Below are 72,089 nucleotides of genomic sequence, written 5' to 3'. Positions count from 1 at the left end.
ATTCCCCACTCTCATAGTTTTCTTGTAGTCTTCAAAAGAGCATTTCCATATTGTATGATGAGTAAGCGGTTTTTGTATTGTAGGTGAATATTGTGGGCCAAAATTGTCTCAAAGATACCAAAAGGTTCCACCGGCAGGATCATTTTGTAAGAGCATTGTAAAGACAAATAGAAAAGTTCTTACCAAAAAAAAACTGTTTCAATGTAAGATATGTAATAAGAGGTTTACTTATCCCAGTCATCTAACAGTTCACATGAGGACTCATACCGGAGAGAAGCCATTTCAATGTAAGATATGTAATAGGAGGTTTACTTGTTCCAGTCAACTAACAATTCACATGAGGACTCATACTGGAGAGAAGCCATTTCAATGTAAGATATGTAATAGAAGGTTTACTGGTCCTGGTCAACTAACAATTCACATGAGAATTCATACTGGAGAGAAGCCATTTCAATGTAAGATATGTCATAGGAGGTTTACTTGTTCCAGTCAACTAACAATGCACATGAGGACTCATACTGGAGAGAAGCCATTTCAATGTAAGATATGTATGAAGAGGTTTACTTGTTCCAGTCATCTAACAGTTCACATGAGGATTCATACTGGAGAGAAGCCATTTCAATGTAAGATGTGTAATAGGAGGTTTACTTGTTCCAGTCAACTAACAATTCACATGAGGACTCATACTGGAGAGACGCCATTTCAATGTAAGATATGTAATAGGAGGTTTACTTGTTCCGGTCATCTAACAACTCACATGAGGATTCATACTGGAGAGAAGCCATTTCAATGTAAGATATGCAATAGGAGGTTTGCTTGTTCCAGTCAACTACCAAATCACATGAGGACTCACACTGGAGAGAAGCCATTCCAATGTGAGATTTGCAGTAGCAGCTTTGCTCAGCGCAGCAGTCTAACAGTTCACATAAGAACTCACACTGGAGAGAAGCCACTTCATTGTAAGGTGTGCAACAAGAACTTTAGTCATCTCAGTAGTCTTGTCAGCCACATGATGATTCATTCTGGAGAGAAACCATTTCAATGTGAGATTTGCAGTCGCAATTTTACTCGCCGCAGTGATCTAACAAGTCACATGAGAACTCACACTGGAGAGAAGCCGTTCCAATGTGAGCTGTGCAGTAGTAGATTTGCTCAGCGCAGTAATCTAACAGTTCACATGAGGACTCACACTGGAGAGAAACCATTTCAATGTGAGGTATGCTGCAGGAGCTTTAGTCAGCGCTGTACTCTTGTAAACCACATGAGGACTCATACTGGAAAGAAGCCATCCTAATACCATAAGAGTTGCAAGAGTATGCACTCAACATTGTCAATTGAAAAATTACAGGAGAACTTCCACCCGAGAAGTACCATTCCAATGTAAGATGTACAGCTGTAAGTTTTCTCATCACAGGGATATAAGACTACCTGAAAACTGACACTGAAGAAAACTAATATCAGTGTAAGATGAGCAGTAATAGGTTCACTCAGCGCAGTCAACTAACAAGCTATATAAAGATTCATTCTTGAGAGAAGCCATTCCATTCCACACTTTGCTGTAGTAGCTTCACTCATCGCGTCATACTTTGGAGGACCGTTTCGTTGTAAAACATGTGATTGTGCAAACGTATACACTTATTTAGCTTTGTAGTCTATATAACTGTATGATCACATATGTTGCATATTAAATATGATTATATAAACTATTTGGAAAAATATATCATCAGGTTTGATAAGAACAAGTTGTTGTCCAATAGGTGAAAAGCTTTGGTTTGGTGTAGTTGAACCAATATGAACATGACTACTGACTAGCTAAAAGTTGCTTAGGCTGATCTTCTTGACAAAACATTCTGACATCTGATACGCTATTTCAGTTTTCAAATATTCTCTGCAAAGCTACCATCTTTATAATGCATAAACATTTTTGTTACCTACAGCGTATGCATGAAACAGCTCGGTGCATGAAATTGATATACCAATTTCCACGAAATACTGACCAAAAACAGCTGCGATGCTTATTAATTATATTTAAAATGAGTGTTTGTTAAACTACGTTATCAAAAGTATGTTGGTTTAAAATTCTTACCAATAAAAGCATAGCATACATTTATAGGTTTTCAAATCTTTTCAGAATAGCTAATTTTCATGGCCAACTCACTCCACAAGATGCAGTATTTGAGGAATCTGCTTTGGTATTGCAATTATTATTACAATTCATCTTCCATAAACTTATTATTGGGTGTACTTAATACCAGTAATAGCCAACGACTGTCACCTGCTAAATATTAGCTATAATATTGTCAGGCCTGCGACTAGCAGACTGTAGTAACAGGTTATGACTCATACTTATTGATAAACTAGTTTTATATGACAGTATCAAAATACTAAACTTTTCATATTAGTAGCAGAAACTATTTTTTGTCGTAGCAGGACCATTGATCTGATAGTATTAACAGATATCAACCTCTAGAGTTGTCTTAATCAACATATTAGTAACTATGGCCATCTTAAGAAAGTTTAAAATTCATCAACCTATTCATCTATTCTCAAAGGCTATTAAGTTTGATAATAGGTAGAAGTAATAAATGGTGTTGGAACAACATAATCTTATGAGCAATCTAGCGGTGACAACCAACTTTCACCGAAGTTGAACATCAAGAAGGCTCAAGTGCAGTAGTCTGTAGCTCAGATAGATGCTTAGATTGCTCATGTCTCATCCCATTGATATTGTGCACATAATTTTATGTGGAAGTGTTTCACTGGGTTTCCATGCTTTAAATGCATTTGCAGTTGACCTCTGCTGATGGATTCGCACCTTCTAATAGACAATGTAAGAAAAATGAATAAAAAATTATATTCCAGGATGTTGTAACCATAATAAAATTGTAATAAAAAATATATATAATTTGTTTTTATAATAAAATAAAAAGTGAACAAAAATTTCGAGATCGTGTATAAGCAATCCATCGTTGAGGATATTAGTTAGTGAATTGAAAAGAGGATTATAGAAAAGAGATGGTGGATGTTGAAGACGGCAATTTTTGAAACAGCATATAAGCTGATAGGAAATCGATATGTAAACATCAAAATTGGTTTCATGAAAATGATAGTGAACTTAGCACCCTGATTATTGAATAAAACAAGGCTACAACCCAGGATGGAACTACAGTGTGAACTACAATGGAACTACCAGGAGAATTCCTCCTTGGTTAAGAACCACTGACTTGACTAACTGTTAAATGTGCCTGCGGCTGTAGTTGAGTACAAATCCTTGCTGCAGGCAAAGAGAGAAAGAACCACTCCCAAAAAAGAATGCATTTAGCAAAACTATGAAAATATAATACTTTGGAAGGGAAAAATTGGTTTCTTTCCAAATATATCTTTGTATATGTGAGCTCTAGCACCTGGAGATCACTTTTCTAGGTAACAAACATCCTGTACTTCAGCAGACTCCATGACAAATCATTACTGCTGAGCTGGCTGTCAGTGCCTTTCTTGTGGCTTTTTATGGATATCCACTTGCCAGAAGGGTACGTGTTGATTTTTCCTCATCTATTGCCATTGTGAAACTAGCAGTTCTTGTTGTGGTTCTAATTTTATTGTCTAATGAAAAACTTTAGCCTTGGTTACATACACATTCAGTTTATTATCTTGATATTTAACACTAAGATGTTTCACTAGAAAGACTTGGTAAGCGACTTGTGGTTGGACTTGTAATACTTGTGGGGAGAGAAATTGGAATTATGTTAAATTAGTAATTCGAAAAGTAATTTAAAATCATATTAATAATTAAATCAATTATTTTTTTGGTATATAACCCTGCATTAACAGTTGAAGTAACTAACTGTTTCCTGTTTAAATTCAAATGAATATTGCTTCACCAAACTAGTTTGAGACTTAATCGTGCTAATCAAGTTACCAACAACTTTGGTATAATGCAAGTTGAAAATCAATAAAAGATTTGTCTAACAAATAACATCATCGATAATCTATATACATATTTCTCTAAGTTGGTCATTGATATTGGTAAATCGATTCTGTATTGCAGAAGATTTAAAATCGAACCTTCTAGTTTATCAGTCAGCCGCTGCACCAACTCGGCAACATGAACTTTATCACTTGGCTAGACGATATATGTCACTACATGGGAACAAATACGCCGAAGGCTTTGCATGTTACGCAGGGTGATTGCCTAACGTCACCGAGAGGGTAGATCTTATTAGTACGCTTACCCAAATAATGCATTGGCAGTATTCCAGGCTAATAGCAAGTGGCAGGCAACTCTCATTGTTTATAAGCTAATTTTTAATACCCTGGCAATGTCGGTTAGCATAGCTAGCTAAATCATAAAATCGAATTTTTAATAAATTCATCAAATCAGTTTTCAATATAATTGATAATAAATTGATTAATAATAAACTTATAGTTATAATAAATTAGCTTGAAAACATTTGCATTAAAAATTAGTTTGAGAAATTAATGTTTCCTGTAAATAAATTGTGTTAAGTTGCCAAATTAATTAAAATGAGTACTTACACTAGTAATTAAAATGAGTACTTACACTAGTAATTAAAATGAGTACTTACACTAGTAATTAAAATGAGTACTTACACTAGTAATTAACATGAGTACTTACGCTAGTAATTAAAATGAGTACTTACACTAGTAATTAAAATGAGTACTTACACTACTAATTAAAATTGCAAAACATAGTTGCAGCCTGATTAAATAAACATTAAACTTTGAATATTGTTTTGTAAAGTATTCAAAGCATTTCTTGCACCACGTAATGTGGCCTATAGTTGTTATCTTTTGTCAAAATGCAGTTATATACAGTAACTACATTTATATTATATGTTAATATAACTGCATTTATATTATCGATAAAGATATATATATCTTTATCGATATATATATACATATATCGATAAAGATAACTGTAATGTGAATTTTGTTGCAAGTCAACCTTTTAAGTGTTTTGTTAGAAACTTTGATTCCAATGCGATAGAAGTATTTAGTAACTATATTAGGCTAATGGTAGTTCCTTTTTGACACGGTTTTGATACTTCAATAGCAGCAGTGGAGTTTGTTGAAGAGTTACTGAGATGGTTTAGTATCCCGTGAAATTGAAACATTAAATCATCATGACTAGCCAACCAAAATAATGTACAAAACAGACATAACATCCCGATTCAAAACTAGCCTTGATATTAAGTATCTCAACATACAAGTTTGGGGCAATATTGATGTAAGGTCATAAAAAAGATTACAGTACCATATACAACACAAAATAGGCAGTAGCACATTTTCCTTAGTAATTACAAAAACTCTTTTCCATATACATCGAAGTATCAAGACCGCTATAGAAAGGAACTACTATTAGCCTCACACAATTACTAATTAGTTCTATGGTGTTGCAGTCAAAGTTTCTAATGGAAAACCTAATGACGTGAAGTTTGAAAATGGACTCTGATATGAACAGAAAAAACGAGTGAATTGTTATTGATGTAATCGAGTCATCAGTAGTATGATTTTTGGACACTTTTTTGCTGATCACATGCTATTACGGGTTCCTGAAGATTAAGGATGTCAAATAGTATCGGTCAAATAGAAGTGGCGTTCAAATAGAAGTGGCGTTCAATTAAGGGGTGACGCTCTATCTTTCAACCTTTTTCCAATAGCAGGGCTCCAATAGAGGTGGCGTTCAAATATATGTGGTGTTTGAATATAGGTTTTACATATGTCAGATAAAGATATATATATATACATCTTTATTGTAAAACCTGTATTTGAATGTCACCTCTATTTGAACGTTACCTCTGTTGGAGTGCCACTATGGGAGAACGGTTGGAAAATAGAGGCCCTCCCCTTAATTGAACGTCACTTTTACTTAAATGTCACGTCTATTTGAACGACACTTCTATTTGACCAAATCTATTTGACATTCCTAATCTTCAGGAACCCATAATAGCAAATGATCAGTAGAAAAGTGTCCACAAAAACATACTAATAGTGACTCGGTTACATTGATAACAATTAATCAGTTCATCGTTTCTGTTCATAACAAACTCCATTTTTCAGCTCCAAGTCTTTAAGGGTTGACTAGCAACAAAATTCACATTACAGTTATTTGGTATCAAAAGATTCACCATGTCTTACTCTGTTGTGTTGTATGTGCAATATATGTAGAAATGTGATAACATGCTCTTAAAAGCTCAAAAACGAACAGTTAATCGCTGCCATCACGAAATTGCCATAGATTAGAATCCTGTTCCAAAATGGCTCAAATGGAACGTAGCTGAACAAGATGGCTTCCGTTTACACTTTCATGCAACTTCATTTGAATATTTTCACAAATTTAAATATTTTCACAAATATACTTCATGCATTCAATAAAACCATGTCTATTGTTCTTACGCGTCTGTTTTATCGTCATTGTAATGCTGTCACCTTTAGCACTGGTATCTTATAACTTACCGTAAAAATTTATTTAATTCTTTAACCTTAGCTCGAAGGAGTACATATCATTGTCTGATAATCATGACGAGCCTGTTGGTCACCTGTGATAATCGGAAAGTGCTGCAGACATTATTTGCAAAGTTTTGGGTCACATGATCAGATTACGTCTTGACGATTAGATCAAGCCAAAACAAAACTGGAAAGTAACAAGCATCTATATATTTGATACGGGGTCTTCGGTAAAGCCCAAAGTGTTTGTCATAAACTAGTGCTATGATAAGTTTTGTATTGAGCATTTTATTGGCGTTTCAATTCACGAGAGGAAATCATGTGACAAGGCAATAACCAAATGGAATGACTATGTCAGAAAAATAAACAGATTTCAATCTACGGCGACTTTTCGTTTTTTAGTTTTTAAGAGCTTTTAATCACATTTCCGCATATTTAGCACCTAATGTACAACACAACAGAGTAAGACATGGTGAATCTTTTGATATCAAATTACTGTAATGTGAATTTTGTTGCAACCTTTTAAGTTTTTGTTAGAAACTTTGATTCCAATGTGATAGAAGTATTTAGTAACCTTATTAGGCTAATGGTAGTTCCTTTTTGACACGGTTTTGATACTTCAATAGCAGCAGTGGAGTTTGTTGAAGAGTTACTGAGATGGTTTAGTATCCCATGAAACTGAAACATTAAATCATCATGAATAGTCAACCAAATGTACAAAACAGACATAAAATCCCGATTCAAAACTAGCCTTGATATTAAGTATCTCAACATACAAGTATGGGGCAATATTGATGTATGGTCATAAAAAAGATAACAGTACCATATACAACACAAAATATGCCGTAGCACATTTTCCAAAGTAATTACAAATACTCTTTTCCATATACATCGAAGTATCAAGACCGCTATAAAAAGGAACTACTATTAGCCTCACACAATTACTAATTAGTTCTATGGTGTTGCAGTCAAAGTTTCTAATGAAAAACCTAATGACTTGAAGTTTGAAAATGGTATTTGATATGAACAGAAAAAACGAGTGAATTGTTATTGATGTAATCGAGTCATCAGTAGTACGATTTTTTGGACACTTTTTAGCTGATCACTTGCTATTACGGGTTCGTGAAGATTAAGGATGTCAAATTGTATCGATCAAATAGAAGTGGCGTTCAATTAAGGGGTGACGCTCTATCTTTCAACCATTTTTCCATAGTGGGGCTCCAATAGATGTGGCGTTCAATTATATGTGGTGTTCGAATATAGGTTTTACAATATACACTGTATATATACATATATATATATATATATATATATATATATACATAGATATATATATATATTAGCCAAATTCCCGGCATCGCACATGTGTTAAAAACAGGTTAGCGCCTACTCCGTAGGCGCTAGGTAAATGAGAGTTTATTTACTACAAAGAGTCAATCATCAACTTATATATATGTATACAGTATATATGTATATGTGTGTATATATACTGTCTGATGCCTGGTGATGCGCAAATAATGAAAGCATTTTGGCATAAGTAATGAATTTTAATTAACATATGCATCATTTACCATTTAAAGGGCAACTAAACACAATTTACTGATAAAGGCCAACTCTTACCCTATTTGTTTTGTGTAATTTACTACGTTTAGCAAAATATAAATTATTTCTTACAACAGATAAATACTCAGAATAATACTTTTAAAACAAAAAATGCCTGTGCATTCACATATAACTGGGTACGGAGTCTTTTTTCAACTGCATATTTTGCAAAAATCGGATAGATAACGCCATTGCAACAATGAGTCTGAAACGGACTCGGCACTGGGAACACTGATTCTCAATCAATCACCCAATCACGCGAAACGTAGCATTTGACTTGACTCGTCGTTATCTAATGTGATGGAGACCGCACGTCCCCCCGCAATTGTGACAACCCAGAAACAAGTGCACATATAGAAGGCGTTCTATGATCATCATTGCTAATATGTGTCACTAAAAATTTCAACTATAATTTATTTCTATCATTCTTTTATTATGTTCACAAAACAGAGGCTAAAATACTCACTGCTAAAACAACTACTCCTTTCTCGTCTGCGGGTACCTTAGAAGAAAAAACTGAAAAGTTACTCCTTCATGCGTTGTTTCCTACATAATGTTTCCTGATCCAAATGGGAGTTGTGTAGGCTTCAAAAATGTAGAATCAGAAGATGATGATCAGAATGACGCAGATGAAGTGAAGCTTTGTATTATGGATGAAGGAAATTAATGTAAGTTCAGTTGTGATTTGAAAAAAATATAGTTTTTAGAAATATTTTAACTGAATCTGACAGCATCTTTACTTAGCTGAAGTTAATTTCTTGCACAGTGAATAAGTGATTTTAACAAAATAATACAATCATAATGTATGGTTTGATGAATAGTTATATTTCAATCATTTAACTTGCGCCATGACATAAAAACACCACATTTAGCAGCTTACGTCACATATATCTAAATCATGTTATACAAAAAACAGCATAATATTTATAATTTGAATAGCCTGTTATATTAATTTTATCAAAATGATACTTCATATACACTGTACATGTAAAACTACTAAGGATTGGGTATAACTTTCATGGGAATCTTGACCTGTGCATTTCTATTGCTGTTCAACCATCTGATTTTGTAAGAAGAGCTGCTCTGTCCTGCAATTCATATATTTATATTTATTCACAATATACCTGTTATCTACATGTAGAGATTAAATTTTATAAATTCTATGAAACACGATGCCGTTTTTGTGAACCTCTCTTTCTGGCTTTTCTTAAGGTTCAATTGCTAAACCGCTGTTAAGATCACTACATACTTTTCACGCAGACATTTGTATTATCTCGAGTAGGAATAGCATCTAGATTCTCTCGCCTTCGATCAGACAAAGACACTACAATATCTCATTTTTACATTACATAACATATCGTTGTACCAGTATCGTCGTTTTCAGAGTTTTGATGGATAGCTGTTGGTGGAACAGTAACCTTTTTATACACACACTTTTATGCAAGAATTGTTATTATTAATTCAACATATTCACAAATTTTATTTTGTTTTTTCTGTTTGTATTAATTGTATCATTACCGTATCATCTTTTATTGTAATTGCTGCAAAGCCGACTTAATTTAGCTATTACTTGCTAGTTATTTGAAATTTACATCTAATCCTTTTTACAATTATTTCATTTTTTTATTTATTAGACTGGCAGAAAATTTTTCTCCTCATGGTATAAAATTTGAAAGTTACAGTTGTTTGACAAAGTTTGATAAACCCTACAGTTCTTTTTATTTTCTCTCAAATTATTTCAACTACACAAAACACTTTTCTCATGATAGGTTACCTATCATGTTTTTTCATGTTACCTATGTAGTTTGAATGTTAGAATGGCAAATGTTGTTATATATGTTAAATACAAATAGATTTTCTGTGCAAAGACTTTTTTATTACTCGGGTACAAGTACATCTTATGGTGTAAAATGTTGAAAAAATACTTTACTGAAGTTGTTTTCTTGCCTTGGAGCAGAATAAAATTTACATTATTTTTTTTAGTGGGAAAAATTGTTTCGGATCTCGAACAACTCGGTTTTTGAACTACCTTCTGGAACTGATTATGTACAAGAACTGAGGTTCCACTATACGTTATCAAAAGATGTAGGTTGCTGAAAGTTATGAAATTTTAAATTTACATTGGTTTGAAAACCTTTGCAGTTGTTTTATTTATTTTTAAATCAGTTGTCCTGCACAAAACCTTTTCCTCATGATATGAAGTTTGAAAGTTGTAATTGTTTGAAAAAGTTTGAAAACCTTTACAGTTGTTTTGTTTTCTTTCTTAATTTATTTCAACTACACAAAACACTTCTTTCATGATATGTAGTTTGAAAGTTAGAATGGCAAATGTTGTTATATGTTATATGTTAAATATACAAATCAATTTTCTGTGCAAAGACTTTTTTTACTACCCGAGCAATGCAGGGTAGCACAGCTAGGCTTGGGGCCGTGGCGTCACTCGGGAATGCGAGGGAGACCTTTTTCACCCCGAGTACAACGAGAGTCTCCAGGCACGGCTTTCCGGATGAGTTGGTAAGTGCAAGGCGATTGATTGCAAAGCGATTGAGTGCTAAGCGATTGGTTGTGAGACGATTGGTTGCAAGTGCAAGGTGATTGATTGCAAGGCGAGTGCGAGGTGATTTATTGCAAGGCCAGTGCGAGGCGACTGATTGCGAGGCGAGTGGCAGGTGATTGCAAAGTGAGTGCGAGGTGATTGATTGCGAGATGAGTGCAAGAACGTGATTATCAACTGCAAGGTGGGTAAAGACTGGTCAGCCGAGGCAAGGGCTCATCGCGAGAAGTGCACAATCATCAACTGCAAATATAGACAAGGGTAAACGAATGCATGAATCCAGACACATGAATCTAGAATATTTAATAGATTTCACACGCATCTAGCTGTAAGTATGACACATTGTAGATTTCCATTGTTCTTCCCAACATTGACATGTATATGTGTAAGCATTCTCTGATCAGTACAATTTCAGTAGACTGCATATTTGGAGTTGTTTTACAATATGAAAGACGACTCTCAATAAACCTAATGCTCCACGTGAATCTGTTCCTGTAGACGGGTAATGCAGCTAGTGTTTAATATGGCACATTAAACAGTTTTTAGTTTAATTAACCCTTATTAGAACCACTTTTTATTAATTATCTTAGTATTATTATGATAACTTATTTTTGCTAGTGTATGTTATTTTAAAATTTTCTGCATTTTATTTTGCTGCTCATTATTATATGATACAATAAAGACTATTTTTACCAAAAGCCAGCTATATACCACGCTACACTGAATGTAGCAACACAAACTTTTGAAAACATTGAGTAATTATAATTTGCTCAGCAAGGACCATAAACTGAGAGTTTACAGATGCAGTCTTTGTATTAACATTTCATTAGAGTCAGAATGGAGTTTTCTCACTAAAATCCTCAATATGAGGCGAAAGGCGTGAGAACTCATTTATTAATATGTTATAACCTTTTTTCACAAATATGTATATATACCTATCATTCAATAACAAAAATACAAAAGCCATAAGTATATACGTTATTCAGTGCAACTTATGACCTCCCCTCGGACATCCATTATAGTACGAGGCCAAAAAAACTAAAAAGTGGCTTTGTGTAAACTGTTGGTATAAAAAGACTTGAAGGTTGGCGGGTATCATATGAATGTTTTCATGCGTTATTGTATTGTATTTCGTATAACCTCACTAGATTTTACTTTAAAAAACAAAGACATTACTTTTTCCCTCCTCCCTGCTAATAAACCAATGTCTGTGTCTTCCCGTAGCTTTGAAAACTAACCTAACTTCTCAATCTAATAGCAGTGTGCTTTGTTTTGCATTTTTTTCCAATTTATTTATATGTCCCTTTAAGTATGGATCCCAAACTCGGCATCCATAATTATTCTAGTTCAGGTCTTATCAAAGTCTTACTAAGAAACTTTCTTGTTTTAGTGTCAGCAGTTTTTAACACGCTGCACAACGCGCCTAATAGTCTAGAGGCTTTGGCGAGTATGTTATTTATGCGTCTATCCCATTTAAGGTCACAACAAAGTTTAATGCCTAGATATGGATGTGAAATTACATATTTAAGCCTTACATTATTTAAGTGCAATTGCTGTTAAGAATTTTTCTCCCACAGAAAGCACCAAACATTTTGAGGAATTGAAAGACAACTGCCAATTACAGACCCAATATTGCAGTCTATTGAATTCATCGCGTAAAACTAACAAATTTGTTTTAGCATTGTACAGCAAAGCATCATCCAAAATTGACATTCGGAGGTGATTTGCGGTGGTACGTCATTGATATATAAAAAAAGTGAACTCAAGACTGAACCTCGAGGCACGCCAGACAAAATATCACATCAAGAAGACTTTTCTCAATCGATCACGACTACCTGCATGCATCTGTGAGAGAGTTCTCAACTCAGTGGGCAGTCTGTGAATTTATGCCTAGTTTATATAACTTAAATATCATCTTCCTATGATTGACAGAGTCAAACGCTTCAGAAAAATCTGTAATGATGACATCTGTGTGAGTTAGTAATCATGTGGTGCCCGACGGTAGCTCGGAAGGGTTCGTGGGCATGCGCCACCGGACGAGTAAAAGCGGCCATGTTGTCATTGGGAATTCGAGCTCCGTTCGCGTAGCTTGTGACTCTGTGCTTGTTGTGTGCTGAAAGGATTATTAAAAGTCTTTCTGAGTCTTGGTGACTCGTGAGTGAACCTACTGGTGTAGTCTGGCACTAACGGTGTTTTCTGGTAAAACGTGCAGGTGGAGTAAGGGTGACATAAGGGGAGGTTTTGGAGTGTCACGGCTGGCAGTCTGGTACTGCGTACTTTTTGCTTAGTAACTTACAATCTGTCAACTAAGTTTTGTTTCCAATTTAAAGCCAAATCATTAAATGTATGTATTAACTGAGTTTCGTATGATCGATAACTTCCAAAGCCATGCTGAGTGTCAACCAGTAATTTTAGGGTCAAGATGTAAGTGAATATGCTTCGCAATGATATGCTCTAGCAATTTACATGTAATACATGCAAATACAGGCAAAAACAGACAAAAAAAGTATCAAACATGTTAGCTTTTTCAATTGGAAGCTTTGCTTTGGTCCCATTAGATGTTAGGTCAAGTTCATAACATCGTAAACTATAATCGACTGTGTTAATCTAAAGATGCACTTTTACATTTGTTATATCTGTTGAATGTTTAACAGCATCTCAGTGTTTACACACCCATGAAGTCATATTGTTATGTGTGGTTGTGGAAAAATTATGTTAAGAATAACCAATCCGAATTCACACACAACATCAGTGTTAATTTGCTTTGTCATAGTATTCTATTTTGACTATGTTTAGCTTATGCACTTTTACTTACCGGTAGCTTGTGGGAACTAATTTAAGTATTACTGGTTGAAGTATAGTGAAGGTGTTAAGCTATTGTAAGCAATACTACTATCTACCAGTCAAACTTATTTCTTTATTCTATAAGTCAAACAATAAAATACACAACTAACAAAATTCTAAAACAATAATATTAATGACAAGCAGTTAGGAGAGCTTATAAAAATTACATCCTCATTCGAACCGCCGTCTATGCTTGCTGATCAGTTCTGCACAGTTGTGAGTTTTGACAGTCAAAGGAGAGTCGTGAGAGGCCATATGTAAAGAGTGTCAGCAGTTAAGAAAGGGGTGCAGAAGAGGCTCAGCTGATGAAGGAGAAGGTTTCATCGGTAGAGAAAAGAGAGAGAGGCTCCTCAGCAGGCAGATGAGAAACTGTTCAAGTTGGCCTTCAGGGAGAAGAGAGAGGGAGAGCGAGAGGGAGAGAGAGAGGGAGAGAGAAAGGAAGAGAGAGAGGGAAAAAAGGAGGGAAAAAGAGGGAAAGAGAGGAAGGGAGAGAGGGAGGAAAAGAGCGAGAAAGAGAGCAAGAGAGAGAAAGTGAGAGAGAGAGAAAGCAAGAGAGAGAAAGCAAGAGAGAGAAAGAGAGAGAGAGAGAGAAAGAAAGAGAGAGAAAGAGAGAGAGAGAGAGAGAGAGAAAGAGAGAGAGAAAGCAAGAGAGAGAAAGCAAGAGAGAGAAAGAGAGAGAGTAAAAGCAGCCCATACCAAAGTTCATACACTTAAAACGGGTTATCCTGAAAGGGTTATCTTAGCTTAATTCGACTATACAAACGACAATCGTGGTCTCTGTGTGTGTGCGTGCGTGCGTGCGCGCGTGCGTGTGTGTTTGTGTGTGTTTGTGTGTGCGTGTGCGCGTGTGCGTGTGTGTGCGTGCGTGTGTGTGTGTGTAATTGTGTGTCCACCTTATAGAGTACCGTACTTTTCGGACTATTAGCTGCTACTTTTTTCTGATGGTTTGTGAGCCACAGGACTTATATAAAGATGCGGCTAATCTGTCGTTTTTTCTTTCACCGCTAAGGCGCAGTAACAGGAATCCCCGTTTGTGCGCCTTTATGCATAACCTGTCCATCGTTTTCACACAAAAATCACATGATATCTAGAGTACTCCAGTTAGTGTGCCAACTGAATCAATATGAGTAATATCAATAAATTATAGAGTGGTCTTTCCTTTTTTTGATTTGGTCGTACGAAGCAAGCGTAATTAATATGAGCAAATAGTAAAATTAAATTAGTAGTAAATATTAGTAGTGAATTAAATAAAATTTACTACTCATTAAATAAATTAATGAGTAGTAAATTACATCTAATTAATATTTACTGCCAACGTGTACCGAGAAAGTCACGTGAAAATTTGTTTCTTGCAGCCACTGGAAAAACGCTGTTCTCACATCTTTTCTCACATCTGTTCTCTGTTTCTACATTGAAAAGGTTAGTACTTCTTATTACAAAATTATTACAATATTTTTTCAATCTCTATCTAGAACATTTGTTTTGGTTATCCCACGACCAATCTATATTGTAGATTTTTCCAACGATTTTTCCACTGCTACACAAAAAATTCATTGTATCTATACTCTGTGCATTGATGAAGCGAGGTGAGGCTACAAAGCGATCTCCTACAATGTTTCTTATTCTTCCAAAACCAATACTTTCACCCCTATCAGAGTCAGTGCTGCTATTGTTATTTTAACTATCTGTGTAATCACAAAAATCTGAATCGGCTATAATGTCACCAACATAAGTAGTTATTTGTTTTCTAACTCGGACACGCTTAATGAACGTGCACAAAAAATTTTCGTTTTTAAGTTGCAGTCTCAAACAAAAAGTTTAAAATTAAATTTTAGGCTACTTTTATAGAGCAATCTTCGGACAACACTGTCACGACCATAAAAGTTTTAAAGATCGTGAGTTATGTTATCAACGAATAATGAAGTTCAGTTACTAGCAATTGCTGGGAAAGTTGCAAAAATGTGTCTACGGCGGTCGACCATAGAAAACGCATAAATGAGTCTACTTCAGGGAAAGGGTTGAAAAAGTTGGATTAGCCACAGTTTGTGATAGTAAACATGTTCATTTCCTTCCGCAGCTGACTTACTTTTACTTTTTTCTAGCTTTGAGTACTACAGAACTACAGCTACTACAGAACTTGCACGGGAACTCTGAGCATTGCGATTGGTGAGAAGAAAGCGAGCAACTTATATTACAAAAAAGCACACCATATCATTCACTTTTAGAATTGCTTGAACCAGTACAATGCCTTCCGAAAAGCCTACTGCCCAAACGAAAAAACAGATTGATTCCCGTCGATAAAGTGACCGCATTCGCAAAGCAGCAGCTAGACGAACAGAAACTGCAGAGCAAACACAGCTACACTTACAATGAAACATAATAGCTACTGCATCTGCTAGGAGTGCAGAAACTGCAGGGCAAACACAGCTGTGCCTAGAACGAAACAGAATAGCAGCTGCTAGAAGAGCAGAAACCGCTGAACAAAGACAGGTGCATCGAGAGCAGGCCAGAGTAGATGCTGCAGCTGCTAGAAGTGTAGAGACTGCTGAGTCGACCTGCTAAGCCGGCCAAGCAGCGACTCAGTTGGCTCAGAGCAGCCACTACAGCGGCCACACGTGCAAAAACCTCCGAGCAGATGCAGCGGCGACAAAAACATGCTGCACTAGCTACAATAGCTGCTCAGCGAGCTGAATTTTCAGAGCAGAATTTTCAGAGCATAGATAGCCCGACAATGATAATTATCAGGTAAAACCCAATAATTATCATTGTCGGGACAATTGAAAGTTTGGGGAAGAGGAGTCTGAAGAAGCGGGTGTCGCCTATTAACTTACAAGATTAAGAACAACCACATTAGAGAAATTCTGAACAGAAGATTCAACAGCAAGATGCACAATGAAGAAATTCTCAACAGCAAGATGTTTTAACTACAGCAGCTGCTACCAGGCTCCGTGTAACTGCAGAAAACTTTGCACTTGACTACACTCCTGCAACACAGTTTAGGGCCGAACATTTCTATGGAACGAATGTCCAGAAATGCTCCAGATGTAATGCTTTACGTTGGAAAGGCGGGGGCCATATATGTAGTTTATATAGATTTTATAGATATCAAATTTTATCAACACAACCGCAATACTGCTGCACAGTTAGTATATACCATGTCAAAACACAGGCTGTAGACGAAGAACTGGTGAGTCATGATTAGTGTTTTAAGCATGCGGAAGTCTCAATTCAATAAATGCTGGCGATAGCTTAGCAGTGCAATAGCAAAATATTTTTTAGGACTTCACAAGATATGTAAAACTTTTCAATACTGTCAGTTTGAAGAACTTCAGTTTGCCTAGCAATATCAATTTCATTATCAGTTATGTGTACAAAATTAGGACAACTCCGATTTGAGTGGTTCGAGACTGATGCATTGTAGACTAGCTGTAAAACACATTGCATATTTCCATTGTTCTCTCCAAAATTATTGACATGCACGAATGCATATGTGTATGCAGCCTGATCAGAACAAAAACTTCAGTAGATTGCATATTTGGAGTTGTTTTACATTATGAAAGACAACTCTCAATAAAACCATTGCTTCACGTAAATCTGTTCCCGAACATGGGTAATGCACTAATGCAGCCAGTTGAAACATATATTAAATATGTTTCAACCGACTATTATAGACCGACTGAAAAGGAACACAAAACTCGTTATAAACTGACGCAAATTTTGCGTCAGTTTGTAACGAGTTTTGTGTTCTTTTTCAGTCGGTCTATAATATTGCCATCGATTTTAAAGCTACAGCAAACAGAAATTATTTTTGTTTGGTTAAGTTGTTGTCTCATCATTAGAGATCACATACCGGTAAAAGTAATTTTTGGAAACCAACTATTTACGGTTTTGGTCGTGCGACTTTCCTATATGGGGCGTCGTCTATAATAAGTTTTACCTTGACTTCGTAGCGAGCCAAACAATCACATATGTTATTTGGAAGTTCAAAGCGCTTCGCACCCTCGAAACACGGTAAAGCTTTTAGTGAAAGTGTTTTTTGTGGAAACCAAAGGTAGTGAAACTGGCCCTCGATAAATTAAAGACTAAAGTGACATTCATTTTTCACAATATTAATAAACTTACATTTTTATAACCATGCAGTACACACAAATGCTTTTGCACTTCGTTTTACACCTTTTTGAAAGTGTTCGTCATCAATGTGTTTTTATATAGGCCTATAGGTCTATTACGTTATTGGCAATAATTTTCTATATAATATAACAATATTGATCGAAAATGCAACGAGCTTTTTGTTTGCTTTTGGGAACATACATGTGTCAACTGAGAAAAACATTACATTAGTCGCTGCAAATGCTTTTTAAATAGTATTACGAAGTTATTTATGATTGATCAATAACCCTGTATCCTATTAAAATACGAGTGATATAATTATTACACGTATTCTGTGCAGTATAATTTTCTTTTGTATCAAAACGAAATGAAGTTTAGATATGCATATTTTGGTCCATATTTTATATTATAGCCTAGTCATGTGCTGTTCAATGCTGCTGCCTAAATATTAATCACCTATATTATGTGAGTTTTAAATGTACCTGTGATATTACTGTTTGCGACAAAAATCTGCAAATGTGGTTCACCAGTTATATTTTATTGCAGCTAAAACATACTACGTAAGCACTGTTTTTATATATTGTTTATATATCCTCATATACAAATAACCCGCAAGGAAAACAGTGTTTTGATGTAAGAAGGTTGTATAAGCTGATGCAAAGTAAGGAGTGAGCTTCTAAGGTGTTCATTGTTGTTTTTGGCGTCAATTATATAATAACTCTGTTTACAAGAATTAACAAATGTGACTCATTTTGTGTTTGCACAGATGGGCATTCGAGGTAGCATGCTCGCTCGAGTGAGCCTTAAAGTTCAACTCACAAATTAATTGAATCGATTTTAAGTATCTTTTAGTAACTTTAGAATTGAATTGGCTGGGCTCGTCTTACCTGTAAGAATGGAATAGGTTTTTTACTGTCACCTTATGTAAATTGACTCGTTTCTCTAATTTTAATTAGCAAAACGACTCAAGTCAAAATGCAGCAATGGTTCCTTATAGTATTACTACATTAAGAAAACTAATATGTTGCTTTATGTGCGGTAAAATGAATATGTCAGTGTAGTCCAACGTTACCAGCCGAGCATATTTCCACAAGACTTTGAAGTCATTTTGTTTATTGCATTAGTCGATAATATGTATGACACAATTATATAGTATAGTTCTATGATTTGCCTTTGCACTAGCCATAAGCTAATGTATGCCGTTTTTATTGTGATACAATTAAATATATTAAACCATTACATATATTTAATTGCTAGTCATCCAGAAAAGAATGTATGTTCTTATGCTCATATTGTCATATTTGATTTTATTGTTATGTTTAATTTAATAATACCTGCTTTAATATTTTCATTATGGAAAACTTTTATGCTGCTCACGTTCATCAGACATTTTGCTAGAATGACATTGTAACAGCTTCTTATTCAAAAACATTAATCGCGGACCGCACAGTTAGCAGACCCACTCCAATTTTGTTGCAATAAGGTGAGGATATTGGGTTATCATTTTCCTATACAATAAACTATCTATTTTTGTTGCTCAGAAATTGGATAGAAAATCACAGTTTCTTTTCTTCTTGTTTAGAATGAGTGAAAACAGAAATTGTGAAGTAAAAAGTAAAATTCTTCAACGACGGACCTAAGATACTTCTGATGACAATATCTTTATATTAGAGAACGTGTGTCAGTAGTGTGGTCAAATTGCATGTATCAGTATTGCATAAACCATTGTTTTTCATTTGCAGTCAGTTTAGCTAGTCGCAAAACATTGAACATTCCTTTTGTTTTTCAAATGCATTTATTATTGTGCAACATTTCTCATGTGGAGTAAGTGATTGTCGTTTATTGTTATTTTGACACACTGTCATATGCCATTTTTAATAAGAATTGAAAGAGAATAGATTTTGTCTATTTGGGTAATTGAATTGAATCAAACAGTTTCATTTAGGTTAGGATGGCTAAAGAGTTGAGAATTGAATTTTGGTGTTTAGCACTTACATATTTAATTGGATCGATTCTTATACGACCTATGATGGGCTAAAGATGATAGAGATATATAGAGAGAGGATAAATTTGATGAACTATTGATGAGATATGAATTGAGTCATTATTAAAACCTTAAAAACATCTCTAGCGTTTTAACCAACACCGATATCATGTTTGGCTAATCTTTCTGCAGTGGTCTTACTATTTCTTTGCTTCTTGTTAGGTCCAAAAGCTGTTTTTCTCTTTTTCTATTCATCTTTCAAAACTTACGGCTCTCAAACAATTCCAATGGTAGTAAAGCCATTGTAGACCTTGCATTAGTTGATGTTGCTATCATAACATTTTTTCAGTGCCTGTGCAAAGGAGGGGCTGCATAAGAGCTTGCCATAGTAGAGAAAGTTATTCTATGATTTTACATTTATAAAGCTAATGGTAGTTTCAAAAAGTTAAGTTTGATCAATCGCTATCAATGATCTTCAAAATCAATCTATTTATCAATATTGTATTTTGTAGTGATTCATTTTTTTATATTTGCTGTCATCTGGCTGAATACATGTTAAGTTATAGGTTTAGCAAGTAGAATTCTTTCATGAAAAATCAAGTCCCCCTACAGTCACTGTGTTGTATTTACTAAGGTTTTTACCCAAGTTAGTTCCTTTTTTAGATAAACTGATTTTTCTATTTAACGTCTGTCATGGAAACTCTGGTAGTAAAGGTGGACCCAGAAACAGATGGTTTGAGTGACAGTCTTTATTCAACCGGTTAGTAGAGAGTATTACCAAATCATGTATATGGTAAACATTATTGCCATTAAGGATTATAGCATCATGTATTTTCTATGTTCTTTGTATTCATTGTCTCCACTGTCTCCTCTATCCATCTATTTTGATGTTCTTTATAGCCATGCTTACTTTTGGTATTTTATTTATTGTTATTTCTTCTTTAGCCATGTCTTCTATAGACTTGGCTATTATAATTATTTTGTTGCAATGTCTGATATAGCTATACCTGAGGCGGCTAGATTGGATATATCCGAACCGGGGGCGCAATTCAAGAGCCAATGATTAGCTGAACTCTGTCAGCTTTGGCATATCAACAATACCCGAACCACACCCTACCACCATCAAGCAAATGGGAATGTAGGAAGAAACAACAGAGGCTTTGGAGACTCACTCTAAGTCCTGTTATTGTCAAGAGGCGAAGATAAATGTGGTATAATCCTTCTCCTGCAGATGAAGGCATGCCGAGGCACATCACGCTTCAATCGGAGAGACTGCAAATATGCTCGTGGTGAGTCGGGAGCTGAGGTTGCCAGACCAGCTGAAAAATTATCTCTTGCCAACTAAGTTTGTTTCAACCAGTGATCATTTAGTAAAGATCCAAAAAAGATTGGTGGTGGTACATGACGCTATCCTGTGGAGCCAGATTCAAATTCGGCTTTGAGAAAGCAATTCCTAGAAAAAGAAACCTCGAACTGATGTTGTCACGGTTAGTTCTACTGCCAAGCAGAGAGAGCCATTGGAGGTCACAGACCAAAAAAAGACTAGGCACTTTTACCTCCAAATAAGACTGAAAATTGCTTAGAGGGCGATAAGCATTAGCAATTGCTGTCGCCCTCCTGGTTTATGACGCCTGAATCAGTTTTGGAGCAGGTTTGGCAGAGCCCCCCGGCCAACCAATATCACAAGAAAGCCGGATCTGTATTGATATTGGACAGACTTGGAAGAAAATAGGCTGGTGCTGATTTCGGTGTAGCTGGCCATTTTTTCCACTGTTGATGATTTGTTAGAAATGATGACATTGTTTTTGGGGTAGTGTGTGGTTGAAGCCAGCCAAACAAGCTAGTTAAGTTCACTAGCAATTAGCCAGGAGGTTAAGAGATCACTAACCCGCTGCATGCATGGTTAACCAAGCAAGAAGAAATTTACCAGTTGAATAAGCACAATTATTACAGTCGGAGCCCGGTTATCAAGGCTAAATCTGACAAAGCTAGGACCCGGCTATTCAGGGGTGAGCCAACACAGCTAAAGCTGGCGCAATTAAAGAATCACTATTATTCCTAATGCCGTGCTGGCTGGGGCCGCTAAAGCCAGCACAGCGTAAAGCCGGCACAGCGATCATGTACACATTGTCAGGTGAGTTTGAAGATGTTGTGGAGCTTACTAGCCAAAAGAATATAAAAGAAGCCGGAATGAGCTAAGCACGAGCACCTAGAAATCTTTCACTGTAGGCTCCACATTCTGCTTCCCGTTTCCTGCATCTTCCTTTGTGATGCATCCCGTGTACGTGATGGCTCTCATTTCCAAATCATAATGGGGTTGGTCAAGCTGAGCCAAGTACAGCTGAGGTAGCTGAGCTGACTCATTTTGTTTATAACAATTGGAACGGTTCTGTTACTGGACCAACTTGCGAAAGTTACACAATTGTTCGGCTTATAATACATGCCACTACTTCATGACCTTCCAGCCACATCGCTCGGCCTCGGTGCCTGGCTGGCTGCCGTTACAATTGTTGAAAATCCTGCCATAATGGACAATATCCTATTGGAAGTATATGTGTAGCAGATTAATTAATGAAGGAGTGTGCCACTCGATAGTTATGTGAGTCTAACTGTATTATTAACTATTATCTATCTTGCAAGGAAATACGCGTATATCACTGCACTCTATTCACAGGAAGTTAGCGTAGAAAGAAAAAGGGGTACAGCTAACGTAATTTTGACATTAATAGACGTCACTAAATTAATATGAGAATACAACTCCAAAATGCAGTGAAATGTAATCATTATATATGGAAATAATATGATTATCATAGTCACAAATGATTGTATTTCAACACGCCCTCTCAAACATGTGAGTCAATAGCAAGTAGCTTGAGTGCTTCCTGATGGCTTGCTTGCGGGAGACCCTTTGTAATAATATCTGCTGAGCTTTCCGCCCCACTGATGTGCTGGTAGTCGACTGAAATTTGCTCTCTCACGAAGTGAAATCATATGTCGATATGATTGCTTCTACGGTACGAGTACAATTGCCTTTTAGTGAGGGCAATTGCTTCAAAGCTGTCGGTAAACAGCATGTTTGTGATCCTCTGCGGTAAGCCGAACGTGTCGCACAGTGTTTTGCAGGCACAGCATCTCTTTCGTAGCTTCTGCTAGTGCCATATACTCAGCCTCGCAGGTTGAAAATGCCACCGCTAGTTGGTGTCAACTGTTTCAGCTGATAGGTCCGATTCCGGTGTGAAAACGTACCCTGTCGTTGATCATCTTTTGTCGGTGTCACCAGCCCAGTTGGCATCGACAAACCCAACTGACCCTTGGTGGTTAGGGACAAACTTCAGGTGACTTTCCGTGGTTTCCTTTAGGTATCTTAGAACTCGTTTGACAGCAGCAATGTGTGCTGGTCCAGGCTTCTCTAAGTGTTGGGAAAGCTTTCCAGCAATTCACGCTAAATCTGGGTGTGTAGTAGTCATGAGGTAGATGAGCATGCCAATGACTTGTCTGTATGGTAATTCCTTTACCAGCGGGTGCTCTCCATTGGTAGCTTGATGGGGGTGTAAGTCTTTTTCAGCAGGTGTGCTTACTGAGTTGCAGTCTGTCATCCCAAACTTGCTCAACGAGTTATCAGCGTAGGGTTCCTGGAACATAGTGTATTTATCTCTTCTTTGTAAATCAATCCCTAGAAACCAGCTTAGTTCTCCTCTGTCGTCCATGTTGAACTTTTGTTGCAAAATGGTTTCTGTACCAGCTATCCTACTTTCATCTTTACTGCACAGTAGGATATCCTCAACCCAAAAGAGTATAGTGATCGTGGCAGAGCTGTCGTAGGCATGTTCTTTCTTGTATTATCAAGGATCCCAGTATCAGATTGAAAGTGTTGCTGTCTTCTTTATACCCCTCAGGTTGTTGCAAGATGATTTCCTTGTCTATAGAAGCGTTGAGGTAGGCCCCTTTGATGTCTAATTGGTGTATCCTCATGCCCTCATTTGCTGCTTTCTGTAACAACATTCTGATCAATGTGAATCTAGTAGTAGGACTGTATAGCTCGTCATAGTCGACTCCTGGTATCTGTGAGTTTAGCCTTGTGCTGTACTTCACCTAGATTTTTACCTTGTTTAAGGATTTACACCCATCTTCCCTTGGTCTCTGCCCTGTCTTTTGGTAGTGGATGAACTACCAAATGACTGGATATTCGAGACCAAGTATTCGAGTTAGGTCGTTTGTGTATTTCCCTGTCCATGGCTTTCTTCCAGTGGTCAGCATCTTCCGAGCTCATAGCCTCTTTGTAGGTATGTCGTGTGTTTGTCACAAGGGAATAGGCGCAATCACTGTTGCTCAGATAGTATTCCTTTAGATAGTTTGGAGGCTGGCGCTTGCGGCTTTGCATTTGGATGACATGTGCGGGTTTTTGGGGTATGACGTTCATTGCGTCAATCTCGTGATTTATTGCAGGTTTTGTGGCGTGACAGTCGATGCGGCACTTCTGTTAATTGATGCGGGTTTTTGCTGTATGATGTTTGTTATATCATTTCCGCAACTTAGTGCAGGTTCTTGTGGTATGATGTTCGTTGCATCATTTCTGCTGTTTGGTGCATGTTCTTGTGGTATGATACCTGTCTCATTTCCGCAATTTAGTGCAGGTTCTTGTGGTGTGACATTCTTTGCGTCACTTCTGCTATTTGATGCGGGTTTTTGTGGTACGACGTCCATTGCGTCATTTCCGCAATTTTGTCCAGGCACATGTAACCTCACATTTTGTGACAAAATGATCTTCTGGTTGGTGGTGAGTACATAGTAACCTTGAGATTTTCTATTGACACCAAGGTACATGCCGCACTGCCCACGGTTAGCAAGCTTTGGCTTGTTACCTTCCGAATAAAAGCTACACAGAGTGCCAAAGCTGTAGATTTTTCTCATGTCAGGCTTAGTACCAGTAATTAGCCTGCAAGCTGTTTTTTCTAGTATGCCTCTGGTAGCTTCGATTTCTCAGGTATTGCGAATAGTTCACAGCAAGGCCCCAAAAAGTTTTGGGAAGATATGCATGTCTGAGTAGACAGCGGGCTGTGTCCTTCCGGCTGTGCCACGATCTATCTGATTTCTCGTTCTTGTAGGATTAGTAGGGTGCCGTGGTTGTGTGTTTTATTCCGTTTTTGCATAGAATACATTGGAATGATTTGCCAAGGTATTCCACCCCGTTGTCGGTGTGCAGTTCCTTCAGAAATCCCATCGGTGCAATGTCTGCAATAAATTTCATCATCCTGGTAGTCGCATCACTCTTTTCCTGAATGTTGTATGTGAACAACATACTAGTGTACTGTTCGATGAAGTTTTTGATGAAAGTGTGTCCTTCCATAGCAGTTGTTGTGATAGGCCGCATATATCTGAATGAACTCGTTGTAGTGGCTGCGTGGCTAGTTCAATTTGCTGGTCTTGTCTATGCAGCTGCTCTGTGATTTTGCTCTCATTGTGCGTAATGCAGGTTGTTTCCTGCTTAGGTTCATATATTGTCATACCAGTTGTCACTTTCTCGAGCTCAAGTATGTCTGCATTGTTCATATGCCCAGGAGCTTTGTGCCACTCTGGCAATGGCCCGGGGAGGTTTGCTGAGTCCTTGGTTTTCTCTGTGTTGAGGAAGAACAGTCTTCCCTTTGCCGTGATTGGGAAGTTTGTATTGTTTGACAGTAATGTGTTTCTGTCTTTTGAGAAAGTAAACTGTGCCCCCGTATGAGTGGTGGCGTGAACTGAGAAAAGGCTGGTTGGGATGGTCAGTACAAACAGACCATCTTCCAGGTGAGTCGCACGTGCCTTGTTGCAATCATTGATGATGGTGAACTGTGCTGTGCCTTTCGCTATCACTAGCTTGTTTGACTGGCATTCATCGGCCAATTCTAAGAAATTCTTTTCATGCTTAAATTTGTGATCCTAACTAATGTCATACCAGTTGTCACTTTCTCACGCTCAAGTATGTCGGCATTGTTCATATGCCCAAGAGCTTTGTGCCACTCTGACAATGACGTGGTTAGATTTGCTGAGTCCTTGGTCTTTTCTGTGTTGAGGAAGAACAGTCTTCCCTTTGCCCTGATAGGAAAGTGGGTATTGTTTGACGGTAATGTGTTTGTCTTTTGAGAAGGTGAACTGTGCCCCTTTTTGATAGCGGCATGAACTGAAAAAAGGCTGGTTGGGATGGCCAGTGCCAACAGAGCATCTTTCAAGTGAATCACACGTTCCTTGTCGCAATCATCGAAGATGGTGAACTGTGCTGTGCATTTGGCTATCACTAGCTTGTTTGACTGGCAATCGTCGGCCAATTCTATGAAATGCTTCGCTTGCTTGAATGTGTCATCATAACTAATGAAGCGATCTTTGTCATTGATAAAGTGGCTTGTTACACCACAGTCAACCATGAATTGGCATGGATCCTTGCTGTTGTTCTGTGTGGCAATGTTGTAGTGATCAGAAGATGTGGCCATGAAAGCATATGTGCTGTTTATAGTTGTTTTTGCAGTATATTTTTCTTCTTCAAACATACTGACTTTAGGTGGCCCTTTATCTTGCAGTAGTTGCAGTAGAGTTTGTGTTTTGACCTACACTCCTTAGCTTTTTGATTAGTTTTTCCGCAGGCAAGATAGTGTTGGCCACGTTTTGATTGTGGTCTCAAGTGGTTCTGTCCCCTAGATGCCATGGCAGTTGATTGGGAGTAATGGACCGTTTCAGTATGGTCATAATTTGTTAGAGCTGTTTTGAACTCAGTCAGTGTTTGCTTTTTATCTAGCTGAGTGTGGATTACTTTGGAAGGCTGATATGAAGTTAGTAAACCTTTCATAATCATCGCTGTTATTAGGTTGTCACTTATAATTTCGCCAGCTGCTTTGAGTCCCACGGCATAATTTTCCGCACAGATCAGGTAATCAGTGATATCTTCTGTCTCATCCATTTTTACTGTTGTGAGCTGTTCGTAGAGGTCAGCACTTTTGGTTTTTCTGTGCTGGCATAGTGTTCTTTCAATATTTTGAAAGCCTTTCCGCCGTCATTTGCACCATCTCTCATAACCAGTTAAAGTGATTTTTCATCTATCACTTGCACCAGTTCAGCGTAAGCCCTCATGTTCTTTTTCTTAAAATCAGTGGCATCAGTTTCTCCCTCTTTTTTTGGCAAATCAGTTTTATGTACGTCCTCATCTTGCCTGTATAGGTAAAATGTAATTTTAGTCTCCCAAATACTGAAATTATTTGCGTCGCCATCAAAGAGGAGTCTGTTCTTCATTCCGCTAAGCCTATAACCTGTTGAAAATCCTACCATAATGGACAGTATCTTATTGGAAGTATATGTGTAGCAAATTAATTATTGAAGGAATGTGTCACTCGATAGTTATGATGAATCTAACTGTATTATTTACTATTATTTATCTTGCAAGAAAATACACGTATATCACTGCACTCTATTCACAGGAAGTTAGCGTAGAGAGAAAAAGGGGTACAGCTAACGTAATTTTGACATTAATAGACCTAATCAAATTATTATGGGAACACAACTCTAAAATGCAGTGACATGTTATCAATGGATATGAAAATAATATGATATTCATTGTCGCACATGATTGTATTTCAACAACAATAGTTTAATTACAACAGTGTTTATAAATTATCAGTACATTGTAGATATTAAACCATAACTGTCACGAACAACTTTTATCGTACTAATTAGGTAAATAAGACACGCTGATTCCGATTTTGTACTCAAAATAAAGATTAGTCCACTAACCTTCAAAGTCATTTATGCTTTTTTAAAGCGTTTCAATGTCCGTTTCGAAAACAACACAATCGGCATTACAAGCTCCGCCCATAAATATGTGACGAAACCTAGCTTTTTCAGAAACGGAAGTTCGGAATGTTTAGTCCGATTTAGAATAATAGAGATGGGTGTCTTAAAACTCATTATTATCTAAATCCAGCCTGTAAAACAATTTCAGTTTTTTATGAAGGGGATATAAACTATTTAAAATTGCTCGCAGCTTGTTACATGACGTTTAAATGGGCTGGACGCCGAGAAAAAATGAGCTCAAAAAGCGCGGTTTTATCACGAACTAGCGTTGTTATCGCGCTTTTTAAAAATGCAATGCTAAATAGCTTATCTACCTTTCAGAAAAGACTGTTATTATTTTTAAGGCTGAATTTAGATATTAATGGATTTTAAAACACCAATCTCTATTATTCTAAATCGGTCTAAACATACCTACATAACTTCTGTTCCTAAAAAGCTAGGTTACGTCACGTATTTATGGGCGGAGCTTGTTATGCCGATTGTGTTGTTTTCGAGACCGATATTAAAACGCTATAAAAAACCCTTCATTACTATGAAAGTTAGTGGCCTAATCTATATTTTGATTACAAAATCGGAATCAGCGTGTCTGATTTACCTAGTAAATACCAAAAAAGTTGTTCGTGGCAGTTATGGTTTAAAGTTAAAGTCGAAACTAGTGACTTGTCAGCGAACACAGACAGTGAAAATGTTTGAAGGATTTTTCATAGTAATCATGACAATGCCACTACATTTGTGACCCAGGCAGTCAGAATGTAAAATCGTGCTAAAACTACATTTTTGAATTATTTAAAGCTTTAATCTCAGCAAATTCTGAGTATTTTAATGCATTTTAAAATTTTTAAATCAAGCTTATACAAGATTTAGTAAAAAAGGTCTCCCAATGAACATAAACTGTTGTCTTGAGTTTAAGCAGGATAAAGTTGGTGATTCATGAATCGTAAACCCTGGTATTTGTTTACAAATCAAAATGCCATAGCAACTGACCACTAAATCTCAGCCTATATTGATAAAACCTGGCATTCTACACATTTAGGCCATGAAAAAAATGATGGTTGCATTTTTATTCAAATCCGATTAATGGTTGACCTCCCAAAAGTCATGGTAAGGTCAACACTATATGTCGCTGAAAGCTCACCACCCTGAAGACTTTAATTAAAAGGATATGTTTTAAACAGGGCACTTCTCATCAATCTGTATTGCTATGACTGTATATAATGACAATCCAACGACTTATCAAAGTGTTGGAAGTGTATTCAGAATTGTCCACCTATACAGAAGGTCATGGTAAGACCAACAAAAGGGGACCACATAGGGCATCAGGATGCGGAAATATCAACCCATCAAGTGACCATTCAATCTAGAGCTCTTTTAATGTAGTTCAACACAGACTGTAGCACAGAGTACACTGCAGAGATTTATTGTAGCACATTGAAAGGGTTTGCTTGTTATGTTAGTGGCAATTTGTCCCAACGCAACCATATCCAATGTTTCCTTTGGTAATCCTTGATATACAGTTTTAATGAGGCTAATTTGTTCAGATGACATAAAACTAGCCAGAATTCCCTACATTTGCATCCACTTATTAGTTTGATGTCAACAGCTAGAATGGGAATGTTATCAGCAGTGATAGGCTGATCGTTATTCTCTGTAATTTGATTTAATTCATTAGGATGATCGTTATTACTTACATTATTGCTAGTAGCCACATATTGCGCAAGCAGCTGTATTTCTAAAATTCCTCTATTATAACAATCGTCATCATTGCTTTCGCTATGATCTGAGGCAGCTGACTCAGATTCTAAGTAGAAATACTCATTGTTAGCATCAACTAGCCGTAATTTTACTAGTTAGCCGTAATTTTTGCGGCGGTTCTCTTTTGTTTTAGCTTGAGGCCGTAAAACAGGAAATAACCACATCCAATCCGCATTTAGAGCCTATACTTACGATTTTGGGTTTTGAAAAATTCCATAGCAATCACCGATATGGATAGAGGTAAATGGCAATTCTTGCTTTATGATTGGTCAGACACACAAATAAATGAGACCAAGTGAAAGAGCAGGGTTGAATGCACTATAAACCACTGTTCACTAAAATAGTGACGGTGAGTCATATAATATCGTATAGCATGCCAAGTGCGCTATTGTGAACAATCCAATTACCGCACGATTGTACATTCTGACGGCCACGGTCACATTTGTATTTGAAGCTTGTCATTACCATTCTTAGCTAAACTCATATTTATTGTAGTAGTTACAGAAGTGAAAATAGAACCGAGATCTGATGGTGGTGCTGATAATCTCTACCCAACCGGTTAGTTTAAGATTTATCAAATAGTAGCGATAACTGCTGTTGAATTGCTCTGATGTCAGGTACCTCCCAGTTAATTTAATATGATAATTATCATTGTCGGGACAATTGAAAGTTTGGGGAAGAGGAGTCTGAAGAAGCGGGCGTCGACTATTAAATTACAAGATTAAGTACAACCACAATGGAGAAATTCTGAAGTCAACCCATTTGACGATTTCATTGGCTAAACATAGATTTATCAGAGCTAAGAAAGTGTGAGTCATTTTTAGAGAATAGTTACCTCTGACCGCAGGAATTAAGCGCATTGTTTTAAGTCACATTTAATTTTTATCTCAAATTTGTTTAGGATAATTTGTATACTGTGAAATCTCTACTTGATCGCCATGACCTTCTACTTGTCAACCCATCACCTATAGTGGCAGTATATTAGAGGAGATGTTAACATAGACAGTGGAGTTATATCTTTGGAATAGCAGGTCAGATTTCTGGTACTTGAAAAATTTAGCATTAATGTCGCCTATATTTTGCACCCTTCCACTCTACTTTGGGGTGCAATAAATCTACTATAACTCACCTCCAACTTCTCGATCGCTGAATAAATATGCATTAGGAAACTGAAAAATGTATCTGCCAGTTAAATAATATTTCCATCAACTAATCTGGAATGATCTTATATCCTATGTTGCATTTTGTTGAAGCTTTTAATATTTTATTTCATTTTGAAGGCATGTTTTTTATTTTGTAGGTTTATTTAACAATGCCGCGTAAAAACTCATTTCATGCATTGGTATGTTTGCTACAGTTTTCAGCTAAAACTGGCTTTTTAGGTGCAATAGAAAAGGATTTATGAACGCCGATCCATTGTAAGCCAAAATACGATAAACGCAAGGATGCTATCAAATAATATGCTATTAATCTGTGCAAATTCTATCAGAAGCTACAAATAAATCTTCATGAACAATTGACCTGAACAAACCATTAAAACACTCCATTTAATATAATTATGGAGAATCAAAAATCAACATTTTTGAAACAAAAATATTTGCATCATTTGCTCAGACAGTTGCATTCTGTTTGTTGCTTTGGACCAATTTCATATTCTCCAGGCTGTTCAATGTCTTCCACAGTGTTTTTTGACTTCAACTCTTATTCTACATTAATTACTGAACTTGTAAATATTAGTGTTCAAACAGTTTTTAGCCTAGAAAAATTTCTGTGTTGTCAGTTAGATTTATTGCACTTTTTACGCAACTAAAGAAAAGCTAAAGAAATGTTATGAAAAAGTTTAGCCTAAAATACTAGTACCGATTCCATCATATTGCTAAATCGTTTTCACATATGTCGAAGTATTAAGACTGCATTAAGCAAGGCTTTACTATAAGCTTGTTACAGTTATTAATAATTTCATTGGTGCCGCTTTCAAAGTTTTAATGACATAACGTGACGCTTTACAGATTAGTAAACGGTTATATATACAAACATCATCAACAAAATAATTAATTGTTATTAATGTAACCGAGTCATTATTAGCACCATTTTACGGACACTTTTGCGAACCCATCTTTTTCTTTTATCTCTGCTAATCCATGATAGCAAGATGATCGCTTGCTATCATGGGTTTGTAAGGATCAAAGAACGTCAACCTGGTTGTCAAATAGAGGTTAAGTTTAATTGAAAGGTGGAGCTCTGTTTTTCAATCTTTCTATAGTGATAGTCGTATTATAATGGTGGTCAAATAGAGGTGGCGTTTAAATAAAGGTTATACAGTTAATAAAATCTTTAATTGTATATACATGTACGTGTATCAAAGTTATTTATATTGTAGATCCTGGACCTATTCTAGACCTAGAGAGCTGTTCAGTCAGCATACACATTGATGAAGGTAAATGTGGCAGTATTATCATGGATGTGATTATAGTTCCTTCAACAGGATGTTAAACACTTATGCAGTCATATTAATACTTCTCTTTGTATAATCAAATCACTGTTATTGCATGTTGGAAGTAAAATTACTTCAAATTCATGACATTGTGTTATCATTTGGCAATATTACCAGTGTAACCGTGAAATGGTGTCCTCTTGTGTCTCTGTTACATCGGAAACCTGTATGTATGGTAAGACAGGCAATTGTTTTATGTAAAGTATATTGTTTGCATTCCATAGTTAACTGTTCTTATGACATTGTAACCTTATTACCCAAGTATTAAAGCACGGGAAAGATGATTAAGCTTGTTTCTTTTTGTTTGATAAAAAGGTATGATGTGGTGTTCCCTGTTACATCGGCAACCTGTCCCTGACCTGTTGTAGAAACACCCATATATTGCAAAATTTACCAACGAGACAGCAAAAAAATGTTTGCTTTACAAAATTTGAATAGGCGGGCTTCCGAAAAGTAATGCTAAATCTAGTGTCGGGGTGATTCGAGATTTTGATCTCTATGTCACACTTTGTTGGTGAGTTCTATGGAAAGACCAATATATTAGAGAAATGTACATTTGTCTTTTCTACTCCAAGTCGTGTGGTTTCTTTGTGGAGTAGTAAAGGATCACAGTAGATCCTTTGCAATAGTTTAATTACAACTGTTTTTATAATTTATCATTACATTTATTCCCACATTGTAGATGTTGGAGTTAAAGTAGAACCTGTTGATTCATCAGTCAACATAGACAGTACTCAAGGTAATTATGTTGGAAGGATTTTTTCCTAGTAGTCATGACAACTTATTACATCTGTTATGTTATCATTATCATTCTCCCTAGATAAATTCTCATTTTATTGTAGGAGTTACAGAATTTGGATTACAACTGTGTTTATACTTTATCATTATATTGTAGATGTTGAAGTTAAAGTAGAACCTGTTGATTCATCAGTCAACACAAACAGTGATAGAGGCAATTATGTGGGAATGTTTTTTCATAGTAATCATGGCAACTTACTATACTTAAATACAAGAAACCTGTCGTGATCATTTCCTCTAGATACTCATCTGTATTGTAGGAGTTGCAGAAGTGAAAATAGAACCAGGTTCTGATTGTGGTGCGGATAATCTCTACCCAACTGGTTAGTTAAAGATTTATCAAATAATGCTGATAACTTTTGTTGAATTGCTCTGATGTTAGGTTCTTCCCAGTTAAATGAATATGATAATTACTATTGTCTGGACAGTTGAAAGTCTGGGGAAGTGAAGTTTGAAGAAGTGGAGTCGATTGTACTAAGATACAAGGTTCTTCTGAAGTTCAATTTTGAAGTTAGGGAGTTGAGTATTTCATTAACTAAACACAGGTTCATGAGAGTGTGAGTCATTTTTTAGAAAATTTTTATGTTTGACTGCCAGATGTTACCTGAGTTTTGGTCACATATATTTAGCTACATTTAATCTCTATCACTAATTTGTTTAATTTTTTGTACAAATGAGATTACTCGATATATTTATGTGTATTTAAGTTGTTTATATTGTAGATACTGAACCTAATCAAGAACCAGAGAGTGTTTCAGTCAACAAACACGGTGATGAAGGTAAATATGGCCGTAGTATATTGGATGTGATATCAGGTCCATCAATGGGATATTAAACACTTGGGTAGTCATATTAATATTTATATTTACCTCTCAGGTTGGTCCCGACATAGTGTTACATTTCACAAGTGTTACCAAAAGGCACAAGTTGCAAGATATTCATCATTAAACTGGGTTTCCCTGTTAAAAGTGCATTCACTCATCTACTCTTAGATAAATATTCTCTTTTGAGATGCCTATGCAACAATTTGTTGCTGTGCTATCAATAAAGGTATCATGCCAAAATATTTAGTGTAATGAATGGCAACAGGGTTTGGTTTAGACATTTATGAGCCTGTCGTCACCAGGTCTGGTCTCTTGTGTGTTCGCCCGGTTTGGAGTTGGTGCCGCAGTCAAAGCTGGTCGTGCCGTTTTGAAGGCAGGTTACTAGGTGGTCTTGGGTCTGGTCTTTTTTAGTTGCTGTTTGAGTCCACTCGCAATCATGATTAATGGGGCTCGTTTTGGCTTTGGCTGCCTTTTTTTATAGCTGCTGAGCGGCCTTCAGGGGTCCAGACTCCAGCTTCTTTAGGGTTTCATAATAGTCCCAGAAGGCTATGTTGGAGGATCTTCCTGTCACCTCCCCATTTCAGGTGGCTATCTCGGGAGACCCTTGTGTCACTTCCCCATTCTGGGAGATTATAGTGAAAGTTCACTCTTGTCACCTCTGTGTGGCTATAGGAAAGGATCTCCACATCACCTCCCCCATTGCTCCTTGAAACTTTCTGTGCTGGGGCCCATTCTGACGCCGTGGATCTTATGGTCGGGACAACCTTTGTTGAGGTTATAACTGTTGAGGACCTTACTGCAACCAGTAGTTGGCACAACTGTGGAGACCTTGGTTCATGCGCTTTTGGTTGAGCAGTCTCATTAGACATGTTCCTGTCATTTGCACCCCTAGCATAAACTGGCTTCGCCAGGGTTACCTCCTCGGAGCCATACTCATTCTACTGCTAACGAACCTGCTTCGTCAGCTGTTGCACCTGAAGTGCAAGCTGGCTAACTATTTGGTTCTGAACTACTGTGACCTACCCGGCTGGCTCCTCTATGCACCTGACTTCATTTACTGGTCTCAGTCAACAGGGGAGTCAGCATGGCCATTAGGTATTGATGCAGCGGTGGTATTGATTGTTCAGTGTATGCCAGAAGGTTTTCTGTGCCATGTGTTCCACACGGACGGCATGATTCCAGATTGGGAATTTCTATGAACCTCTTCAGGGTACTTAGTTTAAACAAGTCTACCTAGAAGAGAGGGTGAACCAAGCCTGAGCTTTTCAAAGATGGCTTCGACTTGGTTGTTTTGTCCGCAGTTCTCTGCTTTCTCTTTGAATGAATTATTGAGTTGAAGCAACATGGTTGTCTTTATTCATCATTTGGCTCTGGCTACCTTTCGGAAGCATATTATAGTGCTCCACATCATGGTACCTGTATGTTGAGGCATTTTATGCCGATAGGCCGAGACCAGGATCTAGGGTTCCATCAGCAGCCTTTACAATATGTCGTCTAGACGGTTCATGTCTCATTCTGTGTTACTCAGTGGATTAGATGATCTGGTTATATTGCCAGCTTAAGACAGGCAGTCCGGCTATAACATCTGGTGGTTCTTTGTTTAGATGCAGAATTGTTGGATAGCCAGACGATAATGTTTGATTGCTATACAGCAATGGTTGAAAAGATAATCAGTCTGTAGTACATGCTGGCTATCTATTTTGGTGAACGTTGGTCTATTTTAGCAAGCACATTACACATTGCATTTACTTGCTCTTCATAAATAGCAAGGATCAAAATGTTTTGTGCTTTTTATGCTTTTGTGCAAGTTAGATTTTGTCAAGGTTAGATTGCTATTTGATGCGGTTCGGTTTTCTCTAGTCAAATCGGATTTACAGGTTTTTTCTTGGATGATTATTTTGTTCTCAGATGACTCAGCAAAACTTGTGTCCATACTATGCCGAATGGTCAGTATAACACTGTTTAGAGCACTTGGTAAATGTTGGTATAATAAATTGAAGCAAAATTTACTTAGCAGCCTAACAGATCTCATTGGCTGAGGTTCTAAGTCGGATGCAACAAGACATTATTTTGTATCTACAAAGATATTAGGATCAATATCTGGAGGCTACAACCCTTAATAACCACCTTAAGTTAATTGAAGGTTAGCTATACTAGAGTAAGTGTTTCCACCAAAGTGTTTTGAGCTTTCAGGCTGTTCTTAGGAGTCCTACATATTAGATGGAAAATTGAGGAGATTTCTTTTGTTAATTTACTTTTGTCTTTTTAAACGGTAGATTCGTCTCATTAGTTATCATTTTGCGTGGTTTTAGAAGTTTGCATTTCGCTAGCTTTTGTATTGAAGCAGTTTTCAGTCTCTTGTTTCCATCACAAATTAATGTTGAATTCCTTTATAATAGACCCATTTTGAGGTTATTAAATAGTTATTTTTGTTGTTGCAATTGCACCACATTGGTGATGCATCTAGCCTAGTTTTCATCTCAAAGTTTTTGTTTAATAGTCATAGTCTAAGCTCCGTTTTACACTCTATTGTATTATTCTCTAAATCATCATGAACCTGTATTTTTCGTAGGTTTCCTTTTTTCAGTATGATTTGTCATATATGATTTTGTCAGTATGATTTCATGTATGATTATGGGCTGTAGATTTACTAAGCTTGTCCAATATTTCTGCATTGCTGGTTTATTCTACTTACTGCTATTTTTTGCCATTTTCAAGTTAGGATTCACTGAGTACATATTTATATATATATTTCTCAAAGTATGTCGTATGTCTGTCTGTATTCCGGCTATAGCTATTTTTAGAATAGCCTAGCTGGGCAACAATGCTTATGCAATGTCATTGCCTGTCGGCATTTAAGGCTTACTAACTAGGTTAGCGGAATTTTTCATTGACATTGTGCCAGGCCCCTTGGCACTGGCCTGCCACTTGCTGGAGAGTTGTTTGCCAGCGAGTGGGAAGCAAATCTCATCACTTCTCATTGTTTATAAGCTGAATTTTGATACCCAGGCAACGCCAGAAGGCACAGCTAGTGTACTTATAAACCTCCTAGGTTTACGCAACTTTAGTAAACCTAGGACTAATAAATACCAGATGATTGCAAGTACATCCTTGACAAAACAATGTTGGTCATATCAACTTACTCATTAAGGTTTGATAGACTTGAGAAAAATCTCTTGTATCAAAATACATCTAGAGGTTGCTATTAGTACTTGACTATATGAAGACTGGCTGTTGTAGCATAAGGCCAGATGTGTACAGACATAGCGGCATAGTTTATTTTAGGCAATAATATTCCTTTATAATGTTTCACTTCTGGTGGTTGGTTTTGATATTAGTAAGTTGCTATATTTTTTTGTTAAACATAGACCATGTTCTTGAATTGTTACCCAAATTGGACATTAATGAGATGAGCACTACAGAATGTCATCTTACATTACTTGTAGGGTTTGAATGACACTTTTGGAGCACCACAATACTTGTGTGTGCTAGTACAGTGCCCGTGTGCCACAGGGCTGTAAAAATGTTTTGCAGCGTCCATGTTTTTGCTTTTCGAGCGGAAGTGTAAAGGAAAGTGTGCCATCTTTGACAAGCTGCTGCTTTAAAGGTTGACTTGCAACAAAATTCACATTGCAGTTATTTGGTATCAAAAGATTCCCCATGTTTTACTCTGTTGTGTTGTAAGTGCCAAATATGTAGAAATGTGATTACAAGCACTTAAAAGCTCAAAAACGAAAAGCCGTCGTATATTGGAATATCTTTATTTCGATGACGTAACCTCGAAATTTGGTTATCGTCTTTTCACGTATGTTCTCATGTGAATTGAAAGGCCAATACAAAGCTCAATATAAAACTTATCGTAGTACTAGTTTATGACAAACACTTCGGGTTTTACCGAAGACCCCATATCAAATATAGATGCTCGCTACTTTACAGTTTTGTTTCGGCATTATTCAATCGTCAAGTCGTTCTCTGATCATGTAACCCAACACTTCGCAAATAATTTTTGCAGCATTTTTCAATTGTCACAGGTGACCAACAGGCTCGTCACGATTATTAGACAATGATATGTACTCCTTCGAGCTAAGGTTAAAAATTTTTAACGATTTTTTTACGGTAAGTTATAAGATATCAGTGCTAAAAGTGAAAGCATTACAATGACGATAAAATAGACGCGTAAGAACAATAGACATGGTTTTATTAAATGCGTGAAGTATATTTGTGAAAATATTTCGACGAATAAGGTTGCAAGAAAGTGTAAACAGAAACCATCTCTCACAACTACTTCACATTTGAGCTGTTTTGGGAAGAGAATCCAAACTACGGCGGTCTCGTGTGGCTGCAGTTTTCTGTTCGTTTTTGAGCTTGTAAGAGCTCGTAATCATCTTTCCACATATTTTGCACCTACAACACAACAGAGTAAGACATGGTGAATCTTTCATATCAAATAACGGTAATGGGAATTTTGTTGCAAGTCAACCTTTAAGGAAAATATCATAATTTATTTGTAGTCTGCGAAAGAGATTTTGCATTGTATGATTAAGAATTTTTTTGCATTTTAGGTGATTATTGTGGACCGAAATTCTTTCGAAGGTACCAAAATGTTCTACCGACAAGATCATTATGTAAAAGCACTCTAAAGACAAAGAAGAAAGTTCGCACAAAAAAGACATTATTTCAATGTAAGATGTGCAGCAGTAGGTTTACTCATCGCAGTCATCTAACAATTCACATGAGGATTCATACTGGAGGGAAGCCATTTCAATGCATGGTATGCAGCAAAAGCTTTCCTCGACACAGCAATCTCAGAAGCCACCTGCAGATCCACGCTGGAGAGAAGCCATTTCAATGTGAGATGTGCAGTAGCAGGTTTGCTCGTCGCGGTGATCTAGTGAGTCACATGAGGATTCATACTGGAGAGAAGCCATTCCAATGTGAGATGTGCAAAAGTATGTTTGCTCGCCGCAGTGCTCTAACAAGTCACATAAGGACTCACACTGGAGAGAAGCCATTTCCATGTATGATATGCAAAAGAAGCTTTCCTCGGCGCAGCAATCTCAAAAGCCACATGCTGATCCATACTGGAGAGAAGCCATTTCAATGTGAGATTTGCAGTAGCAGATTTGCTCGCCGCGGTGATCTAACATGTCACACAAGGTCTCACACCGGAGAAAAGCCATTCCAGTGTGAGATGTGCAGCAAGAGCTTTTTTCATCGTGGTAGTCTAACAATACACATGAGGACTCACATTGGAGAGAAGAATTTTCAATGTATGATATGCAGTAAGAGCTTCCCTCGGGGAAGCGATCTTAAAATCCACTTGAAGACTCATACCGGAGAGAAACCGTTTCAATGTGAGATGTGCAGTAGTAGATTTGTTCGCCGTGGTGATCTAACAGTCCACATGAGGACTCATACTGGAGAAAAGCCGTTTCAATGTGAAATGTGCAGTAGTAGGTTTGCTCACCGCAGCGGTCTAACAAGACACATGAGCACTCACACTGAGAAGCAATTCCAATGTGAGATGTGCAGTATTAGGTTTACTGATCGCATTTACCTCACAAGCCACATGAGGACTCACACTGGAGAGAAGCCGTTTCAATGTATGATATGCAACAAAAGATTTTCTCGGCCTAAGAATCTCAAAAGCCACCTGAAAACTCATACTGGAGACAAGCCATTTCAATGTGAGATGTGCAGCAGTAGGTTTTCTCATCACAGTCATCTAACAATTCACACGAGAAGTCATACTGGAGAAAAGCCATTCCAATGTGAGCTGTGCAGCAAGAGCTTTGTTCAGCGAAGTCATCTAACAAGACACACAAGGACTCATACTGGAGAAAAGCCATTTCAGTGTGAGGTGTGCAGCAGGAGCTTTAGTCAGCGCAGTAGTCTTGTAAACCACATGAGGACTCATACTGGAAAGAAGCCATCCTAATACCGTAAGAGTTGCAAGAGTATGTACTCAACATTGTCAATTGACAAGTTAAAGGAGAACTCCCACCCGAAAAGTACCATTCCAATGCAAGATGTACAGCTGTAAGCTTTTTTATTAAAGGGATACATGAGACTACATGAAAACTGGCCCTGGAGAAAACTCATATCAGTGTAAGATGAGCAGTAATAGGTTTACTCAGCGCAGTCAACTGACAAGCCATATAAAGATTCATGTCGAAGTAAAACCATTCCGATCCTAGATTTGCTGTAGTTGCTCCTCTTGTCACTTCATAATTTGGAGAAGCGGTTTCATCGTAAAACATGCGACTGTACATCTCCGCATGCATTTTAATGCACACACATACACCTACTTTGCTTTGTAAAAGTTATATAGCTGTATGATCACATCTGTTGCATATTAAATGATGATTAATTCAATTATTTTAAAAAATAAATATTATGTTTGATAAGAATAAGTTGTCTAATAATTATAATCTTCGGTTTGGTGTGGTTGAATCAATATAAACATGGCTTATGACTGGCTATAGGTATTTGGGCTGATTCTCGCGACAAAAGCTTCAGACACCAGAAGTATTGAATCTTTTATTTGTAGTCAAATAGTTTTAGCAAAGCTTAAATTTTAATAGTGCATGAATCTTTTTAATGCCTATAGTGTAATAAGTCCCACAATGTAATAAGATAGTGTAATAAGTCCCACAACAGCTAAGTGCATGAAATTAAGATTACCAACTTTCACTAAGTGTTGCCCAAAAATACCTGCGATGCTTTGTAATTATATTCAAGTTGAGGAATGCAGTATTTGAGGAATCTGCTTTGATATTGCAATTATTATTACAATGCATCATAATTCATCCTTTACAAATCTATGGGCTTTACATTGTACCAGTATCAGCCAAGGATCATAACATACTAAGATTCTTGCACTTATGTGGCCCGCGACTAGCACACTATAGTAACAGGTTATGACCTAATACTGATACACTACAGTTTTATATAACAGTATCAAAATAATAAACATTTCATATTAGGAGACGAAGCTATATACGCTGCACTGGCAGGACAATTACCCTGATAGTTTCAATAGGTATCAACTTCTGGAGTTGTTTTTACAAACATATTAGTAACTATGGCCATCTTAGGAGAGAATTAACTTTGTCAATATATTCACTTATCCTCAAAGGATATTAAGTTTGATAATAGATAATAGTAATAAATGGTGCTGGAACAACATAATCTTAGACACTTGAGGGATATCATAAATGCCAAATAGCATGACATTTCAAGAATCATCATGCACAAAAAGACGTAATGTTAAAGAAAGGAAGCATGAAGTATCACTGTATATTTACTAGTAAACTAAGGATAATCAGAGTTACTCCTCAAATATAAAGGTTGACTTGCAATAAAATTCACTTTACAGTTATTTGGTATCAAAATATTCACCATGTCTTACTCTGTTGTGTTGTAAGTGCCAAATATGTGGAAATGTGATTACAAGCTCTTAAAAGCTCAAAAACGAAAAGCCGCTGTAGATTGGAATGTCTTTATTTCTATGACGTAACCACGAAATTTGGTTATCGTCTTGTCACGTGATGTTCTCGCGTGAATTGAAAGGCCAATAAAAAGCTCAATATAAAACTTATCGTAGTTCTAGTTTATGACAAACACTTCGGGTTTTACCAAAGACCCCGTATCAATTATAGATGCTCGCTACTTTAGTTTTATTTTGGCATTATTCAATCGTCAAGTCATAATCTGATCATGTGACCCAATACTTCACAAATAATTTTTGCGGCACTTCGATTATTACAGGTGACCAACAGGCTCGTCATGATATCAGACAATAATATGTACTCCTTCGAGCTAAGGTTAAAAAGTTTAACGATTTTTTACGGTAAGTTATAAGATATCAGTGCTAAAAGTGACAGCATTACAATGATGATAAAACAGACGCGTAAGAACAAAAGACATGGTTTTATTGAATGCGTGAAGTATATTTGCGAAAATCTTTCGACGAATAAGGTTGCAAGAAAGTGTAAACAGAAACCATCTCTCACAATTACATCACATTTGAGCCGTTTTGGAAAGGGAATCCAAACTACGGCGGTCTCGTGTGGCTGCGATTTTCTGTTCGTTTTTTAGCTTTTAAGAGCTTGTAATCACCTTTCCACATATTTTGCACCTACAACACAACAGAGAAAGACATGGTGAATCTTTTCATATCAATTAACGGTAATGTGAATATTGTTGCAGGTCAACCTTCAAAGTTTACTAACCAGTGTATGACTACACTGAATCATCCCTCATCTTTCAATGCTCACTATATCTCACTACATCTCAGTGTTTTACCATCATCATCTGACTAGCTAAAGATAATGTATCTGTTCTGTGTATTGTGTAGCACATTTGGTTCTGAAACTGGCATTTCCCTAAATTTAATTTTTAATTTAACTTCTCTAAAGGCAAATTAAATTTAAGAACCCGGTTTTGCCTAAAGTCATTTTGTTCTGAAGAATTCAGTTTTGTCTTTTTGAGGGAGGATGGAGACTCGGATTAGGAACGTGTCCAAAAGCCTAAAATCGGCTTACTAAGTTCAAGGTTAGTTAGACCAGTGTTTTTCAACCTTTTTTGAGTCAAGGCACATTTTTACATTGCTAAATTTTTGCGGCACACCACTAACCAAAAATTTTATAAAATGACACTCTGAACAGTATATTTAATCACAATAAAATTCATCAATTTATTGATACTCAGTCAGTGTGAAACCTGGGGCTGTTTAGATAAACATAGTGCCAATATTCTGTCAGGAATAAAAGAAAGACACAAAGCTCTTCTTCAACAGCTCTCAGTCTCACTTTGCTTTTAGTTTTTATAGAAGTTAGGCTTGAAAAGCTCAGCTCACACAGATATGAGGTAGAAAATGGGAGCAATGTGAGAATAGCTTTGTTGGTCAGAATGGGGAACTCCTTGGCAGCAGTCAACCGAAAACTGTCCAAAGGAGGATCAGCAAATCTTAGTTTTAAACCCGATCCTGTTTCAGTTCAGTTAGGGGCTGTATATCATTGATTTGAGCGACACTTTGACATTCATCACACTAGTTAGTAATCAGAGGGGCCTAACTAGGCGTATTGTACTAAACGACCGCTTTCGATGGACTTTGAGTTTTGTGGGCCGATATTAAATGCATTGACAATGCATCAAACACTAAAGTAGATGCACCTAGATCATAGTGCCTGGATATTTAGCCTACTACATCAAGACCTTGGCATTCAAGTACAACACTACTACCGCATAAGTTGCCTCAGAGCCTGAGGAACCTGTATTTAAAAAGGGACCTTGGATAATTTCTCACGGCACACCTGAGGATCTCTCACGGCACACTAGTGTGCCGCGGCACAGTGGTTGAAAATCACTGAGTTAGACACAGTGTATAGTTGCCAGCAAGATTCATTTTTTAATTTCTTGCTTTTTGCGAGATGTTGTGTAGACCTGTGAATCAACTATTAAATATAGAAAAATAGCATCCATTGACACCCGTCGGAGTATCTGACTAACGTACTACTACTAATATATCATTCTCATTGATACCATATCATCTCAACTAGATATAATAATTTAATTATTATTTGTAGTAAAGGTAAATTAACTCAACAAAATAGGTAATGGCTAACAGAGATTTGATCTCTGGAAGATGAGCTTTTCTATGCATAGACATATAGAGCACCTGTTAGTAATGTCACCTTGGCCTATGATAAGACAAACTCGCAGCCTGGATATATCCAGCTACCACACTCATATTGTAGCAGGTGTTTTATATATCAATACTAATACATGTTCGTACCCTGTCACTCTGTAAAGTATTGATGGTATTCAAAGACAGTTAATGTAAGTGCCGATCTCCTGTGATCCACCTACAGTAATATATACCTGTCTCTACTAGCTATTGATATTTTAGCCATTCTTATTGGAAACGTGGTGTAGCTAGTTGGAGTTATTACTCCTCACTATACGCTTCAACTAAAAATCTTAAGTTCTCGTATAAATTCAAATATGAAAACATGAAATAGCGGGTTGTCTGCTCTTTGCTGGTACAATCATATTTAAAAGAGAATGCAACTCATCATTTGAGATTCTTAGCTAGTGCTACAGGGATTGACGGCATTGGTTGTCTGTTCTCAGTTTTTATTTTAACTTCACTTTTCAGTTTTTAATTGCCAATTCACTTTTCAATTTGCTAAATTGTATTATTGTTTTCCTTGAACCTATTTGTTAAATCAGCACAACTTTTTATTGTTTAGACTGGCTTGGGTTGGTGGATATTCCAACGTGAACATATTTCCTTGTGGCTCATTTATTTTTAAATGTATTATTACGGTGCATATACATTACCATTAGGATTTGTATAACTGATTTTCAGTGCTGTGAGTAGTTAAATAATAAACATTTAATTGGATTGTAGTTTTAAATTATCTATTTTCACACAGCTATGCAAATATAATTATTTATTTTAATACACATGAACAAGTTCAAATCAATAATTATGTTGAAGCAAAATTTGCTAGACAAATATCATTTGCAATGCATAATGAAAGAGCATGAATCTAAATCACTAACTTTAAAAATATAATAAAATGTCAAATGGAGACTCCCTGTATGCTGAGACTGGGTTTGTTGACAGCTACTGTATATACCAACATTTTTTATAATGTTTGTTATATCCACATTGTGATTAGTGTTTTTTAAATACAATTTGATTGGATAGTAGTTTTTAAATATTAATGTTTATATCAATTATAACTTGTAATGTATAATAAAAACTTGAACAAATTCATATTATTGATTTTTAGTCACAAATATTTGGAGAAAATTAAATTTATAGTTTTATTTCTAGTGTTTACTAATTAAAACTTTCATACCGTGTAAGAATAAAAATAAAATGTTGTTACTAGTTTGTATAAGTTTTTTACAGCAGTTAAAAAAATTTGATGCATAAACTATTTTTGCTGGCACTAAACCTGCAGACAATACCTTTTGTAACCCGGAGCTTAAAAATTATTTATGCCTATATAAAAATGTATGACTTTATTTGTGAGAGAAAATAACTGCAGTTTCAAAGGTTAAGGTAGCTCTATTGATTTCACCACCTCTCTGTCGTGAGGCCATTACAGAGAGGTAAATAACCTTTATATGTAGTCAGATATACTCAATTAGGTAATAATTTAAATAACAGATACGCATAACATACCAACTAGTTTACGAGACAGATTAGCTCAATGAATGTTTTATAATAGTTAAGGTTTGGTGTCAAAATTATATTAAATATAATGATGGGTAATGTTTAATTTAGCAGTAAAGAGAGTAATTGTCAAGAAAAGGAGACCAGTTTGTTTTAGAGCTCCAGGTCAGCAGATGCTATGTAAGACTTGAAAACTAAACTTATTGAATGTCTAAGGTAGGTATGAGCTGAGTAGATAGTACTAAATATACCATTTAGGACTAAGGAAGTAAGCGGTTTACAGGAACTTTCACTAAAGTAATACCTTACTACCTTAGTACTACCTTAGTACTAAGGTACTACCTTCGTACTAAAGTATTACTTTAGTACTAAGGTACTACCTTACTACCTTAGTACTAAGGTATTACCTTAGTACTTAGTACTAAGGTATTACCTTAGTACTTAGTACCTTAGTACTAAGGTAGTAAGGTATTACCACAGTACTACCTACATGCAGAATGCGCACCCCTTATAAAACAGCAGAGAGTTCTTTCATTGGTCTTATCAACTATTAGTAGAAGTTCCTTCCTGGCAAGGCTTCTCACTTTTACCCATTGCACCCACTGCTAGGCAAACAAACACTTTATCATTGTCAGCTATCTGTAAAGAGGCTTTTCCAGGCGATTGAGCTAATTTTCTACACAGATCGAGCACTAACACCCTATGATGCTTACAAACCTTTTTTCTTGCTTGTAATGCCTCAGCTTATGGTCTGGGAGTAGTGCTTTCACATATCTTGATAGTCAGGAGAGGTCAGTTGCATATGCGTCTTACATATTGAGTCCAAGTGGAAAGAATTACGTCCAGATGAAAAGGGAGGCATTATCTATTATCTTTAGGGCTACCAAGTTTCATGTACACCAGTATGATGAACATTTCACTCCTGAAACAGACCACAAGCTCTTCACAACTATTTTGGGTTTGAAGACTGATCTTCTTCCCATAGATGCTATCAGGATGCAGGAATGGGCAGCTGTTCTGACTGCTTACAGCTATGAAATTAAATGAAAGTGCCCAGGGATTTCTGCCAATGCAGATGACATGTCACACATGCCGCAGTCTTATCATTACACACACAGTGAGCAGCTAAAACAGTTTCCCTTAGACTATCTCTTCACATTACCACCTGATTATGTGTCCTAGACCAGGCATGGGCAAACTACGGCCCGGGGGACACATGCGGCTCGTTAAACTTTTTAATCCGGCCCGCCGAACTTGAAGAAATTAAATAAATTAACTTTGAAATAAATAAGCCATAACTGTCACGAACCACTTTTATCGTATTAACTAGGTATATCAAACACGCTGATTCCGATTTTGTACTCAAAATAAAGATTAGTCTACTTACTTTCAGAGTAGTGAAGGCTTTTTACAGCGTTTTAATTTTGGTCTCGAAAACAACACGATCGCCATAACAAGCTCCGCCCAAAATTATGTGACGAAACCTAGCTTTATAGGAACAAAAGTTGCGTAGGGATGTTTAGACCGATTTAGAATAATAGAGATGGGTGTTTTAAATACCATTAATATCTAAATTCAGCCTTAAAAATAATATCAGTCTGTTCTGAAAGGTAGATACGCTATTTAGCATTGCATATTTTTAAAAGCGCGATACCAACGCTAGCTTGTGATATAACCGCGCTTTTTGAGCTCATTTTTCTCGGCATTCAGCCCATTTAAACGTCATGTAACAAGCTACGAGCAATTTTAAATAGTTTATATACCTTTCATAAAAAAATGAAATTATTTTACAGGCTGGATTTAGATAATAATGGGTTTTAAGACACCCATCTCTATTATTCTAAATCGGACTTGTAATTCTAAATGGGCGGAGCTTGTAATGCCGATTGTGTTGTTTTCGAAACGGATATTGAAACGCTTTATAAAAGCTTAAATGACTTTGAAGGTTAGTTGCCTAATCTTTATTTTGAGTACAAAATCGGAATCAGCGTGTCTGATTTACCTAGTAAATACGATAAAAGTTGTTCGTGACAGTTATGGTTTAATGTTTTATTTTCCCTGCAATTCTAATGTGTTCCCACTAGATGGCGCACTCTAGATACACTGACTTTGTTGAGGTTCCACATATTACGGTACTCCACGTTTGCTTTATGACCCCTCAGCCCTTCTGTAAAAATGAGCGGATCTAAGAAAAGGAAAGTGGACAGAAAATGTCGAGTGTTCAAAAAGGAGTGGACAACTAAATATTTTTTCACTGAACACCGATCATCTGCTGTATGCCTGATGTCAGGAAACTGGCAGTTTTTAAAGAATATAATATTAGCCGTCACTTTACTACAAAGCATGCTAACTATGCTAGCAAGCTATCAACAAAAGAACGGGAAGCTACTGCTCAGAAGTTGGCGGCTAATTTACAGGCTCAACAAAACTTTTTTCACCGCCAAACTGCCATTCAGGAGTCAAGCACCAAGGCCAGTTTTATGCTTTCATTCAAACTGGCAAAGGCCAGCAAGCCTCTGTCTGAAGGCGAGTTTGTAAAAGAATGTATGGTGGAGACAGTAAGTGTCTTGTGCCCAGAGAGCAAAGACAAATTTGAAAAAATCAGTTTATCGCGCAGGACAGTGACTCGCCGTGTGGAACTAATAGATGAAGATATCACCAGCAACTTAAATAAAAAGGCGGAGTCATTCACATTATATTCATTAGCACTGGATGAAAGCAACGATGTCAAAGACACTGCTCAGCTCCTCATTTTTATCCGAGGGATTAACGACACTTTTGAAATAACAGAGGAGTTTTTGACAATGGAGTCTCTGAAAGGACAAACACGGGGAGAAGACTTGTATGACCGGGTGTCTGCTGTCATCGAAAATATGAAGCTCCCTTGGAGCAAACTTATCAATGTCACCACAGATGGATCTCCGAATTTAACGGGGAAAAACGTTGGCCTGCTGAGGAGAATCCAGAATAAAGTCAAAGATGAAAATCCTGACCAGGATGTTATTTTTCTCCACTGCATCATCCACCAGGAATCTCTATGTAAATCGGTATTACAGCTGAATCATGTTGTGAATCCTGTCGTGAAACTCGTCAACTTTATTCGTGCAAGGGGACTTCAGCACCGTCAGTTCATTACGTTTCTGGAGGAAACTGATGCGGATCACCAGGACCTGCTTTATCACTCCCGAGTCCGATGGTTAAGTTTGGGCAAAGTGTTTCAACGAGTGTAGGAGCTCAAAGAGGAGATTGGTGCATTTTTGGAGTTACAGGAAAAGGTTGACGAATTTCCTGAGCTGAGCAACAAGAGCTGGCTGTGTGACTTTGCGTTTGCTGCAGACGTATTTTCACACATGAATGAGCTCAACATGAAACTACAGGGGAAGAATCAGTTTGTGCAGGACATGTACACAAACGTGAAAGCCTTCAAATCCAAGCTGGTTTTATTCTCCAGGCAAATTTTAAATAAGTCATTCACACATTTTCCCACACTAGCCACGCTGAAAGAGGCTCGCGCAAAAGTGAAGAAATACGGCGAGTCACTAGATGCGCTGCACGGAGAATTCTGCCGTCGGTTTACTGATTTTGAAAAAATTGACAAGTCACTTCAGTTGGTGGCCTGTCCCCTGTCACAAGACTCCGAAACAGCTCCAGAGAAGCTGCAGCTCGAACTGATCGACCTTCAGTCCGACCCAGTCTTAAAAGAGAAGTTCAACTATCTGAAACTGAATGACTTTTATGCTTCACTCAATGAAGCCGCATTTCCAAATCTCCGGAAGACAGCGCAGAAGATGCTGGCGTTGTTCGGCTCGACCTACGTGTGTGAACAGACATTCAGCATCATGAACATCAACAAGGCCAGCCACAGATCCCAATTAACAGACCAACACCTCAGATCCATCCTGAGAATTGCTACAACTAAACTTACTCCAGACTTTGATGCGCTGGCTAAAAAAGGAGACCACCAGCACTGTTCCCACTGAAAGTAAAAGTTTCTCCTTTGTATTATGTAAAAAATGCTTTGGAAAATAATTAGTTCAGTAAGCCTTATATGTTACATGTCATTTCTGTTAAAGAGCGCACATAAGTGGTGCGCAAATGAACGCACTTTCTCAAAACAAACAATGTGCACCAGATCAAATATAACGCTCTCCGCAGTGGCGCATTATCAATGTTCCGTCCTTGCGTTGATCGTTGTTGACTTTTGGCACTGGAGACACAAACTGAATAGAAGGAGCAGGATAAGTACATCTGAATCTCTTACTGTTTTTGAAATAAATACAGTCAGGAGGAGAGTGATGATGATATCCAGAAGGTAACAGATCTTGCAGTGCTTTAAAATAGAAATTGTTCGTAACAAAAAAGTTATTTTTTATTCATTTAATTTTCTGTGTTTTAAGACTCATTTCAATAAATAGTTAAATACTGTGGGGCTTTAGAGACGGATCTTTTGTTGTAAGGCTTTTGTTCATTATCATTTGAAATTAAAGCACATGTTTTCTCCATATTCCATGATATATATTTTTTTCTCCTGTGAGGTGGGGTTACCAAAACACTCCATCTATCTGCTCCTGGTCCGGCCCCTCTGTCAAAATTTAGAACCCATTGTGGCCCACGAATCAAAAAGTTTGCCCACCCCTGGTCCTAGACTGTGACCAGTCAGAATCTTTTATAACACTTCTCCAGGTGAGCGAGAAATGTTACGTGCTTATCATTTTACTTTATTCATTCTATGTAAATTACATTATTTTCTGTCATGTATACTCTTGTACAATTTAGTGGTTTCGTTTTGTGTAATATAGACAATCACAAGGCAATATAGAAACAGTTCTTTATCAAACCTAACCACCTTCAAACACAATCGTTATATTGGTTGATAGTTTAGCAGAGACATCTAAGGTTTTACACAGACATCAAAGTATATAATTCCTCTAAAAACACAAAATTTACACTATAGACTTGTGCTTTGACTCCAGCTTGAAAAGGATTATCTTATCTTAAAATAAAAAACATTGACATCATACTACATGTATAAGGAATTTTGTTATCTTTCAAATGATGTATAATAGAGCTATTAATTTCAAAGCTCTGGCAGACGGAAATTATTTTTGTTTGGTAATGTTGAGGCCGTTCTATTACAGATACAGGTAATATAAAAATAGTGTGCGTTCCCTGTTTGTTTGGAAACGCTAGTATTTGTTTCCGGTTTTGTTTGAGCGACTTTCCTATACACAGCTCTGTCTACAATACCCTTCGCCTTGACGTCCTAACGAGCCAAACAATCACGTAACTTGTAGTAAAATTATTTTTCTCGGAAAGCAAAGGTAGGGAAACGGATGCTCAACCATTGAAAAACTAAATCAACATTTATTTTTCAACGATGTCATAGAAGCCACATATAATTTTATTACCGTGCAGGACAAATTATGTTTACATTTCGATTTACACCTTTTTGAAAATTTTTGTCATTGACATCTCTTCCTATACAATAAGACAACATTGATCGAAAGTGCAACGGGTTTTTGTTTGGATTTTGGAAAATCATTTACATATATATATGTAAATAATATAATGTTATTTCCTAGATATACATATATATGTATATATATATATATATATATATATATATATATCTAGGAAATAACATTAACATTGTATTAGTCGTTACAAATGCTTCTTAAATGGTTTTCCGATGTTATGCACATGTAAATTCATAACGTAAATACAATCAATAATTCTGTGTCATATTAAAGAATGAGTGATGTAAGAATTATACAAATTTTGCGCTGTAAAATTTTATTTTGTGTCAAAATCAAGTTTAGACATGTATCTTTTGGTCTGCCTTTTATGTTATGGCTTATCTTTTTTATTTTCGCCAGGCCTTTAATAAATTAGCTCATTATCATCCTACTTGTCAGTAAATCAAGGCTTATGGATTAGATTTTCATGGAGTGTCGTGGGTTGAGATGTAGTTGAGGAACCGAACTTTGTTGGTTACCGTTAATGGCACAAGGTCAGAACTGTTTGCTGTTTCCTCTGGAGTCTTGCAGGGATCGGTTTTTGGACTCCTGCTGTTTTCTATTTCTGCGAACGACATACCTCTAGTTGTGAAAGACGCATTCTGCTGATTCTATGCAGATGAAACTTTATTAGACTATGATATCACAAAGTGTAGGGCTGCTGGTCTCCAAGATAACATAACAGCACTGTATGACTGGTCTGTTCAATGGATCATGACTTCTAACCCTAACTAATTTGTTCATTTTATGGCGGTTGGGAAGGATATTCTCAGTTTTATGCTAGAGCTAAATAACACTGTTATTCCACAAGCCAACAGTGTAAGATACTCGGGCATCTTTATAAAAATAATTTCAAATAGCATGAACAAAGGAACGAATGAACATTGCCAAGAAAGGAAACAACACGCTGGGCTTGATAAGAAGTCTTTTAACATTTCCTGTCAGACCAAACTGATCGCTTATCAAACAGTGGTGAGGCCAATTTTTAAAGACGCCTGTCAGGTGTGGTCGCCATATAATAGGCCTAAGTCTCTAATAGGTATGCTAGAAACTATCTAGAGACATGCCATTAGATGGATTTTCCGACTAGGGCAATCCAAAAATATCACCAGCTATATAAAAGAACATGCTATATTTACCCTTGAGGCTCGGCGGTGGGAGTTAAATAAAAATTTTATTTAAAACATTGAATCTTGGCAATATGACATTGACATAAATGATCGAATTTCTTTTGATAAATAGTATTCTACCAGAAAAAGTACTGTCGCTCCTCATTTTTGGACCAATTTATTTCTATCATAAAATGAAAACTTGGTTTTATTAGATAGACTGGCGCGAACCTCATCATAATAAATTGCAGATAATTTTTTGTTTAATTTTGATGGAAAAAGGAAAAAAAACAAATTTTTTTTAATTAATTTATTCATTTTTATTTTAGTGAATATCCATGTAATGCCCACATGTAGTGCTCGGGTGTAATGGATCATCTTGTGTATATATAAACACACTTATATAGATTTAAATCTCAAAGTTTTCTGTATGTGTGTACCTCAGTATGTACTTCGGTATGTCAGGCTATAGCTATTCAAATCTCGAAATTAAAAGGATGCATTTGGCTAGATTTGAGCTCATGAAGATGGCAACCGCAAGTTTCTAATCCAATTGTCTAATCGCGAGTCTACAACGGCTCTTACCATTCATAGTTCTTTTTATGTAATGTACTCTTACAACCTTTTTCCCGATTTCACACGATAAATGATGTATTAACTGAAACTTTAGTAACCCTATAAAACACAATGCTTTTTCGTGCTTCCGTGAACTTCTATTTGCGGTTTTTCGTAAGGTTTAATTGCTAAATTGGTAAAGGCCAATACTTGTCGCACGGATAAGTATATTATCTTGAGCAGGATTGGCCTCTACGTTCTATCTCCGTTTGGTCAGAAAAAGACAGTCCCATATCTCATTTTTGCAGTTGTACGACAGTTTATCGAATGGAACCAGTACCGTCATATTCAAAGTTTTGATGGAATGGATAGCTTTTGCTGGAACAGTGACCTTTTTTAAATAAACACGCGCACTTCCAAGTACGAATTGTTACGGTTTTATGCATAAATTGTTATCATTAATTCAACATATTCAGGATTTTTATTTTGTTTTCTCAGTTCGTATTAATTGTATTATTATCAAATGATCTTTTATTGTAATCGTAGGAAAACTGACATAATTTAGCTATTACTTGCAAATTATTTCTCATTTACATTTAAACACTTTTATAGTTGTTTCATGTTGTTTCTTAATATATTTGACCTGCACAAACGATTTTCCTCTTAATACGTAGTTTGAAAGTTACAGTTGTTTGACAAAGTTTGAAAATCTTTACGGTTGTTTTATTTTTTGTCTTAATTTATTTAAACGGCACAAAACACTTTTATCATGATATGATGTTTGAAAGTTAGAATGGTCACTGTTGTCAAAATTTGAATAAAAATTAATTGTCTCTGCAAAGACTTATTTATTACCAGGGCAACGCCGGGCATTCAGTTAGTAAATATAATGTATATGGTCTAGCTAATTACTGTCCTCTGTGACACCTATCAGCTGTTGTATACATTAGGCCTTCATATTAGTCAGTAGTTGTGGATACTACGCGAGTTGCAAATGTACCCATGATATCTGCGTATGCAACAAAACTCTGCAGAGGTCATTTAAGTTATATTTTCATTGCAGCAAAAGCATACTCTAAACAAACCGTTTAATAGTTTTTTACTAATAGTTTTCATTAAAAACCTATTAAAAATCTATAATAGGTATTTTTGATTAGTTTTTTAGTAGCTGCAATAATGTTTATCATAATAGACAGCCGCTCATAATAAACTTGACTTTTAGCTTAGGCGTGTGTAAACTTGTGAATCTATGTCTTTATCGAAAGCTGACTATAAGATAGAACACCATGTGAATATTGATGGCTGGCTGTATGAGAAAAAGAGATGTCTATATTGGTAGCTGACTATATGATAAACCACAATACCATGTCTATGTTGAAAGCGATGTACATGATGGAATACCATATTTAGGTTAGAGCGGGGCTGCTTGATAGAGCACCATGTCTATATTGATAGGTGACTACGATAGAACATCATGTCTATATTGATAGGTGACTACGATAGAACATCATGTCTATATTGATAGGTGACTATAAGATAGAACACCATGTCAATATTGATGGCTGGCTGTATGATAGAACACCATGTCTATATTGATAACTGACTGTATGATAGAACACCGTGTTTATATTGATAGGTGACTACGATAGAACACCATGTCTATATTGATAGGTGACTATAAGATAGAACACCATGTCAATATTGATGGCTGGCTGTATGATAGAACACCATGTCTATATTGAAAACTGACTGTATGATAGAACACCGTGTTTATATTGATAACTGACCATATGGGCCGCAGTCACAGAAACCATGGTCAAGTCGCAAATCACGAAGTTGAGTTATCCGACTTTAAAGTTGCACTCACTGATTTTATAATATTGGTAACAATTTCTGTAACACAAGCATCTGGACCAATCAAAAAGTGATCTTTCTAATTCTGAAGTCAGTTTAGCCAATAGAAGTTTTTAACCCTCGGAAAAAGCTCCTTAAAACCATTGCTATGCTAAACAGGAAGTACTGAAAAATGGCGTCCCATAAATATAATCTTTTCTTTTTTGCCAATTTTAAAGATAACTTTGACATTGTGGACGCTTATAAGAGTACTTTGGTATTCCAAATGATGTCAAAAGCAGTGAAAGTAAAGGAAATTACGATGCTATTTTCCTAACGGTTCTTACAAGATTATTACAATATTTAATTGTAAGAATAATTATTCGATTTTATAAGAATATTATCAGATTTAATTATAAGAATAATTATTCGAATTTACAAGATCGAAGTATATAGTGACCGATGATGTGCAATATGTTACTGTTGTTATTTTTCAAAAGATTTTGTTGATGATTTGGCTGTGCCCAATATCGCAATACTGCCAAGCCGTTTTTAAAATCAGCAAAATTAGGTAATACATTTTCTAATAAATATACAGCTATTTCTATGACAACCAGCTAAAATCTGTTTAGATTTTTAAATTCAGCATAATTTTTTAATAAAAATGCAGCAATCTACATAAATATCACAACCGCTTGATATTGGTTGCTATGACGTTTTGAAATGTAAACAAAATCGTGCATTGGTTTTCGTTTCTCAAACTTTAATGCCAGTTTTCTCGAAACTATGTTTTCGCACTAATGGTAAACATGCATTCAGTTTTTCGACCATAAAATTTGCTGTAATTAAGTTAGAATCAAATTTTTTTTGCAAAATACCTGTGAGAATTTTCTCCTTCTGCTAGTCTAGATGACTCTGAATTTTATAATCCCGACTTAACCATGGTTTCTGTGATCATGACACATATGATACGTCATGTCTATATTGATAGCTGACTGTATGATAGAACACCATGTTTATATTGATAGCTGACTATATGATAGAACATCATGTCTATGTTGATAACTGACTGTATGATAGGACACCATGATTATATTGATAACTGACCATATGATAGAACATCATGTCTATATTGATAGCTGGCTGTATGATTGAGCATCATGTCTTTATTGATAGCTGACTATATGATAGAATACCATGCCTATATTCCTAGCTGACTGTATGATAGAACATCATGTTTATATTGATAGCTGACTGTATGATAGAACACCATGTCTATATTGATAGCTGGCTGTATGATTGAGCATCATGTCTTTATTGATAGCTGACTATATGATAGAATACCATGCCTATATTCCTAGCTGACTGTATGATAGAACATCATGTTTATATTGATAGCTGACTGTATGATAGAACACCATGTCTATATTGATAATTTATTACATGATAGAACGTCATGTTTATATTCATAGCTGACTGTAAGATAGAACATCATGTATATTTTGATAGCTGACTATATTATAGAACACCATGTTTATAATGATAGCTGGCTATATGATAGAACACCATGTCTATATTGATAACTGACTATATGATAGAATATCATGTTTATATTGATAGCTGACTATATGATAGAACATCATTTCTACATTGATAGCTGACTATATGATAGAATATGCTTATATTGATAGCTGACTGTATGATAGAACATCATGTTTCTATCGATAGCTGACTATATGGTAGAACACCATGCCTATACTCCTAGCTGACTATATGATAGAACATCGTGTCTATATTGATAACTGACTGTACAATTGAACATCATGTCTATATTGATACCTGACTGTATGTTAGAACACCATGTCTACATTGATAGCTGACTATATGGTGGAACACCGTGTCTATATTGATAGCTGACTATATTATAGAACATCATGTCTATATTGATAACTGACTATATGGTAGAACATCATGTCTATATTGATAGCTGACTATATGATAGAACATCATTTCTACATTGATAGCTGACTATATGATAGAATATGCTTATATTGATAGCTGACTATATGATAGAAAGCCTGCCTAAATTTATGTTAACTAATGTTAGATCGCTATGTCTGTATTCTCAACTGACCATGTCTATGTAAATAGCTGAATATTTGATAGAAAACCACGTCAACGAAACAATCCTTTTCCGTCCCAAAGTTGTTTTCTCCTGTTATATTCATACTTCAAAACTTGCAACTCCAAGACAGTCTCACTGTTAGTTAAGTCATTGTAAAGTGTGCACTACTTGATGACTTTATTGCAATATATTACAAATCATTTATCACTATCTTATCATTATTATCAGTTAGTGCTCTGTAACAGCTTGTCGCAGTGGAGAAAGTCAGCATATATGTTTTTTGCTATAGTACATAAACTTGATAGGTTTACTATAATAATACAGGTACAAGACACGGAGGCTGTTGATATATAATAAGAAAATCAGAGTTATATTTCAATTCTAGAAAGTTCAAGTGTGTCCAACCATCGTCATTAATTCTACAATCAATCTATTTATCCTGATGGTCTTTGGTAATAATTTGCTTTTACTTTGATGTTTGCTATCATCTGACCAATTGCAAGTTGAACTGTTCTCTCACCATTTACAAGTGGATTTCACTCGTATTAACTAGTTTCCCACAATCACTGTGTTGCATGAGCATGTATTTTCCTTAATCTGCTTTTATGATGTTTCATATCTAGATATACCGATCTCACTATTTAACGTCTGTCATGGAAGCTTTGATAGTAAAGGTGGACCCAGAAACAGATGGTTCGAGTGACCATCTCTATCCAACCGTTTTTCCAAACTGTATGTATGTGGTAAAGATTATTGCCTTTAAATGTTGACTTCTAACAAAATTCACATTACAGTTATTTGGTACCAAAAGATTCACCATGTCTTACTCTCCTGTGTGATGGGTGCAACATATGTGGAAATGTGATAAAAAGCTCGTAAAAGCGCAAAACCGAACAGTTCATTGCAGCCATTACGAAAACGTGATCAACACAATTGCTTCTGTTTACACTTTCAGGCAACCTCATTCGTCGAAATATTTTCACAAATATACTTCACGCACTCATTAAAACCATGTCCATTATACTCACGCGTCTGTTTCATCATTATTGTAATGCTGTTACTTTGAGCAGTGATATCTCAAAACTTCCCAAAAAAGGTTCCTTTATATTTTTAACCTTAGCTCGAAGGACTGCATATATCATCCTCTGGTAAACATGGCCAGCCTGTTGGTCACCTGTGATAGTCGAAAAAATGCTGCAGAAATTATTCGCGCTGTTTGGTAGGAAGTATGGGTCACATGATCAGATTACGACTAAACAATTACCAGACTAAACCAAGTCGAAACAAAACTGTAAAGTAGCGAGCATCTATATTTGATACAGGATTTTCAGTAAAACCCTAAGCGTTTGTCATAAACTAGTGCTACGAGACATTTTATATTGAGCCTTTTATTGGCTTTAAATATCACGTGACATCATCACGCGTCAACACGATAACCAAAATGTTGGAGAACGTCATCAAAATAAAGAGATTCTACACCACTGCGTTTTTGTAATGGCAGCGATTAACTGTTCGTTTTTAAGAGCTTGTAGTCACCTTTCCACATATTTTGCACTTACAACACAGCCGAGTAAGACGTGGTGAATATTTTGATACCAAATAACTGTAATGTGAATTTTGTTGCAAGTAAACCTTCAAGGATCTGAGCATTATGTATTCTCTGCATTCCATGTTCTCTGTACCCATATACTATCTATTGCACTTCTTTGTACAGTCATGTGCAAAAGTATGGAGCCACCCTAAGAATTGACATGAACTTAAACTTCAATTCTAAATAGAATAAAGAGAACAATTTCAAATATAACAAAGCAAGGTATCGGTTTAATCCTCACAGCCTCCTCTTCAGGATGGTGCTATTTGAAACATTTTACTCCACTTGTGTAATCTCCTAGAGGACATGACACTCTCGCTCAAATAAGTTTAGTATTTAATAATAAGAGAAAATGAGTACAAATAGTTATTTTAATTCCATCTCTTGATGCCACTGTTTTAGAATTTTTGAAGTTTTGCAATTTTGGTGTACCTAAAAATATAAAATTAAGAACCTTTAACCATTTGTGCATTTGTTGCACAATATTTTTATTAGTAACATTCTCACTATGAAAACGACCGCAGAACAGCGAACAACCATTATTTTCCTTCATAAAGATTCAATTTCAATGCGATAAATTGCCAAAAGAGTTGGTTGTCCAAGAAAAGGACTGTCTGGTGTCATCCAGAGATTCGATGAGGCTGGCAGTACTGAGGATAAACCACGCTCTGATCGCCCCAAAAAGAGCCTTTGTAGCGACGACTGAACTCCGGTGTGGCTTTCCCTGACAGACTGTAAAAAGTCTAGTAGTGAACTAATCAGAGACAGGCAAGACACAAACAATGTTAAAGTGCATCCATCTACCTTCAGAAGACGCCCAATTGCTGCCAGGTTGAAGGGCTGCAAAGCAAAAAAGAATTCACTGGTGACAGAGAAACAACTGCGCAATCGATTCAAGTGGGCACGCCAGCAAAAGACAAGGAGTGTGGACCAGTGGAAGAAAGCGCTTTTCTCCAATGAATTTATCTTTTGTGTTACTAACCACTCTGGTTTGTAGTATGTTAGAAAAAACCAGGAGAAGCTTTCAAGTCATGGTGTATTACTCCCACCGTAAAGCATTTTGCATCGGTGATGGTTTGGGGCTTTACGACGGCATCAGGGGTTGGACAGCTCAACTTTGTCCTTGGCATGGTAAACGGAGAAAAATACATCAAAATCATGCAATGTAAGATGTCACCAAATACTAAGGCATTGTGAAGGTGAAAGAATCACCAGTCAGTTGAACAACCAGACAGTTCAACAAACTGATGGTTCTCGGATTACAATGCCTCTTGCCATCATGCCAAAAAGTCAGAGTGAATGCAATAAGAATGAGATGGCACATTGCCATGGCCATCTCAGAGCCCAGATTTTAATCCCATGGAAAATCAGAAGCAGCGTATAACAGCTATACTAAACAAGACTAAGCCCAAGACTAAAAAAGAGCTGATGGAGGGCCTTGTGAGAGCTTGGCACCGGGTAATGGAGCCAAATGAACCTGAAAAGTTGGTTGCATCAATGCCCAACCGCTGTCATCTTGTTATAGAGAAAAAAAGTAGTACTAATACTATCAGGCTTCAGAAATCACCTCCACTCTCTTATGGAGAATATTTAGACAATCAACAGCCTTTTTCAGGGCTACTAACTTGTTCAAAGAGTGTTTCATCTTTGAGATTTTTTTAGTAGATTATATAAATACACGCATTAAACAATAGAGGGCAGGCTATCATTTTAATTATTGGTTTAGCAAGTTAATATGTAAAATATTTAAATAGAGTACACTCTCAGCATTAAAATGATACTAATATATTTGCTGTAGCTATATTCTAAACTGAATAACAACAGCTTGAAGTCTGAAATTGTGAATACTTCAGAGGCAGCTCCATACTTTTGCACATGACTGTAGCTATGCTTACGTTTCCCATTATTTATATTTCTGTTGCTTCTTAACTCATATCCTCTATAAGCTTGCCCACTATTATTACTTCCGTTATAGCCGGTTCTGCCATAGCTATGTTTCCTATAAACATGTATTATATTCCCATAGCTGGTATAACCGTGTCTGCTATGCCCATAGTGTATCATAATTTCACGCTATTCTATTATGCTTCGATTAGCAAGTTTAGAGCAAACATTCCTATTTAGGGCTTGTCGTCATACATAGATTTATTGTAACTCTGTTTGTAGGTAGTAAATTATCATTACATTGTATTGTAGATATTGAGGTTAAGGTAGAACCTGGTGATTCATCATTCAACACGGACAGTGATCAAGGTAATTATGTTGGAAGGATTTTTCATAGTTACCATGACAACTTATTATCTATACAAAGAACTCATTATTATCATGCTTTCTAGATAATCTCTCATCTTTAATGTAGGAGATACAGAAGCGCTAACAGAACCAGGATCTGATGGTGCTGATAATCTATACTCAACTGGTTAGTTTAAGATTTATCAAATAGTAGTGATAACTGCTGTTGATTAGCTCTGTTGTCAGGTACCTTCCAGTTATATGATAATTATCATTGTCTGAACATTTGAGAGTCTTGAGAAGTGAAGTCCAAAGAAGCTGTGGCTGCAGGAAGCAGTGAGTTTTAGTCAAAAATAGTTTCTGTCACACATGTGTTTAGAATTTTTCGTGTAAATAAGATTTATCAATATATCTATGTGTGTTTACGTTGTTTATATTGTAGATACTGAACCTATTCCTGAACCAGAGAGCTGTTCAGTCAACAAACACAGGGATGAAGGTAAATATGGCCGTAGTACAATGAATTTGATAAACCAATCTTTCAATGGGAGGTTAAACACTTGTGTAGTCATATTTATACTTCTCTTTTATCATCAAATTTCTCCTAAGTTAGTCCCAACATAGTGTTGCATTTTACAAGTTTTGTCCAATGACACAGGTTGTAAGATATTCATCAGTAGACTTGGTTTCCCTGTTCATAGTGCATTCACTCATCTAGTCTTAGATAAATATTCTCTTTTGAGATGCTTTAGCAACCATTTTTTCTGTGTTATCGAGAAAGGTATGGTGTCGCAATATGTAGTATAATGGATGGGTAAAATAGCTGGTAAAATAGCTTGAAGTTGCTTTGAATGGTCTGCAAGCTCTATGTCAAACCAAGTTCCATGACGCGTGCAGATCTTTTGCTGTTCAACAGATCTAATGGGCTAGCGGCCTAAAGTCGCCATTCGTCATTTCTTAATTAAAGTGATGCACATGAGTATACTAGCTCGAGTATGTATTACTGGTCTGCTTTTTGTAAAGTGTCTTGTACTTTTGGCTATCGCATTATCAATCACTAAGAATTTGAGTATGCTTGAAAATTCAAATTAATATCTGAAAGTCATTCTGGAGAGTGTTTTATTCTGACATATAGTGCCTGCAATCTCTTTCTTCTTTCGCTCTGTCGGTCTTTATGTACCTAAGTCGCTCTGTCCCTCTTTGTCTCTGTCCCTCTGTCTTTCTCTCCCCCTCTCTCTCCTCCCCCCTCTTCCCCTCCTCTTCTTCCCCCCTTTTTTCTCCGTCCTCCCCCCTCTTCCTCCTTCTCTCTCGCCTCTTCCTCCCTCTCTCTTTTCTAAAGGCGAGATTAATGGAGTAGACTGTATGATTAAAAAAAAATTATGTTAGCTGCAACATTAGTAAATAATCTAGCTATAGCATCTTGTGTTGACACATCGATTGCGCAGTGGCTGTCTGGCCATAGCATCAGGTGGCTATCACTCCAAGGGGCATTATTTGTAGATAGTTTGGTCATGGCAACTGGTAGAGCTTGTTTCGGACATCGAATTGCAGGATAGCTTTGCTAGTCCATCCAAAAAACAACATTGTTAGTTCTGGCCTTTGCATCTGCTGGCCTTGTAGCGGTCTTGAGGCAGGTAGTTTGACCATAGCATCTGGTGATTCTTTGTTCAAAAGTATAATAGCCGGACACTAGTATCTTTTAGTGATCCAACAGTCTTAGGAAAAAAATTAGGCCATGGTATCTGGCTGCTATTTATTCCGTTAGGCATTGTACTCCCAGCAAGAACAATACATGGCGTCTAGGAGGATAGTTGGTTAGACGGTCCAACTTTATAGTAAGTTTAAGACAGGCCAGTCTTGCTTTAGCATTCAATGGTTTCTTTTCCAGATGCATAATTGTTGGGTAGTCTGACTATTGTATCTGGTGGGTATTGAGCAGTTATAAAAAGATAATCACTCTGTAGTATCAGATGACTATCTATTCTCATCTATTTCTTGTTTATCTATCTTATCAAAAACCTTACACAGCATCTGGTAGGGTAGTCGGCTGTGGGAAAGGGAATCGCTGATCTCTCATTTCTTTTTTTCTAAGGTTAGCATCACAACTGTATTGCATTTAGCTGCTCCTAAATGGCTAAGGCTAAAACGTTTTTGTGTTTCATGTTTTTTTGGCAAATGATAAAGGTTAGGATTTTGTCATTCGGTTTGGTTTTTTCTTAGTCAAATCAGATTAGCAGATCTTGTCTTTCGTGAATAATCTCTTCTAAGATGCTTGAACAAATTTGTTCGGTACTATGCAGAATGCTTGATGTCACACTGTGTAGTGCAGTTTGTATATATCATTATTACAATATTGAAGCTATTGTAATTTTGCAAGTTGCTATGTTCCAAGTTCCATAATGCGCACTTTACTTGGCCGCTTGACAGATCTCATTGGTTGAAGTTATAAGTCTGATGCAACCCGTCATAACTTTATTACTCTAAAACATTGTGCTTACTACAAACTACCATTTTTAGTAACTACCTTTGGCCTATTGAAGGTTAGCTATACTAGATTCGGTGTTGGCATCTAAGTGTTTTGCCATTTTGGATTGTTCTGGAGAGTTGTACATACCATGCATATGGAAAGTTGAGGGAATCTTTTTGATGCTTTGCATCTGCCTTCGTTTCAAACGTATCTCCTCTCATTGGTTATCATGTTGCGTAGTTTCAGAAGTTTTTATTCAGCGCATTTTTGCATTGAAAAGCTGTTTTCAGTTTTTTGAACTGCATTGTTGGGTAACTCAAAATTATTGCATAACGTTTTTTTTCCCTCCCTCTGTCTCGCTGCTTCTTCACTAGTCTCCACTTCTTGTTGGTCTTCTTTACTTTTTTTCCGTGTTTCCTGTAGCAATTTCTTTTTATCAGCGTCAAGGTCACAACCTTACCTTACATCTCCCCTTCTCTATTTTCCCATTTGCCACTTGGTATCTGTCCATCTCTATGTACACTTCATCCACCTGCAATCTATCTCTTGCTGTTTTGTATCACGTCTAATAAGGTATCCATTCACTATCGATTCTGGTATTTTGGTATTACCAAAAGCCTCTCTCTATTTGTCTTAGCCCTTTGACATAATTTATAAAATCGTAAAACCAGACGGTTTAAAAATAATGATATGCGCATAAGGCTCAACAAACTCTCGTCACGCTGCATTTTTCTGAAAGTCTCGAACCAGGCACTTCTCACTTCTGAACTGTCCTTTTGTTTGGTCCTTCAGTTTCACTCTCTCTCTCTTTTTCCTTTTGCCCTCTCAATCCTCTGTCATCTCTATCCTTGGTCTATCCTTGTTATCTTCTCTATCGCATCTGATTGAATCGAGCATTCATCGATAAATTGCCTCCATCCCCTCCTGCTCTCGCTTCAACTATCCTTTAATCCTGTTTTTTATCGCATCCTTTCGCTTTTTCATTTTCAGCTTTTGCTTCTTGCCGCTTTACCTCCTCTTCTTGCACCAGAGAATCTAACACATTGTTTCCGTCCACCTCCGCACCAGTCACTATTTCGAGGATCTAAACTGAATGTCCTCTATTGTGTGAATTTGAAGGTCTCGACCAACTTCACCGCTCTCCTCTCTCTTAAATGTGTTTCCCTTGGCAACTAATCTCCTTTTCTCAGCATCTACATATTTTGTTAAGTTCTTCCTACTACTACTTTACAATACCTTCACTCCACTACAGTACTCTACTACCACTCAATTATCATTATTGGCGCATGCATTATCAGTTTCAACATCTGCTCTATCATTCCTAATAACCCCAGTGCCATGATTATTCATATCAGAACTCACTCTCTTCTTCAGGTGAACTTTCTATTTTCAACAATCTGTCATTAATCTCCCTAAATATATAAATAAATACCTGGTTTTTTAGCTTCATATTTGACAACCCTTTTTCTTTGTGGTCTAACTTGACCTACACCTCGTTTTCTTTGGATAGAGGCTTCGACGCCCTAGCTCTGGGGTCTATCAAAATCCTTTTTTCAGAAATCTCTGTCAGCACACCAACACTTGGCAGAGTCCCCAGCACTCACATCTAAACACGACAAGTCACACCTCAACCTTTGCCTAAACATCAGCTCATCAGGTCTGTATAAAATCTCCAATGAGGTTGTCCCAAATTACCACAACTTTCTGTTTATTTCATGCCTTTTTCCAGATAGATTTTACAGTCTTGATTGTTCTCACAGCGATCCTGTTTCTCTGGTGGTGTGGACTTTTAGTCACAGGCTCGATCTTGTTCTTCATCATTAGCTCCTTTCACTCATTCGTCATATAGCAAGAGTCATTATTCAACCAATTACATAATGAGGAATGATATCACACCAATATAGGGATAAATTTATTCACCATTAAAAATCCTGTTTGATTAGCCCCTTGGGTGACTTCAATCTATCTCGAAAAGTAATCGACAGAAATTATGCACAACAGTCTCTCAAACTCAAACAAATCAGTACATAACATTTTGTATAGACCTTTTTGCAACTCATTATTGACCAAAGGTAGATAGTTTATTTTCTGGTAGCGTAAGCATGCATCGCAATTTTCTACTTGATCTCGAATGTCCCAATTGATACTTTGCCACCGCATCGTATTTTTTGCTTTATGGGTAGTTTTAACAATAACCTAAGCCCTTCATGCAATGTTCTCAAGACCTCTTTTTTAAAAACCAGGGGCACCTTTATCTTCCTCGCAACACCCAATTTCTGTTCATCTTCAATAAAATTTTCTGAAATTCTTTTAATGACCGTACCTAATGTCCTTGCAGTCTTCTCATTCACCTCTGACACGTCTGCGCCAGTATCGACTCTAAAACATACCTCCCTATCTGTACACCTTATCTCAACCTCAAATGCATCTCTAGAAAAGGTTTTCTCTCTGCTAATCGCAAATACTTTTTCGTGCCCGATAAGTTGCCACTGACCATATTCACTCTCCCTGAAGCCTTGATCATTCTTTGGACATTTTCTGTGACAGCGAGGCTTCGACACAAAAAACAACTTGCCTTTGGCGCTTTCGAGTTTTTTCGATTACCTTGTCAGCAATTACTAGCCAAATGGTTACCTCTGCAGTCATAACAACCTTTTCTTCGATCCCCCTTACTTCTTCAGACGCAGCTACCACAACTTCTCATTTGATTGTCACTGTTTCCTCTATCAGTGTTACTACACCCATTATATCCAACCATCTATTTATTATGCCTCATTGGAAGCATTATTGCCATGCTGTTTCCTCGCTTCACCTTCCTGCAATATCAATCTCTGGCCTACTACTATTTCCACTGGTTTTGTTGATGATCGCTGATACCACTCTTGCTGACTTAATTCTCAAACAAGTCACCCTCACCCTATCCTAGTTGAGATCTCATTCGCCTAACAATTCATATCTCGCTCAATAGATATATAATAGATATCCCTTTGATAACCACCTGTACAACCAAATCATTAATCGGGTCCCCATATGCAAGTCTTTGTTGCACTATCCACTCTATACACAAACCTATCAATTTCTTCCTCTGACTTTTGTTCCATGGGCAAAAATCTGCGCTTCATGGCTGTTATAACTTCCTTATCCTGAAAATGATTGCTGAACCGCTCTTTCAACACCTCATATCAAATCTTATTCACTTGAATCTCCCGCGAGTCGAATATATTACTACTCATCTCTCCCATGGCCCTTAAAAGTAAGGTTGCCTTGCTTTGTTTTCTTTCACACACCTCCATTACCGCCTTCTTCTCATCTCTACCCTCAGGATTACCTCCATGTTTCAAATCCAAACTTATAGTAAAAACCTCAACCCTCTTTCTTAACCAAGTCCAGCATTGCAGCTCGGCCTATGCTCCATTTCTAATTTAGACATATTTCTCATCACCTTTCCATCAGTATCTAATCAGAAAACTGACTCTGTGGCACTTATGTGAGTAACACCAACAATTTAAGTCTTATCAAATAAATCGATCTCTCACCTACAGTCAGCAAATTCTGCGCTAACACTATACAAAACACTCTATCTGTCCAAACCTCACTCCTAGCACCAGATATTATTATTTAACTTATGTTTATAGTATATCGCTCTTATTTTCTACCTGTCTCACTGCGTTTTCTTCGATGCTCACTTGTTCGTCTCCAATGCTTTCTCTTTGCGCTTCTCACGATGCCCCCTTCTTATCCTTGTCAAGGTCACAACTTTACCCAAATAGGGATAAATAGTAATATAGTAATGGATTCCTCCATTATAGTAACATTTGTTTTTGCAAATCCAGCAGTATAGTGATGACTCTAACCTTGTTTTCATTTTCTCAAAATATTTGCAAATAGCCACTTTTTACTCGAAGACTATTAGCGAGCTTTAAGCTTTTTTTCACACTTTATCTAGTGTTTCTCTTGCTCATAAGCGACCTGTTATTCTCATCGATGTCCTTTTAACTTTCAAATTTAAACTTTCAAATTTTTGCTTGTATTGTCTTTCTCTCAGTTTTTCATCTGAAGAAACATGTCATTCTGGTTCAAGTTGGTCAGCTTTGGACTGCATTCAGATTTAATTTTATTAAAACATCTTTTCAACTTCATTTTTGAGTCGGTTTATAATCCTTTTATTGGCATTCTTAGTAGTTTTATATAAGAATTGGCTGAGTAAATGGTGATAAATTTCTTAGGTTTACTTAAATAATAATATATAAAAGCCGATTGCAAGCGCATCTTTGCTAAAACAGTCTTTAATATATCAACTTATACGATAAGAATAGATGAACCTGAGTATCACACAAAACATTCCTTGCATCAAAATACATGTAGAGGTTGATAAAACTACTTAACTGTATCAAAACTGTGGCCGTTGTAGCATAAAGTAGGGAGTGTGCAGAAATAGCGATGTATTTCAATTTAGCTATCCAAAATGTTCTTTCATAGTAAATGTCTTTACATACGTTTCCTACGTTTAGAAGTATGTTTTGGTATTTTTTGTTGAACTTGGACCATATGTTTGAAACATCCAAATTATACATTTATGGGATGATCACACCAAAATATCTTCTTGTATTATATGATTTAAATGACATTTGTGACATGACAATACTTGTGTCTGGTACTACAGTGCATGTGTGCCACAGAGCTGGTAAATCGTTCTACATTATCCATGTTTTAGCTTCCTTTGCCGGACGTGTAAAGTAAAGTGTACCATCTTCATCTAACTGCTGCTTCAAGATGGAAGTCATTATCTTTTTGTAGTCTTAAAGAGGGATTTTGCATTTTATGATGGATAACCAGTTTCTTGTGTTATAGGTGAATATTGCGAACCGAAATCCATTCAAAGAGCCCGAAATGTTCTAACAATAAGATCAATACCTATGACCACTCTGAAAATGAAAAGAAAAGTTCCCACTACAAAGACATCATTTCAATGTGAGCTATGCAGTAGTGGGTTTACCCATCGAAGTCATCTAACAAGTCACATGAGAACTCACACTGGAGAGAAGCCATTTCAATGCACGATTTGCAGTAGCAGCTTTGCTCAATGCCATAATTTAACAAGACACATGAGGACTCACACCGGAGAAAAACCATTCCAATGCAAGATTTGCAGTAACCGTTTTGCCCACCGCCATAATCTAACAATTCACATGAGAACTCATGCTGGAGAGAAACCATTCCAATGTGAGATGTGCAATAGCAGGTTTACTCATCGCAGTCATCTGACAAGCCACATGAGGACTCATACTGGAGAGAAGCCATTTCAATGTACATTATGCAACAGAAGCTTTACTGAGCGCAGCAATCTAACAAGACACATGAAAACTCACACCGGAGAGAGGTCATTCCAGTGTGAGATGTGCAACAAAGCTTTTACTCAGCGGGGTCATCTAGTAATACACATAAGGACACACACCGGGGAGAAACCATTTCAGTGTGAGATGTGCAGTAGTAGGTTTGCTCGTCGCAGTACTCTAACAATTCACATGAGGACTCACACTGGAGAAAAAAAAGCCATTCCCATGCAAGATTTGCAGTCGTAAGTTTGCTTTGTCTAGTAGTCTAATGGACCACATAAGGACACACTGGAGAGAGTTAATTTCAGTATGAGATCTGCAGCAAGATCTTTACCCAGCGGGATAATCTAATAATGCACATAAAGAAATTTTTCGCATGAGGACTCACACCGCAAAAAGCTATTCGAATGTGAAATTTGCAGCAGCAAGTTTTCTCATCACAGCAGTCTAATAGATCATATGAGAGCTCATAATAGAGAGAAGTAGTTTTTATGATCATTGGGCAGTAGCGGGTTCGCTAGCCTCAATTATTGAACAATCCACCTGAGGTTTCGTAATGGAAAGAAGCCATTTCAGTGCAAGATATGCAGTTGCAGCTTTACTCAATGTGGTTATTTAAATAGACACGAGATGACTCACACTGGATATAGGTCATCTCAGTGTAAGATTTGCTGTAGTAGCCTGGCACATGATTTCATACCTTAGAGAAGCCATTTCATTGTAAAACATGTGATTGTACATGTTGGTATGTATGTAAATTTACCCATGTACTGTGATTTGGTTTTGTAACAATTATATAGTGTTGTTTGATACTGATTGTTATATAGCCATTTTGTTGTGTGATCGCATCTGTTGAATATTGAATTATGATTAAATTTATCATGGGAAAAATTATATTATTATATTTGATAAGAATAAGTTGTCCAATAAATGAAAAGCTCTGGTTCTGTCCGGTTGAATCAAATTGAACGAGGTTGATGACTTGTTATAGGCAATTGGGCTGATTTTCTCGACAAAAGCTGTTGATTTCGAGAAACATCGGATCGGTTGTTTCTATAATCAAATACTTTTAGCAAGTCCTCAAAGCACATAAATTACATAATTTTTTAATTATATATTTCAATACATCAGAGTCTTGGCTTTCGAATGAGCTTATATTCAATACACAAAGAATAATAGAACTGTAAAAAGCAGGATGTCAAAAGTATGTCCTGCAAAAAAACACTTGGTTCAGGTTCTCAAAATGTGATGTCACAATTTTTATTTAGCCTTAGGTAGACAATCCCTTTTGCTGCCATTGAGGCTGCGCTTTTCTGTGACAATCGATGCTGTTAAACCAAGAGTGCGCTAATAATAAACTAGGATTCTAGATAATCAACAATGCCCGAGATCGTGCTTACGCCCGACCAATACAGGCCAATACAAACACATGTTCTGGGTTAATTTTAATTACCGGGTATGCTTCAATAAATGTACTGTCGTTGATAATGGTAATGAAATAACATCTATAAAATTGTGACCTGCGGTTGCGTGGCTTTAGGACTATATGTCAATCGCATTTTCGCGAGATCACGCAATGCTCAACATCACAATGAAATGAGAGGGCTATTGCATAATATCATCGGGGAAAACATAGTATGGTGCTTGGAATCTGAGCTATTTATCATAGAAATAATCTGTACAGAGAGAACTAATGACACTGATTCTTTTGTCATCTTCTTTGGTTCTCTGGAGTTGTCCTATCTTCGCCTGACACTAGACTAGCGTAATTATCGTAGTTGATAAATACAGTATATGCGGTTAGCAATAAAATAGGCGGTAAGAGCACACATCACCGCATATGAAAATTGTGATGTCACAATTTCTGAGCTTATGCCAGTAAACATTTCTGCAGTAGAGCTCTGGGGAAATCCTATAAACACCAACCAATGCCTGTCTCACCATGGCAAACAATAGCTCATTCGAAAGCCAAGACTCTGATGTATTGAAATATACAATAAAAAACTATGTAATTTATGTGATTTAATCTCTATAATAGTAGATGAACAATTTAATACCTACAGTGTTATAGCTCACACACCGACCAAAAGCACGGAATTAAGATTACCAACCTTCACAAAATACTGCCCCGAAACAGCTGCCATACCTTTTAATTATATTCAAAGTTCTTGCTTTCATAACTACAATATTTCGATGTTTGTTTAGAATTTATGAAAACGGAGAGTTTGTTAATAGGCTTTAAACATCTTCAAAGAATAACCAATTTTTGAGGAATCTGCTTTGATGTTGCATTACAATTACAGTAAAACCTGTATTTTATCGCAACCTTTTTTTTAATGACACTTACGTTTGAGCGTCATTGTTGGAGAAGAGTGGAACGATAAAGATCCTGGGGAAAGGTTAAATTCATCTTCTCAACATTCTCATGAAGTGTTTAAAAAGTGCTGCGTCACCTTACATTTGATCGTTACTTTTAGTAAAGCACCACTCTCTGAGCAAGGTTGAAAAATAGAGTGCCATCGTTTTCAAATAGAGGTTTTTATGTATCTTCTATTATGGGTAACCATAAGAACGTAGCGTGGCGATTAGATGTGGAAAAATGTTGCGGTCACACACTATTTAATGAAGAAGTGCTGTAGCTAGTTGAAGTTACTACTAGCCACTAAACACTTGAACTAAAATAGTGTTATATTATTGACTTAAAGAGTGCTTGCATCAATTCAGATATAAAATAACGGATTGTCTGCTCTTTGTTAATACATTCAAATTTACAAGAAAACACAACTCCTAATTTAAAGATATTATACAATTATTGATGACATATTGGTTACCTGTCCTCAGAGTTTCTCTTTTAATTTTTAGTTTTTTAATCATTTTAATGTAAGAGAAGTTTGCTAAAATTGCTCGATGTTGACCTGCAATTTATTGTTACGACAGAACGCAGAGACCAGAGCTGTAGCGATCGACTTCCTGGTCACCAAGGTCACAGGAAGGTCACGGTTCAGGTCCTTTCTGTCACTGAAGGCTTTTTTTCCACTTGCCGAAAGGTACTTGTTCGTTTTCTTCATTTATAATAAACATTAATTTACCTGTTTTTGTGGCTTAACTTTCAAAGTTTTGCAAAGAAAAATTTTTTTTTAAATCACATACACTTTCATAGTTTATTATTTTGATATTTACCACTCACATGTTTTATTAAAAAGGCTGAATAAACCATTGATGAGCTAACCTTCATGTCTAACCAATTGAGATTCGTTTAGTAAAAGATGCTATAAGGAGTTATATGCTTTGTTTTACTGTAAGTTGTCCTCTCTGTTTACAATCGTTGCCTTGGAGAAAAGAGTTGAGTGACAAACGGAAGTGTATGTGGAGTTTGTTAGTTTCCAAATAAGCAGGCCTCGCCCACTATTTTTATCTAGTGTGTAGTTGTTACTAGTTAGATGGTAGGAGGTTATTTATTCTGCACGTGAACACTGATAATAAATAAGTAGCCATTGCCGTTGTAACGAGCGCAACTGTGTGTATTTTCATGACGTCCTTTAACACAAAAACCGGAGGTACACAACTCCTAGTATTATACAATGCAGTGTAACATAACACGAATATAGCACATCTAGTCTCTAATGGAAAGGACCAGAACATTAACAAACAAACGTTACTCCTATTTAGAGTGGCTGTTACATTGATTGTTGTGTTACACACCATTTGATAGGAGACAAAATTCTCTACAAGACGATGCCAATAAATTTAAAATCTAACATAAGATGATTCTTTTAAAGCTCAAATCGAATCACAAGTTTTACCTAAATTTGTATATAACGCAAATTCTCATAGGTTTTATATCTACAACCAGTGTATGTAATGATGTCTGTGTAAAAACCATATGTACTGCTGCTAATCAGTCAACAGATATTATAACATAGTGGATGGGGGCAATATTCATTTGAATATTTTATGTGGTTGCTTTTCCTTGAACTGTCCATGTCATAGAAGCTCATGGTACCTATCAGCGCAAGCAAAATGCAGCAATTGCAATAAAAGCCATCTCAAAAAGAGCTGAGTCTTTCTTGCAATACAATTTAATTACAAAATTCTAAAGTACAGAAACGTACAGCTCAGAATTAGAATTGTAGAAGCTAAAAATCTGTTTTCTTTACATAGCTCCATCTTTCACCTGCCAACACACAGTTAAAAGGTTCTTTTACATAAAATAAGCAGATTTACACAGAGAACTTAAAGTGAAATATTAAAAGCAATAGTACTTGCAAGTATCAGGCATTAAGCATGTTATATAAATATTTAATCGAATATTGTTGCAGAACACTAAGTTGGTATCAGGGTTGCGGCATTGGGAAAAATTGCAATTAAGTTAAACTATTAATTTAAATAGTTATTTAAATTCATGTTGATAAATTAATTAATTAATTTTTGGGTTTCTGAACATGCATTAATAACTGAATTAACAAATTATTTTATGCTTAAACTCAAGTAAGCATTATATTACAAATTAAGTTGAGGATTAACAAAACTTTAACAGTTTGTGGTAATAATTAAATTAACAAATCAAGTTTGCCATAATCTGAATTAAGCATCAATTAATAAAATGGTCTAAAAATAAATTCATTGATGATTAAATCATAAAATTGAATTTTGCATAGATTAATCAAATTAGTTTCTAAATTAATTGCATTAATAATTAAATTAATTAGTTTGTGTAGAATTAATCAATTCTACACAAATTAACTAATATTAGCTAACTATATTATGCATTATATATAATATTAACTTAATTAACTAGCTATATTATGTGTACATTAAATTTTCAAATTAGCTTAGAAAGTACTTGCATTAAAAATTCAATTAATAAATTTTTTTCGAACTAAATT

The 72,089-nt window shown here is 36.4% G+C and overlaps 2 protein-coding genes across 2 annotated transcripts in view; both read left to right on the top strand.

Moving 5' to 3' along the window:
- The window catches only part of LOC137386780 (zinc finger protein ZFP2-like), an 18,360-nt gene extending 16,733 nt beyond the window's left edge, over nt 1-1,627 (top strand). Inside the window, exon 6 of the mRNA XM_068072924.1 lies at nt 84-1,627. Within this exon, the coding sequence (XP_067929025.1) occupies nt 84-1,294 (1,211 nt within the window). The 3' untranslated portion in view covers nt 1,295-1,627. The remainder of the gene's footprint in view (nt 1-83) is intronic.
- An 18,597-nt stretch (nt 1,628-20,224) lies between these two features.
- Nucleotides 20,225-68,136, top strand: LOC137387917 (zinc finger protein 850-like). The gene is given in 15 exon segments (XM_068074431.1): nt 20,225-20,322; nt 29,625-29,687; nt 31,510-31,566; nt 32,306-32,362; nt 32,682-32,744; nt 33,144-33,200; nt 37,808-39,284; nt 46,730-47,627; nt 47,709-48,408; nt 49,744-49,760; nt 56,201-56,309; nt 59,365-59,421; nt 59,528-59,587; nt 59,843-59,899; nt 66,719-68,136. Coding segments are annotated over 15 exon segments (4,470 nt in total). The 5' UTR covers nt 20,225-20,255; the 3' UTR covers nt 67,450-68,136.
- Nucleotides 68,137-72,089: the final 3,953 nt, after the last annotated feature.

This window comes from Watersipora subatra, chromosome 2 (assembly GCF_963576615.1).
Source record: "Watersipora subatra chromosome 2, tzWatSuba1.1, whole genome shotgun sequence".
Taxonomy (NCBI): Eukaryota; Metazoa; Bryozoa; class Gymnolaemata; order Cheilostomatida; family Watersiporidae; genus Watersipora; species Watersipora subatra.
This window is presented reverse-complemented; position numbering and strand designations above follow the sequence as displayed.